General features: G+C 44.5%; 8 protein-coding genes across 8 annotated transcripts; 3 read left to right on the top strand and 5 right to left on the bottom strand.

Moving 5' to 3' along the window:
• Window positions 1-1187: 1187 nt before the first annotated feature.
• LOC311019485 (olfactory receptor 11A1-like) lies at window positions 1188-2116 on the top strand (the record flags this gene model as incomplete). Its single annotated transcript, XM_084018925.1, is given in 2 exon segments — window positions 1188-1940; window positions 1943-2116. Coding segments are annotated over 2 exon segments (927 nt in total).
• Window positions 2117-3551: 1435 nt separating this feature from the next.
• Window positions 3552-4478, top strand: LOC311019483 (olfactory receptor 11A1-like; the record flags this gene model as incomplete). The annotated part of the gene is made up of 1 exon (XM_084018923.1): window positions 3552-4478. The coding sequence occupies one exon, from the start codon at window positions 3552-3554 to the stop codon at window positions 4476-4478; it is 927 nt and encodes a 308-aa protein (XP_083875049.1).
• Window positions 4479-5592: 1114 nt separating this feature from the next.
• LOC311019479 (olfactory receptor 4B13-like) lies at window positions 5593-6519 on the top strand (the record flags this gene model as incomplete). Its single annotated transcript, XM_084018919.1, has 1 exon — window positions 5593-6519. The coding sequence occupies one exon, from the start codon at window positions 5593-5595 to the stop codon at window positions 6517-6519; it is 927 nt and encodes a 308-aa protein (XP_083875045.1).
• A 12180-nt stretch (window positions 6520-18699) lies between these two features.
• On the bottom strand, window positions 18700-21111 carry LOC311020474 (olfactory receptor 11A1-like; the record flags this gene model as incomplete). The annotated part of the gene is made up of 2 exons (XM_084020504.1): window positions 18700-18901; window positions 20183-21111. The coding sequence occupies 2 exons, from the start codon at window positions 21109-21111 to the stop codon at window positions 18700-18702; spliced, it is 1131 nt and encodes a 376-aa protein (XP_083876630.1).
• A 7073-nt stretch (window positions 21112-28184) lies between these two features.
• LOC311020473 (olfactory receptor 11A1-like) lies at window positions 28185-29141 on the bottom strand (the record flags this gene model as incomplete). Its single annotated transcript, XM_084020503.1, has 1 exon — window positions 28185-29141. The coding sequence occupies one exon, from the start codon at window positions 29139-29141 to the stop codon at window positions 28185-28187; it is 957 nt and encodes a 318-aa protein (XP_083876629.1).
• Window positions 29142-46442: 17301 nt separating this feature from the next.
• LOC311020429 (olfactory receptor 8U3-like) lies at window positions 46443-47396 on the bottom strand (the record flags this gene model as incomplete). Its single annotated transcript, XM_084020451.1, has 1 exon — window positions 46443-47396. One exon carries the CDS (start codon window positions 47394-47396, stop codon window positions 46443-46445), a length of 954 nt encoding a protein of 317 aa, XP_083876577.1.
• Window positions 47397-54152: 6756 nt separating this feature from the next.
• On the bottom strand, window positions 54153-55109 carry LOC311020472 (olfactory receptor 11A1-like; the record flags this gene model as incomplete). The annotated part of the gene is made up of 1 exon (XM_084020502.1): window positions 54153-55109. One exon carries the CDS (start codon window positions 55107-55109, stop codon window positions 54153-54155), a length of 957 nt encoding a protein of 318 aa, XP_083876628.1.
• A 3377-nt stretch (window positions 55110-58486) lies between these two features.
• Window positions 58487-59443, bottom strand: LOC311020471 (olfactory receptor 10A3-like; the record flags this gene model as incomplete). The annotated part of the gene is made up of 1 exon (XM_084020501.1): window positions 58487-59443. The coding sequence occupies one exon, from the start codon at window positions 59441-59443 to the stop codon at window positions 58487-58489; it is 957 nt and encodes a 318-aa protein (XP_083876627.1).
• Between the last annotated feature and the right edge of the window lie 1505 nt (window positions 59444-60948).

The following is a 60948-nucleotide window of genomic DNA, read 5'->3' as shown; positions in this document are numbered from 1 at the left end:
TGAAGACAGGGTACACACAGGTATCCAATTTATCGCAGGGCTGACATGTAGAGACAGACAACCTTTCAAGCTCACATTCACATCTACGGGCAATTTAGAGTAATCAATTAACCCACCCCCATCCTGCATGTCTTTGGACTGTGGGAGGAAGCCGGAGAACCCTGGGGGAACCTATGCTTACACAAAGTAGAACATGCAAACTCTGCATAGAAGAAGCCCGAACCGGGACTCAAACCTCTTGCTGTGAGGTGACAGTGCTAACCACCGTGCAGCCCATCTCTAAATCCCCCCCCCACCAGTCCAGTCAGAGGCCCGTCCATCACCTGTACAGTCAGAGGCCCGTCTGTCACCTGTCCAGTCGGAGGCCCGTCCGTCATCTGTCCAGTTGGAGGCCCGTCCGTCACCTGTCCAGTCGGAGGCCCGTCCGTCACCTGTCCAGTCGGAGGCCCGTCCTTCACCTGTCCAGTCGGAGGCCCGTCCGTCACCTGTCCAGACGGGGGGGGGGGGGGGGGGGCACGCGTAACGGAAACTCAGCCTCTCGGACCAAAACATCTCCCTCTCTCTCTCCTGTTTTTTATAATATCGGCATTGTTATTATTATGATACGCAGGCACAGCGTGTGATGCGCGTAGTGGGAGCGGCGGCGCTGCTTCTGTCATCGGGTTGTCAAGTGACGGAACTTGCACTGAACCTCCCCTAACGCATTACAGGTGAGGAGAGGAGCTCATTTGATTGGTGAAGATCTGAATCGGCTGTATTAATCCCAGTCCACGCCTCGTCTCCTCCTCGTCTCCCACTCACGCCTTCTTCGCCTCCCTCTTTCCCACTTGCTCGGGTGGGCGAAACTGGAGGTGTGCCTGCGCAAGCCTGCGCGGTGCACGAAACTTGCAAAGTCCAGGCGGACACACCCCGTCGGCGTGGAGCAAGTGCGCTGCGCGCTGAATACGCCTGGTCTACGAAACTAGGGCCCAATAAGTCATTGTATGGTCTAAAACAGTCCGGGCGTAACTGGAATATGTTACTGCATGATCACCTTACAGATGAATAAAGTTTCATCATCATATAATTATCTGGTAAATGAGGTCAGAGTGTAGGTGTCCACTTCAATGAAGGGTTTAAAAAAAGCAGTGGGAGAGTTCCAGCTCAGTCATTTACATGTCATGAACTGCCTTGTGTAATGTCTAATCATGATAAACTCTACACAGGATTCACATTTCATACTTGGTGCCTACTTTGACACCGGGCTGTTTAAATACTTATGTTTCCTGATTGTCATGTTCTTATATTGTTTCATAGTTTGTTCCAATGTGTTGCTCATTGTTGTTATCTGTATGAACAGAAGCTTACATGAACCTATGTACCTTTTCCTGTGTAGCCTGTTTGTAAATGAACTGTTTGGTAGTACAGGGTTGTTTCCATTGCTTCTGAGTCAGATCCTCTCTGACATTCACACTGTTTCTGCTCCATTTTGTTTCCTGCAGATTCTTTGTTTGTACTCTTATGGTAATATAGAGTATTTAACGTTAGCCATCATGTCTTATGACAGATATCTTGCTATATGTTATCCTCTGCAATATAATATGCATATGCCGCCTAAAAGGGTTGCCACTCTTATTGCTCTCACATGGTTATATAGTCTTGCTGAAGTTGCTGTGTTGGTATCATTGGGCATCTCTTTACAGCTCTGTGGGAACTTCATTAACAAAGTGTATTGTGACAATTATTTAATTGTCAAGCTGGCATGCTCTGACACCACGGGAAATAACATTTATGGCATACTTTACATGTTTACCACAATACTTGGTCTTATCATTTTGATCTTTTACACTTACATTAAGATCTTCAAAGTGTGTTTTTCTGGCTCTAAACAGACCAGACATAAAGCTGTCAGTACCTGCGCACCTCACCTTGCCTCCCTGCTCAACTTCTCCTTTGGAATTTTTTTTTTGAAATAACGCAGAGCAGGTTTAATATGAGCAGTCTGTCAAACAAGTTACGTGTCTTTTTATCAATATACTGGCTCATATGTCAGCCACTCTTCAATCCTGTTCTTTATGGATTGAATTTAACCAAAATCCGCATCATATGTAAAAGTCTTGTCTTTGGTAAAATGTGAGTTATTACTATTTAAAGTCATGTTATATAGTGTACTATCTTCAATAATAAGGGTAAAGTTTATTTCACTAACAAAACAGAAATTATCGGAGAGTCAGGAACATAACTAAAAAGGTAAACAACTAACTTAAGGTATACCTTTATCCTTGTGCCCTGTTAAAAAAAGTTGCGTTGATAGTGTAAACTACAAGATTTGTTTTTTGAACTTTAAACTGCAATAAAATTATGAAAGATCAATATTTTTCCCAAACAAATGTTTTTCATTGTTTTCATGAAAGGGTTCTTGTTTCATTTATATCATGATTTAATTCATCACAATAAAAATGTACTGTTTAGATGCCAGTTTTTATCATATACCACTAACCACATTGCTTATTGGTATGGATTTTAAGTCATATAACAGAATGCGCTCCTGGAAATAATCACCTACTCAACCTTCAATGCAACTTCTCTAGCTTCTGTGTACATTTCAAAAAGGTCCTTCCTTCCCTGCAGGCCAGATCAGATACAAAGTCTGTTTTTGCTGCACCTGGTAAAAAACAAACAAGGGGTTGTGGTCCCCAATGAGGGGATTTCTTGTTCAGTAACTTTGCAATGATATTGTTTTATCAACAGGCAGTGTGCAGTCTGGTCACCTGCCATGTTAAGGGTGGTGGATAGGCTGTAGTTGTGAGCCTCAAAACAGCTGTTGAGCTGATGGTTCTCTACAGTCGTGGGTCAGGAAAGTGGAAGTGGATCTGTTTGCCAACCCATGCAACACGCACTGCCTGCTATAGCACTGCAGGACGATCCACAATGTTTTCCTAATGATGTCAATTGGAAGTATCGTTTGTGTCTGCACCACGAGGCGACATTATGCTACTAAACCAATGTTAGACAACAAAACATCTTAGTTTGCCTGAGGAAAACCTTCACAAAATGTAATTTAGGATTTACCTGTTGAGCTTGTACAACAACACAGTCGCACAACAGTTTGTGCTGAAATTGAATCTATTGGTTTGGTGCTGGGCAACAGGAAATTGTCCATTGTATTCATGTCAATTATTTTTCTGTCAGGATGACATAATACTATAACAAATGTTAGTTTTAAGCAACATCCCTCCCCCCACCAGAAGTAGTCTTTCGCAATATGCAACACTGCAACACTAGATCAGGACATTGCATCGTAGTGTGGATTTGTTAAATTCATGTTTTTACCATGAAAAAAGATCCTATAGATCCCTCAAAATAACTTTTTGAGACCTGTGCCATGAGACCGGGTTGTGACTTCCGAACCATAACAACAGGTTAATAATAAAGTTTCATCATCATATCATTATCTGGTAAATGAGGTCAGAGTGTAAGTGTCCACCTCACTGAAAGGTTTAAAAAAAGCAGTGGGAGAGTTCCAGCTCAGTCATTTACATGTCATGAACTGCCTTGTGTAATGTCAAATCATGATAAACTCTACGCAGGTTTCACATTTCATACTTGGTGCCTATTTTGACACCGGGCTGTTTAAATACTTATGTTTCCTGATTGTCATGTTCTTATATTGTTTCATAGTTTGTTCCAATGTGTTGCTCATTGTTGTTATCTGTATGAACAGAAGCTTACATGAACCTATGTACCTTTTCCTGTGCAGCCTGTTTGTAAATGAACTGTTTGGTAGTACAGGGTTGTTTCCATTGCTTCTGAGTCAGATCCTCTCTGACATTCACACTGTTTCTGCTCCATTTTGTTTCCTGCAGATTCTTTGTTTGTACTCTTATGGTAATATAGAGTATTTAACGTTAGCCATCATGTCTTATGACAGATATCTTGCTATATGTTATCCTCTGCAATATAATATGCATATGCCGCCTAAAAGGGTTGCCACTCTTATTGCTCTGACATGGTTATTTAGTCTTGCTGAAGTTGCTGTGTTGGTATCATTGGGCATCTCTTTACAGCTCTGTGGGAACTTCATTAACAAAGTGTATTGTGACAATTATTTAATTGTCAAGCTGGCATGCTCTGACACCACGGGAAATAACATTTATGGCATACTTTACATGTTTACCACAATACTTGGTCTTATCATTTTGATCTTTTACACTTACATTAAGATCTTCAAAGTGTGTTTTTCTGGCTCTAAACAGACCAGACATAAAGCTGTCAGTACCTGCGCACCTCACCTTGCCTCCCTGCTCAACTTCTCCTTTGGAATTTTCTTTGAAATAATGCAGAGCAGGTTTAATATGAGCAGTCTGTCAAACAAGTTACGTGTCTTTTTATCATTATACTGGCTCATATGTCAGCCACTCTTCAATCCTGTTCTTTATGGATTGAATTTAACCAAAATCCGCATCATATGTAAAAGTCTTGTCTTTGGTCAAATGTAAGTTATCACTATTTAAAGTCATGTTATATAGTGTACTTCATTATTATTATCTTCAATAATAAGGGTAAAGTTTATTTCACTAACAAAACAGAAATTATCTGACAGTCAGGAACATAACTAAAAAGGTAAACAACTAACTTAAGGTATACCTTAATCCTTGTGCCCTGTTACTAAAGTTGCGTTGATAGTGTAAACTACAAGATTTGTTTTTTGGACTTTAAACTGCAATGAAATTATGAAAGATCAATATTTTTCCCAAACAAATGTTTGTCATTGTTTTCATGAAAGGGTTCTTGTTTCATTTATATCATGATTTAATTAATCACAATAAAAATTAACTGTTTAGATGCCAGTTTCGATCATCTACCACTAACCACATTGCTTATTGGTATGGATTTTAAGTCATATAACAGAATGTGCTCCTGGAAATAATCACCTACTTAACCTTTAATGCTACTTCACTAGCTTCTGTGTACATTTCAAAAAGGTCCTTCCTTCCCTGCAGGCCAGATCAGATACAAAGTCTGTTTTTGCTGCACCTGGTAAAAAAACAAAAAAAAACAAGGGGTTGTCGTCCCCAATGAGGGGATTTCTTGTTCAGTACCAGCAACTTTGCAATGATATTGTTTTAGTGCTGGGAGACACAAAATCAAAATCATGTCCATGTACATGTATGAAAGCAAAAGATTTATTCATTTAGTGGCGATTTCACGACCTGCCACAAGACTGGGTTGGTTTGCATGAGATTATTTTTTCTGATAATCAAGAATCTGAAATAATGTAAAGTTCTGTCATAATGACATCAGTCTGCTGCTGTGGGCGTCTCCTCTCTGAAAAGTTTAAAAAGAAACAGAAGCAGGCTGCGGGCTCAGTTAACAGGGAGCAGATGATTTCACACAATGCCATTAACTATAACCTGAGTTTTACGTTGATACCGATCAGAAAATGATAGCTTTATTATTGAATTTGTTTCACACTGTTTGTTTTAATGCTGCAGATGGTTCAGAATATGTTGTCTAAAACCTTTTAAAATCTATATCAAAGAGGTAAAATAGTCATTACAAATGGTTTATTCTATGCAAAGTGTAATTATTCAGTGAATCACCAGGTGGATCATGATGATGAACTCTACAACGTTTTCATATTTCACACTTTCACCTTACTTTGACATTGGGCTTTTTAAATACTTCTCTTTCATGTGCATCATGTCTTTATACATGTTAATAGTTTCTTCCAATGTGTTGCTCATTGTTGTTATCTGTATGAACAGAAGCTTACATGAACCGATGTACCTTTTCCTGTGCAGCCTGTTTGTAAATGAACTGTATGGGAGTACAGGGTTGTTTCCATTCCTTTTAGTTCGGGTCCTCTCTGACATTCACACTGTGTCGGCTCCATTTTGTTTCCTGCAGATTTTCTGTGTTTATACTTATGCAAGTGTAGAGATTTGTAATTTAGCTGTCATGTCTTATGACAGATATGTTGCTATATGTTGGCCTCTGAAGTATAACATGCATATGACCTACAACAGGACTGCCATGCTCATTGCTCTAACATGGTTATATCCTTTCCTTGCCATCTGTGTTTTGATATCATTAAGTGCCTCTTTACAGCTGTGTGGGAACATCATTAACAAAGTGTACTGTGACAACTACTCAATCGTCAAACTGGCCTGTTATGACACAACAGTCAATAACAGCTATGGAATGATTTACACAGCTGTAACTCTTTGTGTTGTCATTTTAATTATTTACTCTTATATACAGATATTTCATGTGTGTTTTACTGGTTCTCCACAGACCAGACAGAAAGCCTTCAGTACCTGCGCACCTCACCTTACTTCTCTGCTCAACTTCTCTTTTGGTGCGTTCTTTGAAATAATTCAGAGCAGGTTTAATATGAGATATGTTCCTAATATGTGGCGTGTCTTTTTATCATTATACTGGCTGACATGCCAACCGCTCTTCAATCCTGTAGTGTATGGACTGAATTTAACCAAAATACGTATCATGTGTAAAAGTCTTCTCTTTGCTCAAATGTAAACTATTATGTCCTATTTCCTCAAATTCTGTAACATGAAAATAACTGAATGATTGAAATTTGTAACAATGGAAGCGTCAAGAACTGTCTATGCATCTCTTAAATATGAATATTACATCTTCTGAAAGTAAAAAAACTGGTGTGAATCATTTGATCATCTTAAAGTTTTGTCAGGGATGTACTTTGATTGAAGGAGGTATGGGCCCAAATGCAGTTAAAAAAATAGGTTTATTTAAATAATAAGCTAACAAAAAAAACTCAGGGAGACCACAGGCACAAAAACCCTATACAAAAACTAACCAAAAACATCCAAAAACTCAGGGACACCACAAGGGCAAAAACACTATTAAAAAACAAAGAACAAAATAATCCAAACTGTAGACAAAACTCACAAACAATAATCCAGACAAAGACCAAGACATGGGTTGGACAGATCAGGTGGTGGACAAACATCCGGGATAAAACAGACAACCAAGCAAAGACAGAACGGAAACGCAAAGACTAAATACACCAGGGCTGATTAGGTCGAGGACAGACAGGTGTGGAAACCTGGAGCCCAGCTGACATTGGGTGAAGGCAGGGTACACACAGGTATCCAATTTATCGCAGGGCTGACATGTAGAGACAGACAAACTTTCAAGCTCACATTCACATCTACGGGCAATTTAGAGTAATCAATTAACCCACCCCCATCCTGCATGTCTTTGGACTGTGGGAGGAAGCCGGAGAACCCTGGGGGAACCCATGCTCACACAAAGTAGAACATGCAAACTCTGCATAGAAGAAGCCCGAACCCGAACCGGGACTCGAACCTCTTGCTGTGAGTTGACAGTGCTAACCACCACACCACCGTGCAGCCCATCTCTAAATCCCCCCCCCCACCGGTCCAGTCGGAGGCCCGTCCATCACCTGTACAGTCGGAGGCCCTTCCGTCACCTGTCCAGTCGGAGGCCCGTCCGTCACCTGTCCAGTCGGAGGCCCGTCCATCACCTGTCCAGTCGGAGGCCCGTCCGTCACCTGTCCAGTCGGAGGCCCGTCCGTCACCTGTACAGTCGGAGGCCCGTCCGTCACCTGTCCAGTCGGAGGCCCGTCCGTCACCTGTCCAGTCGGAGGCCCGTCCGTCACCTGTACAGTCGGAGGCCCGTCCGTCACCTGTCCAGTCGGAGGCCCGTCCGTCACCTGTACAGTCGGAGGCCCGTCCGTCACCTGTCCAGTCGGAGGCCCGTCCGTCACCTGTCCAGTCGGAGGCCCGTCTGTCACCTGTCCAGTCGGAGGCCCGTCTGTCACATGTCCAGTCGGAGGCCCGTCCGTCACCAGTCCAGACGGGGGACCGTCGGACGCCTGCTCCACGCAGCCTATCAGGGGTTCGCTCGTCGCCTGTTCCTGTTCCTTTCCCGAAGGGAGACCATCCTACGCCTTCTCCACACAGAGGAGGGGATACTTTAATATTTACTGTAACACAGGTATATTGGTGTATGGTTCCTGTTAGGATATTGATACATATTGATACTTCTCAGACCATAGGGGAGGGGAACCATAATAGGCTACCAACGAGAACTTTGCTATTTAGCGCGACACAGGAAATATCCATCTGAGACCCTCAGAGCAGATGCCCCCGTTGTATCTTCACCATCAGTAGAGACACAATTTACAAAAAAATGTGTTAACTTCCAAAAATGGAAAGTTCTCATGGACCAGCTCCCCACTTGAATGACAGGGAAGACTTAGAACTGCTAATGTTTTTTACGTGATTTGCATGTTTTTCCGATAGTTACATAATACTTATTCTGGAAATATAAAGGGGGGGTTATGGATATTTTTATTTGCCATTAATATCTATAAAAGAACAGCAATGCTGTAGAACCGCAGAATACAATTAACAAATGTGTACCATGATTCACAAGTATTTCACTATCCACAAACCTGTATTCTTTAACTTGCAAATATGTTTATCTTACTCTGAATATAGTCTGTGGCGCCTCCGGGGTTACGAGAAGGCGCTACGTGACCAATTTCAGGGAAAAGAGGGCTGTCCACACCAAATTCACAATTACTGTTCTTTATTAAAGACTGTTGCAGGGATGCTGTCGATGCCGCGGAGTGCGGGGCTGGCTTGAGGGGGCTGAGGCTGGGGCGACGTCGTTGGGCGAGAACGGGCAGTCATACGGTCCGGGGCTCGGCGGGAGGGGCGGCGGTCAGGCAGGCGGGGGTCGAAGCAGAGGCGGGTAGTCAGACGGTCCGGGGGTCGATCAGGGCGCGGGGTTCTCTTCCAGAAGCGGGTCATACACAGGGCTTTTAGTTGTCTCTCTCTCTCTCTCTCAATCATCTCCTTACTCTCCACACGAACGTGTTCTCCGTCGTCTCCTTTTATCCCCTCCGTCGTCTTGCGCTGATTTCCTCCCAGCCGTGTTCCTCCACGCCGGTGATTCCGATGGCCAATCGGAACTCCATATATGGCCCGCCGTCCGTTCCCTGCGCGGTGCCTTGGAGGGATAGAGTGCGGTGGCAACAGCGCCGTGGCTGTCACATGCCACGGCGCCACGGACCTGTGGGTGACCTTGAATGAGTACGGCTGGAGAGCCAGGAACCATCGGGTTACTCGGGCATTGGTTTCCTTGTGTCGGGCCATCCACACCAACGGAGCATGATCCGTCACCAGGGTGAACTGTCTTCCCAGGAGATAATATCTCAACTTCTCCACGGCCCACTTGATCGCCAGACATTCCCGTTCCACGGTCGAATAATTCTTCTCGCTGGGCGTCAGCTTACGGCTGATGTATGTGATGGGATGTTCCTCACCTTCTTGTACTTGGGCCAGGACGGCACCCACCACGGTTTCCGACGGGTCTGTTTGGACCAGTAGGGGTAGGGAGAAGTCAGGTGTCACCAGCACGGGATCGGAGCAGAGGGCGTCCTTCAGTCCCTGAAACGCTTTCTCTGCCTCCGGGGTCCACCGTATCCGGTCCGGCTGTTGCTTCTTTGTATACTCCGTGAGGGGTCCTGCGAGAGAGGAGAAGTGAGGGACGAAGCGGCGGTAGTAACTGGCTAAGCCTAGGAATGTTCTCACCTGGCGCTTGCTCTGGGGGCGGGGCCACTCGCGGATCGCCTCGACCTTCCCCACCTGGGGTTTCACACAGCCCCTGCCGATGACGAAGCCGAGGTAATTGGCTTCTTGTAGGCCGAGGCGACATTTCTTGGCGTTGGCGGTGAGCCCCGCCTCCCGCAGCGCCTGGAGTACTGCGCTCAGTTGCTCCAGATGGGTTCTCCACTCCTCCCCATGGATCACGATGTCATCCAGGTACGCCGCCGCGTATTCCCGGTGGGGCCGGAGTACCTGGTCCATCAGGCGCTGGAATGTGGCGGGGGCCCCGTGTAATCCGAACGGGAGTCGGCGGTACTGGAACAGCCCGTCGGGGGTTGCGAAGGCGGTCTTTTCGCGGGCTTCGGGGGAGAGAGGCACCTGCCAGTACCCCTTAGTCAGGTCGAGGGTGGAGATGTACCGGCCCTTTCCCAGGCGTTCGATCAGCTCGTCCACCGGCGGCATGGGGTAGGCATCGAACTGGGATATGGCGTTGAGGTGCCGGAAGTCGTTGCAGAACCGTAACGAACCATCGGGTTTGGGGACTAGGACGATGGGGCTACACCACTCACTCCGGGACTCTTCTATAACGCCAGCTTGTAGCATTTTCTGGACCTCTTCTCGAATGGCCTGTCTCCTGGCCTCGGGGACCCGGTAGGGTCTTAGTTTTACCTTCCTGCCTGGGGTTGTGTGGATGGGGTGTTCGATGAGGGTGGTGTAGCCCGCCTCGGTGGAAAAAACCCGGTGGTGCCTCTGCACCAACTCCCGGAGGTCCTGGGTCTGTCGGGGCGTGAGCTGCTCTCCCATGGGCACTGCCTCCAGCACTGTCTTGTGCGGCTTCTGTGGGGGAGAGAGAAACAGACACGCCTCGCGGGCCACCCATTTTTTCAGGAGGTTTACGTGATATATCTTGGTGGGGTGTCGTCTACCTGGCTGTCGTACCCTGTAGTTGACTTCGCCCGTCCTCTCGATCACCTCATATGGCCCCTGCCACCGTGCCAGGAACTTGCACTCCACCGTGGGAATTAACACCAGGACTTTGTCCCCCACCTGGAACTCGCGGGGTTGCGCTCCCCGGTTGTAGACCCATGCCTGTGCCGTTTGGGCCTCGGCCATGTGCTCTCTCGCGAGCGGCCACAGCGTCGTCATTCGCTTACGGAGGTCCTCCACATGTTCAACCATCGTTCGGTGGGGAGAGGGTTGCTGTTCCCACGCCTCCTTGGCCAGGTCCAGCAGGCCTCGGGGTCTCCGACCATAGAGAAGCTCAAACGGGGAGAAACCGGTGGATGCCTGGGGAACTTCACGTATTGAAAACATTAGGAAAGGCAGTAGCTGATCCCAGTTTCTCCCGTCCAGTTCCATCACTTTTTTCAACATCTTCTTCAAGGTCTGATTAAACCTTTCCACTAAGCCGTCAGTCTGTGGGTGGTATACGGATGTGCGTAACTGTTTAATGCGTAGTAGTTTGCACATCTCGCGCATCAGTCCAGACATAAAGGGGGTACCTTGATCGGTCAGGATCTCCTCAGGGATGCCGACCCGGGTGAACATCAGTACCAGCTCCTTGGCGATGCCCTTCGTAGCCATGGTGCGGAGGGGAATGGCCTCCGGGTAGCGGGTGGCGTAGTCCAACACGACAAGGATGTATTGGAACCCGCTACTGCTCTTTGGGAGGGGCCCGACCAGGTCCATCCCTATTCGGCTGAACGGGGTAGTTATAATTGGGAGGGGGACTAAGGGGGCTCTTACGTGCGGCCGGGGCGCCACCATCTGGCAGTCGGGGCACTGTCGGCAGTGGTCCTCCACCTCCCTCTTCACCCGATCCAGTAGAACCGGCCGACCACCCGTTCGAGGGTCTTTTCTGCCGCCAGGTGGGCGCCGAGGAGGTGGCTGTGGGCCATCTGGAGGACAGACGGGACAAAAGGGTGGGGCACTAGCAGCTGCTCGACCTGCTCCCCGTCCTTCATTATCACACGGTACAAGAGTTTTCTCTTTATGGCAAAAAATGGGTGTGAGAGTGGCCTTACCCCTTGCACTGGGTGGCCATCCACCACGGCGACCTGGCTCAGCGCGCTGGCGAGGTTGCGGTCCTCCAGTTGGGCAGTCCCGAACCTTCCGGACAGCCGTGGCGTAAGGGGCGGAGCGTCGGAGCCCAGGGGGAACAGGTCGAGGAGGTTCTCCTCCTTGTCGGCGGGGGAGAGAGGGCGTCGCCCCGGAGGCGCGGCTCGGATCTCCTCCTCTGCTCGCTCGGCTGCAGCGCTAGCAGCGCCCTCGGAGAGGGGGTCGGTGGAGTCGCCGGGACCGACCTCATTTAGTCCACATAGAGGGTTATCACGGGGCACTCTTCTGGGGAGGGGCGGCTTCCTGGCCCCGTCTCGTTTCGCCAGGGAGCGCCAGAGGGGGTGAAACAGGGCCGTGTCTCGGCCAATGAGTACCTCTACTGGCAGGTCCGGGACGAGGCCCACTGCGCCCTGGAACGTGCCCTGCGTCGTCTGCACCTCGACGTGGGCAGTGGGGTAGCGGCGGGTCTCGCCGTGAATGCAGGTCATGGCCACGGTGTCTGGAAGCGCCGGGCCAGGGGCGAATTCGGGGCGGACTAGCGTCACTGCGCTCCCGGAGTCTAGGAGGGCCGAGGCGTCGCGTCCGTTGACGCGGATGAGGGTCACGGGGTTGGGTCCGTCTGCTTGGCCCCAGCAGGCGGAGAGGAGTCCACAGGTTTTCCGGGGGTTCGGATCGGAGGAAGCCGAGGGCATCGAGACATCCTGGCGAAGGGGACACCCCCAGGATAGGTGTCCCAGGACACCGCAGGTGAAACACCTCCTCAGGTCAGCCGCTGGCGCTGGGCGCTCCATGGGGGGGTGGGGAAGAGGTTTTACCGGCTCAGAGCTCCGCGGACGTCCTGGGGCCTCCACCTTTGTCGGACGGCTGACTCGCAGTACCGCTTGTGCCGCGAGGTGTCCCTCAACGAGCGCCACCAGCTGTTCTGCGCTCTGGGGGTTGCTCTGGCATGCGAGCCGCTTCGCCTCGTAGGGCAGGGCACGGAGGTATCGGTCCATGATCGCCCTCTCCACCGGACCTGGGACAGCGGGCTCGCTGGTCAGCCACCGGTTCATGAGTCTGGTCAGCTCGTACATTTGCATACGCGGGGACTCGGCGGGTTTGAATGTCCACTCATGTACCCGCTGGGCCCTTGAGATGAGGGTGTGCCCTAGCCGCTTCAGGATCTCCGCTTTCAGCTCTTCATACGGGACGGTGCGTACCTCGCAGAGGTCCCGATAGGCAGTCTGTGCCGCTCCGGAGAGGAAGGGCGCGATCAGGTCCGTCCACTGGTCGCCGGGCCAACCCTCCCTGGTGGCCGTCCTTTCGAACGTTAGGAGGAAAGTCTCCACCTCGTCTTCTTCCCTCTGCTTCACCAGAAACCTTGCGGGGTCTATTCGGCTCCCCTGGTCCCGTTCGAGGAGCCTTCGAGTCAGCGCGCCGGTCTGCTCCAGCTGCGCCCGCTGTAGCTCCAGCAGCTGTGCGCAGAGACCGGCGTAATCAGGATCGGGATTCATGATGATGACTTGGTGTGGCTTTCCCCTGATATTGGTCAGATCTACAATGCCCGCATTCTCCACCAGTGTGGCGCCTCCGGGGTTACGAGAAGGCGCTACGTGACCAATTTCAGGGAAAAGAGGGCTGTCCACACCAAATTCACAATTACTGTTCTTTATTAAAGACTGTTGCAGGGATGCTGTCGATGCCGCGGAGTGCGGGGCTGGCTTGAGGGGGCTGAGGCTGGGGCGACGTCGTTGCGCGAGAGCGGGGTTCGGTACACGGGGACGGGCAGTCATACGGTCCGGGGGTCGATCAGGGCGCGGGGTTCTCTTCCAGAAGCGGGTCATACACAGGGCTTTTAGTTGTCTCTCTCTCTCTCTCTCTCTCTCTCTCTCAATCATCTCCTTACTCTCCACACGAACGTGTTCTCCGTCGTCTCCTTTTATCCCCTCCGGTCGTCTTGCGCTGATTTCCTCCCAGCCGTGTTCCTCCACGCCGGTGATTCCGATGGCCAATCGGAACTCCATATATGGCCCGCCGTCCGTTCCCTGCGCGGTGCCTTGGAGGGATAGAGTGCGGTGGCAACAGCGCCGTGGCTGTCACATGCCACGGCGGTACATACACGTTATTAATTATGCTCCCCGGTTCCCTCCTCCTTACCTCTGTCCCGCGGGCGCCACAAGTCATATTTACGGATTTACGGATCCATTTCTACATGTGAAACAGGGTTTGCATACTTGCAGCTCGCTTCCTGTGAGTTGTGAGCAACATAACATTTTTGACTTCTTTCTTATTGATTTGCATAACTTTGTCCAACTTTTACCACCACGGATCGGTAGAATAAACCTTGCAAATGTGAGGTGCAATAATTTCTACGTGTGTATTTGTAAGTTGGAAAGTTATACCCCAAAAAATAAAGATTTAAAAAATAAAGATTTGCAAATATGTTGAACTTAGGTTGTAAATGTGTATTTTAATTTAATATCAAAATTAGATGTTATGAAAATGTAAATAGTTTCACCACTAAAAAATAAAAAATAAATACCATTCCAGTCACATTTACACATTTAAGGATCAATTTCTGGATGTATAAAGGTGAGGAGGGGTTATGTTTATTTAATGGGTTATTTTGGTTGTCAACAAAGAAACATGAAGTACCTGAATTATAAACCTGGTTAACAATTTTGATAATAATAATTTACTGAAAATGCAATTGTTGACCACAAGGATAACAGATGTTAGAACATTTGATTATAACAGAAGGGTTCAGTTATTTGTCTCTGGATTCATGACTATTGTGATGCATGTGGCTGTATAATACATTATAATCACCACCATAAACACGAAAACATTTGCTCTGTTAAGTTTTATGTTTTTGATTTCAAGAAAAGAGCTCATGAATCATTTACAGTTTTGGTATTACATCATTTGTGACCGTCCACATTTTATGACAAAGGAGATGTTTACATGTATACCGTATTTTTGACAGCTGGAATCCAAATATGATAGGATTCAAAAGTGGCTGTATGATGAGAAAATACAGTGAGAGAATAATACGCAGCATACTGGGTACACCGGTCATATCAAATCTACTCTGAAGTATTTCAAAACAGCAGCCAAAAGAAAAGTTAAGGAGGGAAGCAAGGTGAGGTATGCAGGTGCTCATCGCTTTTTGTCTTGTCTCTTTGGAACCAGAAAAACAAATTTTAAGGATTGACATATAGGAGAAAAGGATTGGAAGCAGAGGGATCAAGATGGTGAGAACAGTCCCAAAAAGTCCATATATGTTAATCACTTCAGTGTTAGAGCACGCCAACTTAACAACACGGTAGTTAACACAATACAAACTGTTCATGATGTTTCCACACATTGTCAAACGGATGTTTAAGGATAAAGTTATTATGATTTTCACAAAAGAGTACAACCATATTACAGCAATAAAGATGACCACCTTTATGAATGTCATACGTGTGTTATATTGTAGTGGACAACAAATAGCTACATATCTGTCATAAGACATGATGGCTAAGTTACAAAACTCTACATTTGCATAAGAATACAAACAGAAAATCTGCAGGAAACAAAATGGAGCTGAAACAGTGTGAATGTCAGAGAGGATCTGACCCAGAAGGAATGGAAACAACCCTGTACTACCATACAGTTCATTTACAAACAGGCTGCACAGGAAAAGGTACATAGGTTCATGTAAGCGTCTGTTCATACAGATAACAACAATGAGAGATATGTTGACAACAACTATAACAATATATAACATTGCCATTATCATAAAATACAAGTACTTCAAGCTTCCTACATCTATGTAAGTGCTAAGAATGAAGTAAGACAATGATGAATTTACCGTCATTGTAGTTTTAGGTGAAAAAAGAATGTAAAGAGGTTTGCTTCTCATTTCTCAACCCAAACTGAATCATTTGCTTTCATTAAAGACATTGTTCCGAAAAGCATTGGTGTTGTTTTCATATTTGCTGAGCTGTACACTGAACACACTTTGCTTTGTGTCAAATCAAGCATAGAGACAAAAGGAAAACTCACAAGCAGCATCAACTTACCAATTACTTCACAGCCTCATTGAATGTACACATACATTTAAATAGATGTCTATGAATAACAGAAGTGTTGGGGAACTAGCAGTCCCAACAGAAGCATTCACCTGATACACAGCTCAACATTTGTCTGCAGCCTGGCGTAAGCAGTCTGCAACTATCTGCTCTTTATACCTCTTCATGGTGAGGCAGGTCCCACCTCATTCATGTTACGTCAACCGAGGAATACCATAGTTAACTGTCAAATACACTGAGCAATCAGTGTCCTGAAGTCAAGGAGTCTAAAATGATCATGATACAAGTTAACAAAAATTTTAATAAATTGATAAATAAATATGTAAAATGAAAATTTGCAGTTATGTTGAAGCGCTGAAACCAGTTCAAGTTTCAGGGTAAGGTAAATAGAGTTTAATTGCCAGTTGAAATGAAAGTACAAAGGTCTAAAGGTGTGTTCACACCAAATGCAAAGCAAATTTAGGCATGGTGCTATTTCACACAAAATCAACGCAAAAATTGAAATAGACACAACTTCTCACTGAGCGGCAACGGACAAAAGACGCGACTCGAATGATGCACATTTTTATTGAAATATTTCAACTCAAGCAGAGAGATTCTCTGTTGTCAATGAATCAGAAATGGAGAAAAAACATATTGGAGCTGTTTGTGGTCTCCCAGAGCTCTACAATAGAACCTCACATTAGTACAGAGCGCAAACCCTATAATCCAGAGACTGTCCATGGTTTCCACCTCAAGGTCACTGGTGTATTTATGCTTTGATGACATTATTTTAAGTGTTTATGGAGCAGCTACAATAGCATAGCCTACCTTTGACCAATCCAAACTCCATTGAGAGAACAAGCATTTTAAAAGTTATTTGCTTATCATCTTGAAGAGAGAGCTTACAAACCATGACTTCTGACTTCTAGTGGACCATTTATTGCAATTAAATCACAACTAATGTGTTTAATTGCCCCCCCCCCCCCCCCCCCCCCCCCCCAAAATAAAAAATACAACCCTTACCTATAGCACTCTGATCATAGCACTGTTGCTCTTAAGGTACTACTTTACTCAGATGAGGACCTAACACTTCCACTTCTGTTTTTAGCTCTTACTTTATCGGCAATGATGCGTTGTGGTTTCTGTGGTTTCTTTGTTTCCTTCTTTTGACAAATGTACTTATTGTAAGTCGCTTTGGACAAAACCGTCTTCTAAATTACCTAAATGTAAATGTAAATGTTTATGTGGGGTTTTTACCGCTGTAGTAAACCAGCCGAGTAGTGTCTTGCTATTCACAGTGACTACAGTTGAATACGAGTTTTGTGTGAACACACATTAACAGCTAAAATTAAATGTTGAAATTATCTTTATTGAAGACACGACTATACAGTAGTTGTCACAGCGGATAGGTTTTTTTTTTAACCAGTAGAAACAGCAATAGTATTGACAGTAATAGTCACACAGCTACTGTACTTAATGTTGCAGATAATTGTATTATCATTGCTAATATTATTAACAGCAGTAATAGTACAAGCTGCAGGATTAGCAGGAATAGTTGGAATCAGGCTGGATTATTGGTTCTACTGGTTGTAGTAGCAGCAGTGGTAGCAGTAGCAGTAACAGCTGTTGCAAACGCAGTACTGTGATAGTTTTAGAAGTACCAGTAGTAGTAGCAGCCAGGTAGTATTACTATTATCAGAGGTTGTAGCAGAGGCAGACATGCAGGCTGTTTCAATATTGTGTATATATGCTTTATACATATCAGTAGAAGTCACACAAGGGCTACTAATTGTAGCAGCAATACTGTCTTCCTCATCAGCTGAAGTGACAGGAGAATTACAGAGCTGTCAGTCGAGCAGAAATATGTCACACATCCACGGTACGGTACAGAAACCATGCAAGGGAAAGGGAAACAAGGAAATATGTTTTCAGAAAAATGAGAAGCCTTTTCCTATGAAGAGTCTGAGAGAAAAATGTAAAGAAAAGTTACAAATTTACAAGAATATGAAGTCATAACTTAAAAAAAGAAAAATAACTTGCTGTGTATGATGCCTTCAGTGGATGACCCAATCAAATTATACTTTAAAAGAGAACAACCATAAAACAGCAGTGGTTTTTGTTTGTTGTTTTCTGATCAGCTGTAGAGAAGCTAATTTTTTTGTAGCCTTGTACTTTTGTACCTGTGTCTTTTCTTTGTACCTATTAGCTCTAGTGTAGCGAAGTTTACGTTTTATAGCCTTGTGCTTTTCCTCTGTTGGAGAGATTTTCATTTTGTTAGTTTTATAGTTAATCCACAGAGTAGTCTCAGCCTCTTTCTTTGCCTCCCTTGGAAGTGATTTTCTGTTATCTTTTTCCCATAAGGGTTCCCGTGTTTTGTTAGTGCTTTCACGGTTCTCAGTTTTCAGCCAGAGTGTTTCATAGCCAGTTCTGTTCTCACTCTGTCAAGGAAGTGTGAATAAAGATCTGCCTGAACTGTTCTACCTCTGCACCTGAGTCCTCGTTCTGCCCAGGCCTGACAGAATACTCGAACCAGTATGGACTCAGCAGGGGTCAGGCAGTTGGTGGAACTTCTTGTCCTGCCTGGAAGAGTAGTTCCAGACAGCGATGGCCTCTCACCTCGGAAATCTTTCAGCGTGACTCCGGGGCTTACAGAAACACCTCGCTCCACCTACCCCAGCAGCTCCACCGATCACAGCCAAGCTACCAGCCCATGCCTCAGCCACAGCCTAGCTTCCAGCCCATGTCTCAGCCACTCCGGACTCAGACCATGCCTCAGCCAGAGCGCAGCTACCAGCCTATGCCTCAGCGCGATCCCCAGCTCAAAGTCTGCTGCCCAGCCGATGCCACCAGTCCAGTCGGAGGTCCGTCCGTCACCAGTCCAGGCATAGGCCCGTCCGTCACCAGTCCAGGCGGAGGCCCGTCCGTCATCAGTCCAGTCGGAGGTCCGTCCGTCACCAGTCCAGGCATAGGCCTGTCCGTCACCAGTCCAGGCGGAGGCCTGTCTGTCACCAGTCCCGACGGGGACCGTCCGACACCTGCATCACACAGCCTTCTGGGGGTCCGCTCTTCACCCGTTCCTGTCCTGACGGGGGACCGTCCAACGCCTGCTCCACGTATCCTGCCGGGGTTCTGCTCGTTGCCCGTTCCTGTTCCGACAGGAGACCGTCCGACGCCTGCTTCAAGCATCCTGTCATCCCAAGTTTGGTCCTGCTATTGTCACATGTCAATCCACACCTATGTCATGCCGTTGTCATCTATGTCCTGTCGTCCCCAACAATGTCCTGCCATCGTCACCCATGTCCTGTCATCCCCACCTATGTCATCTCATACCCTATGTCATGTCATCTCTACCTATGTCCTGCCATCATCACCTATGTCCTGTTGCCCCTACCTTTGTCCTGTCACCCCCACCTACATCCTATCATCCCCACATGTGCCCTGTCGTCGTCACCTACCTCCTGTCATCCCCACTTCAAATGGATTCTGACATTCACCAAGGTTTTCTTATTTGAGATTTGTTACGCAAACTCAAGAGCACACTTACGCACATTTGAGTGCTGACATGTTTGTGCAAAATAATTGGTTATCACATTTTCTTCAATTCTACAGTTGTATAATACTGTAGGATTTAAACCAATACTATTGAATTTTTCATGTTGTTCAATTATTTTCATTATATTACAAAGCATTATTGACTGCTTCACAAACCGCAGATGTTTTTCCCCTTCATCCACCACAAAAAGCGGATGCGCGTCCTGACCGACTCCCGGGACCGCACAACAGACCTGACCCACTCTTGGGACCAGACAACAGACTTGCAGTCCAAGTCCGTGAGCAATTAATTTGTCGTTTGTAAATAAAGACTTTCAAATTTCTTTAAGTGTCTCAGAGTTTTAAACGAATAGCTCTGAGCAGCCTTTCCACCTCTAGTGGTCTACATCTCTGTTCTGTGTTTGGAGAACTCTTTTTTTGCCTCAGATTTTACATCAAACCGTTTCTTTTTAACACGTTCTTGGACAGCAGTCTAAGTACTTAGGAACTTCCTCAAGAACAAATATAAGAAAAAACTTAACTTGATATTGGTGAATGAGCCACATAGTCTGTAATGCAAAACCCACACAGCATCATTGAGGCAGCCCAAAAAATATTTCATGTTTATGCAGTATTTTTCCTTTGGTCTTAGCACTCCTATGAATTAGTCACGTGCCTCATGATTTGTGTTTTCAATTTAACAATATAAGGGCTTGATGTCCGAAAAGAATACAAGAAACGCAATCAACCGCTTGACTTTTCCCACTGAGTCCCCTTTAAGATCATTTCATGTTTCCCATGTTTGGAAAACTATTGCTGGAAATAATTCAGTTCAACAAACCACTTTAATCAGTGACAGTTTTTTAATTGGAAAATAACCACTTTAATCTTTAACAAGATCAATTTTGACTGATGTTTTGTTATTACATCTACATAGTATCTCTGTGACAGACCAACATTTTATGACAAAGGACATTTTTACATGTATTGCGTATTTTTGACAGCTGGAATCCAAACATGACAGGATTCAAAAGTGGCTGTATCAGAAGTAAATACAGAGAGAGAATAATACGCACCATACTGGGTACACCAGTCATATCAAATCTACTCTGAAGTATTTCAAAGCAGCAGCCAAAAGAAAAGTTAAGGAGGGAAGCAAGGTGAGGTATGCAGGTGCTCATCGCTTTTTGTCTCATCTGTTTGGAACCAGCAAAACAAATTTTAAGAATTTTCATGTAAGAAAAAAATATGAGACACAAAGGGACTGAAGTGGAAAAAGCAATGGCAAAAAGTCCATAAATGTTATTCACTTCAGTGTTAGAGCAGGCCAACTTAACAATAGGGTAGTTAACACAATACAAACTGTCAATGGTGTTCCCACACAGTGTCAAACGGATGTTTAAGCACAAAGTTATTAGGAATTTCACAAAAGAGAACAACCATATTACAGCAATTAAGATGACCACCGTTTTGAATGTCATACGTGTGTTATATTGTAGAGGACAACAAATTGCTACATATCTGTCATAAGACATAATGGCTAAGTTACAAAACTCGACATTTGCATAAGAATATATGCAGAAAATCTGCAGGAAACAAAATGGAGCTGAAACTGTGTGAATGTCAGAGAGGATCTGACCCAGAAGGAATGGAAACAACCCTGTACTACCATACAGTTCATTTACAAACAGGCTGCACAGGAAAAGGTACATAGGTTCATGTAAGCTTCTGTTCATACAGATAACAACAATGAGCAACACATTGGAACAAACTATTACCATATATAAAGACATGACCACCATGAAACACAAGTACTTCAAATCTCCAAGATGGACATAAGCTCCAAGAATGAAATACGATAAAGTTGAAGAAGTGGAATTTAACATCCTTGATGGCAAAAAAGGACAACAACTGACCTGTAAAACCCCCACAAACAGCGTAAATGTAACATTTACTCCTCTCCGTCTCAGAGTTAAGGACCTATAAATCTGTAAATGAAACATAGGATCACACCACACAGTTCAGGATGGGCTGCAGACTGCTGCAATCAGCTGATTTAAAGCTTTTTAAAGCCCCCCCCCCCCCCCCCCTCGTTTCCCGCCCCTATTGACTTTGTCCTGTCGTCATCACGTCTTGTCGTCGTCAGCACTTACTTTACGTCCTGTTGCCGTCTCCTATAACACCCTACCTCTGTCTAATAGAGAACTCTCAGCTGTATAGTTGTTGTTTTGCATTTCCTTTAACCTGTACATGGCAAATTCACTTTTTATTGTCACATCCTCACCAAATTTGCACACTGCTTGTTCATTGTATATGGAATATAATCCTATTTTATATCCTATTTTTTTATTTATTTAATACTGTAGTTGTTGAAATGGTACATTTATAGTATATACTAAAACATTCGGTATACTGTGTATTCTTTAGAGATATATATTTCACTTTAGATTTATGGTTGTTTTGGATAATTGGCCGCTCTAACAAAAATAATTTCCCTGTTTGGGATTAATAAAGTCCATTCAACCATCCATTCATCCTTCATCCATCCATCCAACCTCACCCACGTCCTGCATCCCATTGCGAGTATACCACCGTCTACATCCCTTCACATCCGTCCACATCCTGTTGTCATGACCTACTTTGTTTCCTGTCTTCCTGACTTATGTCATTTCCTGTCTTCCCCACCTTTGTCCTGTCGTCCCTACCTATGTCATGCCATTGTCAACTACAGTAAGGCCTGTCGTCCTCACCTTTGTCATTTCATCCCCATCTATCTACTGTCATCGCCACCTATGTCATGTCATCCCCACATTTGAGTCCTGACATGGTTTGTGCAAAATAATTGGTTCTCGCGTTTACTTCAATTCTGCAGTTGCATAATACTGTAGGATTTAAATAGATAATATTTGTATAATTTTTCATCTTGTTCAATTAGTATTTTCAGTATATTTCAAAGCATTATTGACTTTTAAAATGTAACAAAACACTACACTTAGTTCGGTTACATTAATTTGTATTATACTACTCAACAGTTCTGTGGGTTTGCGCCTCGAACAAGGAGCTGCTTGAGTCACATGGCTCAGATTCGCATCTTTGAATAATTCATCATAAATTCCAGCAACACATGGGCTCTATTCCCATAATGAGTTATTTTACCAGGAGATGGAGGATCTGCTCTGGCCCCCTGGTTGATGACACCACTCACCAACCCCCAGACTCACCGGAGGTGTCGTATAATCAGCGTACTCACTCCACCATTGAGCGCATCATCGGCCTCTTCAAATACGCTGGCACACTGCTTCACAAACCGGAGATGTTTTTCCCCTTCAGTCACCACAACAAATGGATGCGCGTCCTGACCGACCCGGGGCCGCACAACAGACCTGACCACTCCTGGGACCAGACAACAATCCTGACCCACTCCTGGGACCAGACAACAATCCTGACACACTCTTGGGACCAGACAACAGACTTGCGGTCCAAGTCCGTGAGCAATTACTTTGTTTGTCAATAAAGGCTTTCAAATTTCTTTAATTGTCTCAGAGTTTTAAACGGATAGCTCTGATCAGCCTTTCCACCTCTAGTGGTCTACATAGTGGTGTTGCTCTATTGCGACTCGGACTCGTGCTGCCACTGCTGCTTTTTTTCTCGTTTTTATTTAATATCTGTCGGTTGTTTTTAACGGGTACTGAACGGAGCGTGTATGCTGTGCTCACCATGGCTTTACGGGCACAAGGACTTCTATTTCTGTTGATTATCGGGGTGTTGCTGCTGCTGGGAACATGCCAAACACTCTCACGCGTTGTAGGTGAGTTGCTCACTTACGCTCTCCCTCCGTTACACGGGAGCTGATCCACCTGCCAACCTGCCCGTGGCCATCAGAATACAGCCGTCTGACCGGGAACGAAAACAACCACGAAGACGACCACGGAAAAGGGGCCGGAGAGAGGGGGCATACATCAGTGCCTTCGCCGGAGATGCTATAAGCCACCGCTGCTGAGGATGATTCTCTGCAACACGCGCTCTATGAGGAAGTATCTGGTCAGTTCAACGGTCATTTGAACAAAAAACAACACATTCTAGTTGGGACTTAACTATACCCAGATGTTACATGTGTAAGGAATGTTTAGGTTAGGAGTAGGGTTGTAAACGATAAACCCAGGCCCGGCCCTAACCAATCTGGAGCCCTAGGCAAGATTTTAGGTGGCGCCCCCCTTGCATCGGCAGTGTAGTGTACTCACAAGAAACCGAATAGCTTTGTCTTTGACCTTTTTTTTACTTAAAGAAAGCTAATTCACAATCACAATAGTTAACAAGATAGAAAAAATTATGAATAAATAAATGAATACAAAAAATAAAATGAATATATGAAATACAACCATTTTTACATACATTCATAAATAGTCTTAAGTATAAGATCTAACTAAACACAAAATAAAATGTGTCAACAAGTTGCATAAAATAAATTAAAAATACAATATAAATAAGGCACTGCACAAAACAAGATATTAAAGGTGGGGGCAACAGGAAGACAGCTTGATGCTGCTGCATCATGGCTGGGTTGTGCTGCTGAGGTGGAGGCAGCAGTGGTAGATGTGGTAGATGGCCCAGGGGTGGGATTTAGAAACTTCAACAGTGCATCTGAAGAGAGGAGTATGTGACACCATTGAGTATTACAGTCTAATAATAAAAACATTATTCCAGGAATAAAATGAAATGATATAATATAATTGAAAAACCAAAGAGATATATGATGTTAACTGATATGCAAATTAGATTAGATTACATTTATTGTCATCATTACAGTGAAATGCTGAATAGCAGAATGCAAAGTAGCAGTAATATGAGAATGTTATGTTATGATTATCTTTGACCGAATCACAGCAGTGCTCATATTCAAAACAGCATTCTCTCTCATGTGATATTGCTTAATTAACATTAATGATGTGCACTTTAACAACTAGGCTTACAACTATAATATATAAAGGGGTGGAAAAGTGACTAGGGCAAACGTTAGCTAACCAGAAGGCAATAAAAATGTAAACAAATGTAAACACCTGCTTAAAGGATCTAATACAAATGTCCCTGAGGAATGTAAGGTGGGAGTACTGTAATTACCTAACCTTACATTATTACTTTCCATAACAACTTAGCCCCCTCCACAATATTAACTGACGTTAAAACAGTCAACTAACGTTAGCTATTTATTGATTAGCAATTAGCGAATCATGTAACGTTATCCTAATGCTAAAAAGCCAGGTGTCTATCTGTAACAGATAAATAATTTCATGTAACATTACCTCTGTCTTTTTCTCGTTTCTCCTCCTCTTCTTTTCTTTTTTTTCTTCCCTGGGCACCCGACAGTTTTGGCCGTTTTGACATCTTGTGTTGATTTTTTGATGTGGTGACGTCCAAAAACAATCATGATAGGCTACGGGAAGGGAGGGGGCGCACCGTGCATGGGGGGGGGGGGGGGGGGGGGGGGGGGTTGTAATGTTGTTACAACTATTATTTCTATTAAATAGGCTTTTTTTTTTTTTTTTACCATTTGTGGCACTGGTGTGGCGCCCCCCGATGGACGGCGCCCTTAGCATTTGCCTATACGGCCTATGCCACGGGCCGGCCCTGGATAAACCGATGCGACCGGATATTCGGCTCAACAAGTGAGAGATACGGATGCATCGGTAGCAGCCTCCTCAATCGATATAAATTATCAATGAATTCCTAGATGAATCGATTATAGAGTCATGGATCGGGTATCGCAAGACTTTGAAGCGGTTGGCAGCATTACACCAGCTTCTCTAAAACAACGCGAGAGCTGAAGCTGCCGGCGAAACGCCGTAGCTGCCTAGCTGGTATGAGTTATAAACAAGGGACAACACGGAACATGGAGGAGGTGGAGGTGGAGAGGCGGGCGCAGCACAGGTAGGCGGCTCCGACGCTGCCGCGTGCCGCGTGACCGCAGTCACTCCACGACCACACGTGAGAGATGGAAGGCTTTGAATGTCAATCGCTTGTGTCTCAACTTGCGCCACAAGAGGCGGCCGCAGCACGGGTAGCGTCCACGACACTGTCCTGTGACCGCTATCCGCGATTCAGCAAGAATTTTTTTGGTCCATGTCTAAAAATAAATACAATGGGCCCTAGTTTCGTAGACCAGGCGCAGTCAGCTTTCAGCGCACCTGCGCCGCGCCGACAGGGTGTGTCCGCCTGGACTTTGCAAGTTTCGTGCACCGCGCAGGCTCGCGCAGGCTGTGGGAAAGAGGGAGGAGAAGAAGGCGTGAGTGGGAGACGAGGAGGAGACGAGGCGTGGACTGGGATTAATACAGCCGATTCAGATCTTCACCAATCAAATGAGCTCCTCTCCTCACCTTTAATGCGTTAGGGGAGGTTCAGTGCAAGATCCGTCACTTGACAACCCGATGACAGAAGCAGCGCCGCTGCTCCCACCACGCGCTTCACGCGCTGTGCGTGCGTATCATAATAATAACAATGCCCATATTATAAAAAACAGGAGAGAGAGGGAGATGTTTTGGTCCGAGAGGCTGAGTTTCCGTTACGCGTGCCATCCGCCTTTGATCTGACGTCAGATGTGACGGGACAATCTATATAGATATAAATTCACGTGTTGATTCAATCAGTTGCATTAAATAGTGTTTGTTGTGTTTATTTATTGCATTTAAATGTGCCTGGAACTGTGGAAACCTGCCTGTGAGGTCTCGGTGACGTGTGCGCACTGCACGCCGTCAGCCAAACTTCCACTCCGCCAGCTGTGATTCGCATTGAATGAATGGACTTTATTTACGCCTTGCGCCTTGCGCCGAAAGTAGACCAGGTTGGAGCTGGCGAGCTTTCAGCGCAGTCTCGGCGAGGCTTTTTGCCACGAAACTTCCGCTACGCCAAGCTGAATCTGTCACGCCTCCCCCTGCTGCGCCGCCACACCCATCTTGGCGCAGGCGATCCACCAAACTGCCAAACTGACGGCGATCCACCAAACTGCCAAACTGACGGTGCGCAAGGCTGCGCAGGTCGAAACTTGCATTGCGCCGGCTCCGCCACCCTGCGCTGCGCCACGAAACTAGGGCCCATTGACATGTGATTTTGTTGTTCTGTTTTTGTTTTTTGTTTTTTTTGCCAGTGTCATACAGCCACAATGCTTGGGGATATGTGGTATTTTACATATTTGAAAAGAAACTATTGTACTGTCACTTTCATAGAATTGGCTTCTTTATTTTATAAAATATCTACAACAAATATTAACCGTAGAATCAAATCGTATCGTTCTTACACTGTATGGAATCGATTCGAATCGAATCCTGTCTGTAATAAAATGATATCGTTTTTGAATCGAATCGTAACCTGTGTATCTAGATGCATATCGAACAGTTTATCACAGAGAGATGTGCAACCCTAGTTAGGAGGAAGATGAGAAGAGGCCTAGCTGTAAATTAAGCGTAGCTGTCTGATGAGGCCCTGAGACATAAATTAGTAGGGGTGTGCATTGGCACTGCCCTCACAATTTGATGACAATTCACGAGGTAACGATTCAATTCGATTCTACGATGCATTGCGATGCATCAAAATTCTACAGCACAGGCACATTTTTCATCAGTCATGAGGCAATACAAGCAGTCAGATATTGAACAACAGATTTTATTGGCTGCTATGTGTGTATTATCACTCTCCTGTATCCTTGACATAAATGTCATTAAATAAAATAAAATTGAATGGTACAGGGTATTGGATATGGCATTTTCAAACCTGAAAAAGAAAACATAAATCACTGCTTTCAGTGCCTTGATTGAGAACTGTTTCTCTTCTCCCTGCTTTTGATCATATTCACTGAAACCGACACTATGCTCCGATAGAAGTAAATAGTGACATAATCAATTTTGGCACGTTGCCGCATCGATGCTGAATCGTGCATGCCCCGCTTTGCGATGCATCGCCGAATCGATTTTTGTTGACACCTCTACCGGTCTGTAATCATTATTTTCCATGGGGTAGGATTTTTTTGGTATGGGAATAATGGTAGACTTTTGCCAGATGGCAGGTACTTTATGTAAATCTATAGATGCTTGACAAATGGGGCACCAGGCTGGGAATAGTTCTTCTGCAAACGTCTTTAGGAGAAGAGGCCTGTGGATTTACTCTTACATACCTGGTTGAATAATGCCTGTATTTTGAGAGGATCAACTACTAGTTTTGGGTAGGCATCGGTTGTAATAGACTGTAGTACTTTATTACATTCAGAAGAGGAATCCTGTTTATCAAATCTTCGGAAAAAATCATTAAGCTCATTTGCCATTTCAAGTTCATTATTAATTATGAGACGTTTTGGGCAAGTAGACATATTAGTGGCAGCCTTCATAGAGTCCCATAGCATTTTAGAGTTCATGGAGGTAAAATTCTGTTCAATAATTTCCTTGTGTTTTCTCTTTGCTTCCCTCAGCATGTGATTGAGTTCCTTCTGTATGGCCTTCATGCTCATCCAGTCTGTTTCTAAAAGCCAGTTTCTTACGATTAATACAGTCCTTAATCTCTAAGTACTTAGTACCTTCAGAACAAACAGAAAAAACAGAAAAAAACTTGATATTGGTGAATGAGCCCCATAGTGTAATGCAAAACCCACACAGCATCATTGAGGCAGCCCAAAAATATTTCATGTTTACGCAGTGCTTTTCCTTTGGTCTTAGCACTCCTATGAATTAGTCACTGGCCTCATGATTTGTGTTTTCAATTTAACAATATAAGGGCTTGATGTCTGAAATTAATACAAGAAACGTTATCAACCGCTTGACTTTTTCCACTGAGTCCCTTTTAAGGTAATTTCATGTTTCCCATGTTTGTAAAACTATTGCTGGAAATAATTCAGTTCAACAACTTATAGTTCAAGTTTTTTATTTGGAAAATAAACACTTTAATCTTTAACAAGATCAATTTTGTTTTGTTATTACATCTACATGGTATCTCTGTGACAGACCAACATTTTATGACAAAGGACATTTCTATAGGTATTTCGTATTTTTGACAGCTGGAATCCAAACATGACGGGATTCAAAAGTGGCTGTATGATGACTAAATACAGTGAGAGAATAATACGCAGCATACTGGGTATACTGATCATATCAAATCTGCTCTGAAGTATTTCAAAGCAGCAGCCAAAAGAAAAGTTAAGGAGGGAAGCAAGGTGAGGTATGCAGGTGCTCACGGCTTTTCGTCTCATCTGTTTGGAACCAGCAAAACAAATTTTAAGAATTTTCATGTAAGAGAAAAATATGAGACACAAAGGGACTGCAGTGGAAATAGCAATGGAAAAAAGTCCATAAATGTTATTCACTTCAGTGTTAGAGCAGGCCAACTTAACAATAGGGTAGTTAACACAATGCAAACTGTCAATGGTGTTCCCACACAGTGTCAAACGGATGTTTAAGCACAAAGTTATTAAGATTTTCACGAAAGAATACAACCATATTACAGCAATTAAGATGACCACCGTTTTGAATGTCATACGTGTGTTATATTGTAGTGGACAATAAATAGCTAGATATCTGTCATAAGACATGACGGCTAAGTTACAAAACTCGACATTTGCATAAGAATATATGCAGAAAATCTGCAGGAAACAAGATGGAGCTGAAACAGTGTGAATGTCAGAGAGGATCTGAACCAGAAGGAATGGAAACAAGCCTGTACTACCATACAGTTCATTTACAAACAGGCTGCACAGGAAAAGGTACATAGGTTCATGTAAGCTTCTGTTCATACAGATAACAACAATGAGCAACACATTGGAACAAACTATTACCATGTATAAAGACACGACCACCAAGAAACACAAGTACTTCAAATTTCCAAGATGGACATAAGCTCCAAGAATGAAATAAGATAAAGTTGAAGAAGTGGAATTTAACATCCTTGATGGCAAAAAAGGACAAAAACTGACCTGTAAAACCCCCACAATCAGCATTAACATCACATTTACTCCTCTCCGTCTCAGAGTTAAGGACCTATAAATCTGTAAATGAAACTTAGGATCACACCACACAGTTCAGGATGGGCTGCAGACTGCTGAAATCAGCTGATTTAAAGTCCCCCCTCCCTTCGTCCTGTTGTCATCATGTCCTGTCATTGTCACCACTTACTTTACGTCCTGTTGCCGTCTCCTATAACACCCTACCTCTGTTTAATAGAGAACTCTGTATAGTTGTTGTTTTGCATTTCCTTTAACCTGTACGTGGCAAATTTGCACATCGTTTTTTTATTGTCACATACCTCACCAAATTTGCACACTGCTTAATGTTCACTGTATATGGAATATAATATTTTTATATCCTATTTTGTTATTTATTTTATACTGTAGTTGTTGTAATGGTACATTTACTACTAAAACATTCGGTATACTGTGTATTCTATACACCAGCTATAGGAAGTAAAGCCCATATAAGCAAGTAACTAAGTATCATTTTGCCGCCGAAATGGCTGAGCAAAACATGACCTTATAAGTACAAAATATAGCTTTAGGATGGAGCGCCTGACAACCTCTTTCTTCCATTGGAGAGGACAAGGATAAATTTACTAAGGTGACAGGATGAGCGAGAAGTAGGCTGATCAGGAAGTAGAGGGCTTTAAAAGACAGACATGTGGTAGGGAGCGTTGGCTTTCCTTAAATTCGAGAGCAAGAAAGGGCTTCCCAGGTGGAACAGGTGCAGAGACTCTAGGAAGGACTCTGCCAGGGATTCGGAAGAACCAAGTGTGGCCACGCACAGTTTCGGACGCAGGCTTGATATCTGTTTAAATAAAGATCATTCTCATTCCACCTCAGGGCCGTGGGAAGTGAGTTTTGGTTGGGGGTGCTGTAGTGGGGGGTAGTTTGCCAGAAATCCATAAAATAGGCTTTATTTGAAATGGTACAAAATGTATTGTATTTTATTGAAACGCCTCTGTAACAGGACAGCATACTAGCATTGCATGGCACACAGCACAGGCATACATCACTGTAAAAAAAAAGCAGACAAAATGCAAAACGCACACAGATTGATCCTAACGCAAACAAAGTAACCGTTTGCTAAGGTAACAAATGTTGCTGTACAGTCTTGCACCGAAATTGACGGTGAAAACAAACACGTGAAATATAAAACTGTTATAAATTATAAAGTTGTTGACGAGCTGAAAAGGCGCTGTTACCGTGCCTGCTAGTGCCAGCAGCAATCGGTGGAACTGAGGTAGGCTCTTGGGGTCTCCTACTCAACACTCGGACTTGAAGCAGACAGCGGAGGTGTGGTAATCGGTGTTGGGTTTTGTTCAGTACTTTTGGAAGATTGATTGAAAAAATCGGGAATTATTTTCTGTGCCATATCTCACTGACATATCTAGGTTAACCGCCATGAGCGTAACTCACTGTAATATTCGGCTACTTAATATGACGTATCTGTCGTACCATAAAGCTTAGCGGCTTAGCGTCATAGGATATCTCACTCAGATTTTTTTTTGTTAATTTGTTTTGTTTTTGTTTAGATCTCCTAGGTTTAATATAACATTATATTAGTGCATAATAGACAGGGGGACGGAGAGTTTTTATTCATTTTTTTAAATATTTTTTTTTTGATCGTGAGTGGTATGACACATAAATTAGGCTTTATGTGGTATGACACATAGGTTTATGTGGTATGACACATAAATCCCCACTTCCCACGGCTATGTTCCACCTTCCTGACTTTGAATATTCATTTATCACCAATCAACACATCGACATCTTTGGGGAGTTTACCTGATCGACCTGGAGGGCTTCTCACCACTCCTGCAAGAACTACACAGTGAGGGAGACTGTATGCAACGCTGACGTTGAGCTTGTGCCTCTCTCTAAGACCCTTCTACCTCCCCAGAGAGTTTGACATCTGCTCAGTCTATGTTCCTCCTAGTGGAAATGCAGCTCAGGCAGCAGCTCGAATAGCCGACTGTGTTCCTAACCAACTGCAGGAGCCTCAGTTTTCATTCTGGGTGATTTTAACCAATGTACACTTGAACTGTCACTCCCGGGTTTTGAACAGTACATCAAATGCACCTCAAATGCAACTTGTCCCCTCAAAACCCTCAGGTTTCAGGGCACGGCATAGTACAGAGTCAGCACTGCTAAAAGTCACGAACGACCTACTGCTCTGCCTCGACTCTGGTAAACCCGCCTTATTAATACTCTTAGATCTCAATTCTGCCTTCAACACTGTTGACCACTCCCTCTTGCTGAACCGGCTTGAGCACCAGGTCGGTATCCAAGGCAGCGCTCTCCAGTGGTTTGCCTCCTACCTTTCTAACAGATCCTTTTCTGTTAACATCGGTAATATTTACTCTTCATCTGCTCCAATCACATGTGGCGTACCCCAGGGTTCCATCCTAGGCCCCATCCTATTCGCCCTATACCTGCTCCCTTTAGGCTCCATTCTCCAAAAGCACAATATCGCATATCATTGCTACGCCGATGATACACAGTTATATCTTCCACTCGAACCTGGTCATAGCAACAACTCCACCTTGGAGTCCATTCTTGACTGCCTCCAAGACGTCAAACAATGGTTGGCAAATAACTACCTCCAATTAAATGATGGGAAGACAGAAGTGGTCTTTTTTGGCCCCCCAAACTCCTCCATAGGTATAATAAATCACTTAGGTCCCCTGGCGCCCAATCTTCATACCCATGCCAGAAATCTTGGGGTGATCTTCGATCAAGATTTAAAATTTGACAAACAAATAAACTCTGCGGTGAAAAGTTGTTTTTTCCAACTACGAAACATTGCAAAACTTAAATCAATTCTCTCCCTCTCTGACCTTAATACAGTTACCAACGCCTTGATTACCTCTAGGCTGGACTATTGCAACTCACTGTATTTAGGTATTAGCCAGTCATCTCTATCCCGCTTACAGTTGGTTCAGAATTCTGCTGCCAGATTGATAACAGGAACTAGGAGGCAAGAACACATAACACCCATACTAGCATCCCTTCATTGGCTCCCCATCAAGTACAGGACAGAGTTTAAAGTTATTTTATTTGTTTTTCAAGCACTACATGGCCTGGCCCCCCAATACATTTGTGACCTACTCTCCCCCCTTTCCAACCCAAGGATTCTTAGATCCTCGAATCAACTGCTCCTGACCGTTCCCCGGTCTAGGCTACGAGGAAAGGGCGATCGTGCCTTTGCCATTGCAGCCCCAAAACTATGGAACAGCCTACCCACTTCAATTAGGTGCTCCTCCTCTGCAGCTGCCTTTAAGGCAAATCTAAAAACCTTTTTGTTTGCCCAGGCCTTTAAATGTCCCTGATGGTCTCAAGTGTGGGCTCAAGTGTGTGTCATTTTTGTTTGTAATTTTGTGTTCACTGAACTGTACTTTGGTCAACTTTGGTTGTTTTTAAATGTGCTTTACAAATAAATTGATTTGATTTGATTTGATTTGATCTTATGCCAACCTATAAAACTGTTTTTAAGAGCGGCAAACCCAGCAAATTGTCACACGACATCATAGAGACACTCAAGGGGTCCTTTCTCTGTACAATTTGGGACATATTTCATGACTTGGACATTGATGAGGCTGCTGAAATTATTACTGATTCTATTCTATTCTGTGTAAACTGTGTTATCACAAAAAAGGTTGTCACATTGTATCCCAACAACAAGCCCATATAACTAGTGAGATTAAGGACTGTATTAATCGTAAGAAACTGGCTTTTAGAAACAAAGACTGGATGAGCATGAAGGCCATACAGAAGGAACTTAATCACATGCTGAGGGAAGCAAGGAGAAAACACAAGGACATTATTGAACAGAATTTTACCTCCATGAACTCTAAAATGCTATGGGACTCTATGAAGGCTGCCACTAATATGTCCACTTGCCCAAAACGTCTCATAATTAATAATGAACTTGAAATGGCAAATGAGCTTAATGATTATTTCCTAAGATTTGATAAACAGGATTTCTCTTCTGAACATAATAAAGTACTACAGTCTATTACAACAGACAAAACTAGTAGTTGATCCTCTCAAAATACAGGCATTATTCAACCAGGTATGTAAGCGTAAATCCACAGGCCCTGATGGTATCTCAGCTCTTCTCCTAGAGACGTTTGCAGAAGAACTAACCCCAGCCTGGTGCCCCATTTTTCAAGCATCTATAGATTTACATAAAGTACCTGCCATCTGAAAAAAGTGTACCATTATTCCCATACCAAAAAAATCCTGCCCCATGGAAAATAATGATTACAGACCGGTGGCATTCACCTCAATTAGCATGAAGTGCTTTGAAAAATACATGGTGACAAAACTAAAAGCAGAGATTGAACCTAAATTAGACCCACAACAAGGCAAGGGAGGGGCACCGATGTATAGGCAAGGGAGGGGCACCGATGATGCAATCACTGGCATCACCCACCTTGGCCTTAAGCATCTCGAAGCCCCTGGGGCCTATGCGCACCTTTGTGTGGCGGGCGGTATTAGAGAGGTCGACCAGCAAGCTGGTATAATTAGAGGAGGAGCCAACAACGCCACCCTGGGAATTTCACCCAAGGAATAAGATTCTTTTTACCTCTGACCAAACTGGTCACTCAAAAGAAAGGCACAAAGGTCCATTATACGATGAGGCCAGAGACGTAATTCCATCCACAAGACTTTTATTTTTAAATCCAACAACAGACCAGCATACACATAATCAATAATTAAAAAGGCAAAGAAACATGGGGGAAGCTGAGGCTTACCAGTGGGGAGGTGGGCCACCAGGAGGGGAAAGGTCCATAAGAGGGGGTCACCCCAATCACACGTGTAAGCACATCCACACACACACACACACACACACGTGAGGGATCACACCCGGGGGAGACCACACAGCACACAGGAGGGGACGCCACCACCGGGGAACACCAACCCCCACCACTTTAGGCTCTCGTCTTCTAAAATGAACAGGGAACAGAATACAAATTAGTGAATAGATCACAAAAATGAACAAAACAATCACATTAACTGCTGTAAAAATAAAGATGATACGGTTAACAGAACAAAACCAGATGAATGGTGGGGATGAAATAACAAAAACAACTGAAGATCAAAGAAATAAACACTCAATTTCCCAAAACAATATAAAAAGGGTTTAACCAATTAGAAAATACACAAAACTATAGAATAAGCACACTGACACTACTTTACTAAAATGGCCAGGACTAAAATAACTACGGACAAGATGAGCAATACGTCATCAAACAGACAGACGATGCGCAAATCAGCGGCAGGTAACGCCGCGCTGACCGCAATAACAGTGGAGGGCAAAGTCTTGATGACCGCAATAACAGCGGGAGGCAAAGCAGCAGCGTGGTTAAAGGTGGAAGTAGCTGCTACACTCCTGGCTACCGGACACAAACCCGCAGTTCCAATCCGGCCGTACTTATGAGCCAGCTGAGTGGATACCAGCTGTGATCGTTGAGCGCCTCATGGCAGAGGAAAGGACGAGGGTCCACGGCATCTGCTGCAGCAGCGGGCACACCGGAAGTGAGGTATAGCTACGGCGTCAGAGGGAGAGCAAAAAGGACCACTACCTGTCTTTATAGTATACCGGCACACACGGATTGGCTGTCGATTGAAAGCAATCACGAGCACAAGAAAACACAGGACCATGCAAACCGGAGCAGAACACAAGACTCTATCCTGCTACAATCGGTTCATTGATTTTAGTTCTGCTTTTAATTAACTTCAACCATACCTATTAACTAAAAAATGAAACAGATGAGTGTAAGCCCTTCCATCATTAAATGGTTCCACACGTTTTTAACTCAGAGAACCCAGAGGGCCCTAGTTTCGTGGCGCAGCGCAGGGTGGGGGAGCCGGCGTAATGCAAGTTTCGACCAGCGCAGCTTTGCGCACGGTCAGTTTGGCAGTTTGGTGGATCGCCTGCGCCAAGATGGGTGTGGCGGCGCAGCAGGGGGAGGCGTCACAGATTCAGCTTGGCGTAGCGGAAGTTTCGTGGCAAAAAGCCTTGCCGAGACTTCGCCGAAAGCCCGCCAGCTCCAACCTAGTCTACTCTTGGCGTAAGGCGCAAGCCGCAAATAAAGTCCATTCATTCAAGGCGAATCACAGCTGGCGGAGTGGAAGTTTGGCTGACGGCGCGCAGTGTGCACACGTCACCGAGACCTCACAGGCAGGTTTCCACAGTTCCAGACACATTTAAATGCAATAAATAATCACAACAAACACTATTTAATGCAACTAATTGAATCAACACGTGAATGTATATCTATATAGATTGTCCCGTCACATCTGACGTCAGATCAAAGGCGGATGGCGTAACGGAAACTCAGCCTCTCGGACCAAAACATCTCCCTCTCTCTCTCCTGTTTTTCATAATATCGGCATTGTTATTATTATGATACGCACACACAGCGCGTGATGCGCGTGGTGGGAGCGGCGGCGCTGCTTCTGTCATCCCCTAACGCATTAAAGAGCCTGCGCGGTGCACGAAACTTGCAAAGTCCAGGCGGACACACCCCGTCGGCGTGGCGCACGTGCGCTGCGCGCTGACTACGCCTAGTCTACGAAACTAGGGCCCATAATGTCAGAGTTAATAGCACCTTCTCTGACTCTGAACTCATCAGCACAGGTGCACCCCAGGGCTATGTCAGTTCACTAGTGCTTTTTACGCTCTACACAAATGACTGCATCCGCAGCCACTTTTTCATTTTTAAATTCTCAGACGACACTGCCATCCTGAGCCTGCAGCACCAGCACACTGCCCCCTCATCATATTTTACAGAAGTCTAGAGCTTTGTTCGGTGGTGTGATGAGAACCACCTCACCATAAACATAAGACAGAGGAGATGGTGCTAGACCCTAAAGCCATAGGGGGCCGTACTCCACTGTGCATCCATGGGGAAACAATCAACCAAGTCAGCTCTTATAGGTATCTTGGTGTCCATCTCGGTAACTGTTTTAGTTGGCAGGTTCATGGTTGATCACCTGTGTGCTCGTGCTCGTCTCCAGCAAAGATTATACTTCCTGCCTAGACTCAGGGTTTTACCAGGTGGTGTTAGAGAGTGTTCTGAGCACTTTTATGCTGATGATACTGTACTCTACAGTTCAGCACCCACCCCAGAAGGGGCCCTCTCCCAGTTGAAACTTGCTTTTAACACGGTTCAAGAACATTTGTATGATTTAAAACTTGTTTTAAATGCTGACAAAACTAAGGTCATGCTATTGTGAATGTGTGGCTGGAGGCCACCAGAACCTGACCCAAACAACGCCACCTGGGGAGTTTCACCCCAGGAAATATCCTATGAAATTCTGAATAAGACCTCAATACTTTCACAGACAACACAAGTTCGTATACTAAGACAAGACAGAGACGTGGTTTCCAAATAAAGCCAAATTTATTTGCTTCAATTGAATTAATTAATAACTGGAGATATCTGTAAACAAAGGGGATTAATGGCACAAAAAAGATGAATCAAATTAGGAAAGTATAACAAATTTTATTAACAGGGGATTCTTTTATAAAAACACTAAAATTACTATTTTGGTGACACTTATTCTGAAATTAACAAAAAGGAGTGGACAGAAGCCAACTATAGGGAGGCAGCCTACCTAAGGATGTGTTCCAGAGGTGCAACAACTTACCCACCACGCGTGCTCACGGCAAATCACTGCAAATGGTGCACACTGCAACTGTGTCCCGGTGCGCTTTAACACTACAAACGGTGAAGGGAACCACTCTATCGTGACTAGCCTCCGCTATAAGCCGACTAATGCCACTAAAAGAAATAAAGCAAAACAAACATTAACACAAGCAACAAAAACACCAGTTGGTCCAGACTAACAATAATCAACAATAAAGGCAACACTAAAAGCAAGGCAAAACAGCAGCTGACAATGACCTATAAATTCAAGAAAGGTCAGTTAATTATAATAAAACCAAACATGCATTTCAATTCAATTTGTCTGCTTACAGGTCAAAATCACAAAGCCTACCTTAATAAAAAGGTGCACCGGCTAACCCAGGTACCAGCTAATGAGTACCCACATTGGAGAACTCCATTCATTCATTCGTAGATGCAGACACCAGTAAGACCGGGGGAGAGAGGGAGAGGAGAGCTGTGGCAAACAATTGCAACCTGGTCACTACATATAATTGATTTAAAGTAACATTTAAACTAGTGGCTCTATTTCCTACCTCAGAGTCAGAGGAAGCCCACACAGCAGCCAGAGAGAGACAACGAGACAGCCAAGAGGTCACAGGTGATTTAAATGCCCTCAGTCTAATCAGGAGGCAGTAGAAAGGGGTTGGCCTGAACACAAGGGTGTGTTCAAGAACCAACAACTGCAACTCTGGTTTCCCCGTCACAATCCACCCCCATTTTTTTTAATCGTTGGCCCTAACGATTACCTTATTGCCAAGGTCTAAAAATGGCCACATCAGCTACACGTACATGGGAGGCAGTAGCCCTTGTTGCCCTGCTGCCCGCTGCCTGTGGGAGACGATGGACGTTTGTGTGTCTCCCCGCTGTGGGACGGTTGGTCCTCCTTACTGCACCAGCATCAACGACGGGTTGGTCCTCTGGTTGAGAAGGTGGGTGTGTAGCCAGCAACCGTCCCTCTGAGGTCGTATTGGTTGTAGGATCAATCTGTGGTTGAACGGAGGGTGAAGTGTCTGCCTGGGGACATAAATTCACAGGTGCATGAGTCGTGGTGCTCTCTGGCCTTACCACATACAGATCACCTTCGAACGAGTCTTCAACAGGGGGTTCCTCTTCTGGGGGACAGGCCACAGGGGATCCCTCTTCTGGGGGACAGGCCACAGAGGTTGCAGCTGCATCTGCATGTCCAAGACGGTCTTTCAACAGAGAGCGATTAACATTCCTTGTCTTACTGAGATCATCTACTGGAGCAATGGTGTACACAGATCCTCCATCTCTAGGGGCCTTCATGACCCTGTACACAACTGAGCTCCAGACATCTTGAATCTTATGGCGGCCCCTCAGCCCCACATCCTTGAGGTACACCAGCTTTCCCTCTGGTATAAAAACATCTTTTACCTTCTGATCATGACGTGCCTTTCGTCGGCTGGCAGCAGCCTGCAGGTGTTTGGTGGCCCCTTCAAACGCCACTTGGAGCCTGGCCTGATGCTCCTGGATCCAATCATGAGTACTGCCTGTGGCCGGGGTGGGATTCCTTCCTAAGAGGAAGTCAACAGGTAAAAGGGGATCTTGTCCAAACATCAAAAAGAAGGGGGACTCACCCATAGATTGATGTGCTGTGGTGTTGTATGAAAAAACAACTTGAGGCAGGTAGGATGACCAGTCCCTTTTCTTTGTTGTAGGCAAGGTGCGTAGACGGTCATGGAGGGTGCGATTGAATCGTTCGCATTGGCCGTTCCCAGCCGGGTGGTAAGGGGTGGTATGGGACTTTTCAATACCATAGAGACTGCATAACTGTTGAACCAATATGCTTTCAAAATTTCTTCCTTGGTCAGAATGGATACGACTGGGGACGCCAAACCTGCAGAACCACTCATTTACCAGTACTTTAGCAACAGTTGAGGCCCGTTGATCGTTGGTGGGGACAGCCTGAGTGTACTTTGAGAAGACGTCAGTCATCACAAGCACATTCTCCATCCCGTTCCTGGATGGCTCTAATACTGTAAAGTCCACCACCAGAATTTGATTTGGTCGTGCAGCAAGGAGGTGGCCCATGTATGTACGGGTAGACGGCTGGATGTCCTTAGCTATCTGGCACCTTTCACACTCTTGGCACCAGCGCTTAACATCTTGGTGCATGCCCGGCCAGTAACATCTCTGCCATACCAAGCTTACAGTTCGTTCCACACCCTGGTGGCCATGCTCATGGTGCAGTTGATGTAAAACCTGGCTCTTCATGGACGAGGGCAGGACCAGTTGGAGAATCTCATCACCATCGGGGGAGGAGACCTTGCGATGGAGCACACCATCTTGCTCTACAATTCGATCCCACTGTTTGACCAGTGCAAGAGCCTCCTTGGACATTTGACGTCGTTCACCTGCATCCGGCCCCCTCTTTCTGATCCAGAACACCAGGAAGTGGTGTATGGTGGCATCTGCTTCCTGTAGGCCACGTAAGTTAGAGAGAGAGTGGCATGGGAAGGCAGAAACAGCATTTTTGCTTTACCTCAGGCACTGCTCTACAGGCTTGCTGCATGGACTCAGGAAGCGGAGTGCTGCGGGCCAGATGATCTGTGGTGGACGTGCTGGGTAAGTACTGCCGTGAGAGGGCATCAGCATTGCCGTTACGCTTGCCAGGCTTGTACTTTAGGACATAGTCGAAGTTAGCAAGCTCTGAGGCCCAGCGCTGCTCCACTGCGCCCAACTTTGCTGTTGAAAGGTGACTGAGAGGGTTATTATCTGTGTATACTACACATTTCTGGCCCAGCAGGTATTCCCTAAATTTTTCGGTCATAGCCCATTTAAGGGCCAAAAACTCTAACTTCATGGAGCTATAGTTGTTCATATTGCGTTCTGCAGGCTTAAGGCCACGGCTAGCGTAGGCTATAGGTTTCACTTTACCGTCTTGTTCCTGAGAAAGGACTGCCCCCAGCCCACTGTGGCTGGCATCCACTTCGAGGATGAACGGCAAGGTGAAATTGGCATAGGCAAGCACTGGTGCTTCCACAAGCTTACGTTTGAGGCCTTCAAAGCACTGTTCACATTCGTCAGTCCAGGCTGTGCTTAACCTCTGTGCCACCTGCCTCCGGGTCTTGGTGTTCCTCAACTCAGCAGCCAGTCTATGCAGGGGGGCCGACAGCTTAGCGAAACCGTCCACGAACCTGCGGTAATAGCTGGCAAAACCGAGAAAAGACTGTAATTCTGTTACGTTGGTGGGACGTTTCCACTTTGCAACAACATCAATCTTACGTGGGTCAGTAGCAACACCTTCTTTGGAAATAACATGTCCCAAATAACCAACCTCCTCTTTGAAAAAACAGCATTTCTCCAACTTGGCCTTGAGGTCCTCCTGCTTCAGTCTCTCCAGCACAACTTCCAGGCGTTCCATATGTTGGGCTACAGATGAAGAAAAGACAATCACATCGTCCAAATATAACAACAGAGACTGGCAATGTTGGGCCCCAAATATTCTCTCCATGAGTCTTTGGAATGTGCTCGGAGCGTTACAAAGCCCAAAAGGCATTCTATTCCATTCAAATAAGCCAAATGGAGTACAGAAAGCTGTTTTCATCTTATCTTTTTCTGTGACTGGCACTTGATTGTAGCCGCTAGCCAAATCCAGAGTAGAGAACCAGCGGGCCCCGGAGAGCGCATCAAGGGACTCTTCGATGCGTGGCAAGGGAAAAGCATCTCTTCTGGTCTTGCAGTTTAGTAGCCTATAGTCCACACACAACCGAAGGGTGCCATCTTTTTTCTTAACCAAGACAATGGGCGATGCAAAGGGGCTACTGCTCTCCCTGATAACCTTAGCCTCAAGAAGTTGGTGGATATGGGCTTTCACTGCCTCGTACTCGGAGGGAGGGATACGCCTATACCTCTGTCGTACTGGTGTCTCATCAAGCAGAGGAATATCATGTGAAATCAGGTTTGTACACCCCAAATCTCCCTCATGAGCTGAAAAGATATCAATATGCTTTTGTAATAAGGATCTAACCTGGCACTGATCTTTTTCCGACAGGGCGCCAAGGTCGACAGCATTGATCTTATCTTGAATGGAGTTGGTAACCATCTGGGAGGACATTGTGGCTGAGACTTGTCCTTGGCCTTCTGTGACCCCTGTGGGCAGACTTGCTACATGGGCATAGCTCACAGTACCTATCACTACATTTGGGTAAAGTACAGCATCATTAACCCCCACATTAACAATAGGAACGTAAACTGTACCTCTGGTTTGTTGGACCAGAGCTGGGGATACAAGTAAACCAGCAGGTAACCCGGTACTCAGGGGTTCAAACAGGACATCACTACCAGAGTAATGTTGGGAGCAGGTTGCTGCCACCAGCTTCATGGTACCACCAGGAACTCAAAAGACCCTCCCACCCTTAACCCTTACCCGACTTGATCGGTCAGGTGGTGCATCGGCTTGGGCCTGGTGACACTGTTGTAGTGCTGTTTGGAGTTGGCTAGGGGCCTGTGACACAGAGGGCAAATCAAAAAGAGCAGAACCATGATGTGCAAACAAATCAATGAAGCATGTTTTGATAATATTCATGCCTAGAACACCTGGGACAGAGGAGGGCTGACCAAGAGGGTCCTTAACAACCAGGACACCACGCTTTGTAATAACCTTATCACAAAGTTCAACATCAAGTTCAAGGTAACCAACATAAGGTATATCCAACCCATTAGCAGCTTTAAGTTGTAACCAATGACATGAGTGTAACTTCTTTTCACCCCAAGGCTCAAAATTTTGGATGAAGAAACTCTCTGTTATGGTGGATACCATGGACCCCGTGTCAACCAAACAAGGAACTGCAACCCCCCCCCCCCATTGATATGGTTAGGTGTGGACAGGCTGCCATCAATTCAACAACATTTGGGTTCTCTGTATCCTGCTCTGAGCCGACTGGACCCCCACCTGAACTTTGGCTCAGCAGTTCAGGGGGTGAAAGTTTCCCGACTGCTGATTGTGGGAGTATGGTCCATCACTAGGAGTTGGGCCTGCATGGGAAGATGGCCGAGTTACTGTCTGGACTCTCTGACCATCACACTCCCGTGCAAAATGACCAGGCTTCTGGCACCTGTTACAAATAATAGGCTGTTTAACAGGGCGAAAAGGTGGCTTGGGAGTATTCTGGAGCACAAGAAGACTACTACTGAGTTGATTTAGCTGCTTTTGCTGCTGCTTTAACATCTGCTTTAACTCTACCAACTCAGACCTTGTGTCCAGGTTACTTTGCCATGAAGGGGGACCGCCTGCCACTGCAAATTGAAAACCTGCGGCAGAGGGGACTGAGTGACTCCTACCCCTGACACCCCCTGGCATCCCCTCCCGCTCCCACCTAATGGCCTCGCTACGAACCTCAAGTAGGGTGGCATCAGGATGGCGTCGAACAAGCTGTTTCAATTCTCTACGTAGGGCACAATCACACACATGTTCAACAAATTGGTCACGCAGTAACACCTGAGAATTGGGCAAGCCACTGGGGGCATTAGTCACAACTTTGTCCATCAGACACATCAGAGCGTGGGAAAACTCCTGTAAAGTCTCATCATCCTGTTGCTTTCTTGAGAAGAAATCCTCCTGCAATGAGATATAAGATTTAGAACACTATCCATAACTCCCGCAGGATAGCAAGGATTTGATCTGGATCTTCCCTTTCTTCCCTAGAGCGATATTTTATCTCCTCTCTCGCCTCACTTTCCAGATGATCATAAATAAACAGTGCTTGATCAGTCCTGGACAAGTGACGGGCACAAATACATGCTTGAACCTCCTCTGCCCACTCATTGATGCTCAAACCAGTCTTTCCTCTAAACATTGGACATTTTCTGTCTCTTGGAACATAAAACAGTCGTTCAACTGCTGGAGCAGTAGAGGGTTGGGGAGGAGGAGCAGAGTCACTTGATGCAGTACTGGTTCCAGATGCTGCATCCTGATCTCGCAGCAACCGGTTCTCCTCTCGCAATTGGGCCACCAAGTCTCTTAGCTGATCCAGCTCGGCCATGATGAAGGAGACAAGAGCAGGAGAGGTTAGCCAAGGCCTGTTGCTTGAAGTTCTAGACCGTTACAGAATCAGCTGCTGTTTTGCCTGTCACACACCAACTATGCAAATACTAAAACTGTCATCGATGAGGACTACACACTAACTGAACCAACTGGTGAGGGAAAAAAAAGAACAAAAAAACAAAACCAAACACAAGCAACAAAAACACCAGTTGGTCCAGACTAACAATAATCAACAATAAAGGCAACACTAAAAGCAAGGCAAAACAGCAGCTGACAATGACCTATAAATTCAAGAAAGGTCAGTTAATTATAATAAAACCAAACATGCATTTCAATTCAATTTGTCTGCTTACAGGTCAAAATCACAAAGCCTACCTTAATAAAAAGGTGCACCGGCTAACCCAGGTACCAGCTAATGAGTACCCACATTGGAGAACTCCATTCATTCATTCGTAGATGCAGACACCAGTAAGACCGGGGGAGAGAGGGAGAGGAGAGCTGTGGCAAACAATTGCAACCTGGTCACTACATATAATTGATTTAAAGTAACATTTAAACTAGTGGCTCTATTTCCTACCTCAGAGTCAGAGGAAGCCCACACAGCAGCCAGAGAGAGACAACGAGACAGCCAAGAGGTCACAGGTGATTTAAATGCCCTCAGTCTAATCAGGAGGCAGTAGAAAGGGGTTGGCCTGAACACAAGGGTGTGTTCAAGAACCAACAACTGCAACTCTGGTTTCCCCGTCACACTATCAAACACTAAATCAAAACCCCCAAATCTGCCCTCAATCTTCTCTTCTCAGGGCTTAAAGATTGAGTGTGTTTCCAAATACAGATATCTTGGTATATTAATTGACGAATCCCTCTCTTTCGCAAATCATATTCAGCAGCTGGTAAAAAGATTGAAGCTGAAACTGAGTTTTTATTTTAGGATTAAATCCTGCCTTTCTTTTAACTCAAAAAAGAGACTGGTTGCTGCTACTTTTATGTCTGTTCTGGACTACGGCGATGTTGTATATATGCATGCCTCGTCTCAAAGCTTACATGCTCTTGATACTGTGTATCATGGAGCTCTGAGGTTCATCACTGGTTTTAAAGCACTGACTCATCACTGTAAGCTGTATGAGCGGGTTGGATGGTCCTCCCTATCAATTCGCAGACTGAGACACCTGCATATTCTAATTTACAAGGCAATCTTAGGTTTTCTTTCCTTTTGGCCTACATTAACCAAAGTAATGCTTGTACTTACAATCTTCGGTCTCAGGATTTGTTCTTGCTGTCTGTCCCTAAAGTCAGAACTGAACTGGGAAAGAAAGCTTTTAGATTTGCTGCTCCTTCTGCCTGGAACATATTACAAAGAACTTTGAAGCACAATGAATTGGTCTCGTTGAACTCTTTTAAGGTGAAATTGGATGACTTGGAGGCAGAAACATCTGGTTGTAGTTGTTTTGCCTGAGGCTTTTTATTACTGTAGCTGACCTTCAATTGTTGCTGTTTTTGTGTCGTTAATGTTTATGTTGTAGTTGTGTGTATGTATGATAATGCTGCTGCCTGTCTTGGCCAGGACACTCTTGTAAAAGAGATTTCTAATCTCAATTAGTCTTTTCCTGGTTAAATAAAGGTTAAATAAAAAATAAATGGGATGGCTGCTTGGTATATATATATATATATATATTAGGGCTGTCAAAAGATAGATTTTTTTAATCGCGATTAATCACATTTTTTTGGCACATTTTTTTTCTTCTAAATGTACCTTAATGTATTTAAAAAAAAATACATTAAGGTACTATCTTACCAACGTTAGTTCCCTGGAAGGCAGGTTATATGTGCTGTTGGATGCTATACAAATTATTTCAAGCAGACCATCATCCTCAACAATGTTAATCTGCCCGCAAGCTGTACCCACCCATTTCGCTATCGCTGTTGTGAGCTGGTTGCTTGTAGACTTGTCAAGGCGCCTTGTTTGAAATGTATCCAGGGTCGTCTGTTTTGGCCGAGGGGGCGGCGGCGGGCTCTCTGCATCTGCCGTGTGTTTGGCTTGCAAGTGATATCTCAGACTGGACGTACTTCTATGGTAGCTCATTTCATACCCACAGTACGCGCAGATGACTTTGGTCCTATCGACTGAACCATCCGGCAGTCTTTTGAAGGTGAATTTGCCGTTCACAAGTCCTTTCTCCATTTCTTCGCTTCCTCCTTTGTCCCGTAGTGGCGCCAATCCTGCTTCTTCTTATGCCTCCCTCTGGATCAAGACTACAGGTGCCACCGACGGCCATAAATCATAGAATGCGTGTTTTAGTTTTTTTTTAAATACCAAGCGTTAATCGCGCGTTAAAAAAATGAACGCCGTTAAGAGGATGTTGCGTTAACGCAACAACGCGTATATATATATATATATATATATATATATATATATATATATACACACACGTGAGGAGGAAGATGAGAAGAGGCCGAGCTGTAAATTAAGCTAAGCTGTCTGATGAGGCCCTGAGACATAAATTAGTGATGTCTCTCTCTGTGTGTGCATTACACACCAGCTATAGGAAGTAAAGCTCATATAAGCAAGTAACTAAGTACCATTTTGCCGCCGAAATGGCTGAGCAAAACATGACCTTATAAATACAAAATAGCTTTAGGATGGAGCACCTGGCAACCTCTCTCTTCTATTGGAGAGGACAAGGATAAATGTACTAAGGTGACAGGATGAGCGAAAAGAAGGCCAATCAGGAAGTAGAGGGCTTTAAAATCCAGACATGTGGTAGAGAGAGTTGGATTTCCTTAGATTCGAGAGCGAGAAAGGGCTCCCCAGGTGGAACAGGTGCAGAAGCTCTAGGACTTCTGCACCTTTGGCCACGCACGGTTTCGGACACAGGCTTGATATCTGTTTAAATAAAGATCATTCTCATTCCACCTGTCTGATCTTTCATATATATATATATATATATATATATATATATATATATGTATCTGGACTGTTACTACTGTAAAGCAGCTTTTTATATGACAGCATTGGAGGCCAAGACAAGTTTCCTTCCGAGGACAATAAAGTGTATCTGTTATCTTATCTTATCTCTCTTCTGTGCTTGGAGAAATCTTTTTTTGCCTCAGTTTCTTTTTAACACATTCTTGGACAGCAGTCTAAGTACTTAGGAACTTCCTTCAGAACAAATATAAGAAAAAACTTACCTTGGTGTTGGTATTGGTGAATGAGCCCCATAGTCTGTAATGCAAAACCCACACAGCATCATTGAGGCAGCCCAAAACATATTTCATGTTGACGCAGTGCTTTTCCTTTGACCTTAGCACTCCTATGAATTAGTCACTGGCCTCATGATTTGTGTTTCCAATATTAAAAAAGGGCTTGCTGTCCGGAATTAATACAAGAAACAAAATCAACCCCTTGACTTTTCCCACTGAGTCCCCTTTAAGGTCATTTCATGTTTCCCATGATTGTAAAGCTATTGCTGGAAATGATTCAGTTCAGTTTTATTTGGAAAATAACCACTTTAATCTTTAACAAGATCAATTTTGACTGATGTTTTGCTAGGTATCTCTGTGGCGGACCAACATTTTATGACAAAGGACATTTTTAGAGGTATTCCGTATTTTTGACAGCTGGAATCCAAACATTAGAGGATTCAAAAGCGGCTGTATTATGAAAAAATACAGAGAGAGAATAATACGCAGCATACTGGGTACACTGGTCATATTAAATCTACTCTGAAGTGTTTCAAAGCAGCAGCCAAAAGAAAAGTTAAGGAGAGAAGCAAGGTGAGGTATGCAGGTGCTCATCGCTTTTCGTCTCATCTGTTTGGAACCAGCAAAACAAATTTTAAGAATGTTCATGTAAGAGAAAAATATGAGACACAAAGGGACTGAAGTTGAAATAGCAATGGCAAAAAGTCCATAAATGTTATTCACTTCAGTGTTAGAGCAGGCCAACTTAACAACAGGGTAGTTAACACAATACAAACTGTCAATGGTGTTCCCACACAATGTCAAACGGATGTTTAAGCACAAAGTTATTAAGAATTTCACAAAAGAGAACAACCATATTACAGCAATAAAGAAGACCACCTTTATGAATGTCATACGTGTGTTATATTGTAGAGGACAACAAATTGCTACATATCTGTCATAAGACATGATGGCTAAGTTACAAAACTCGACATTTCCATAAGAATACAAACAGAACATCTGCAGGAAACAAAATGAGGCTGAAACAGTGTGAATGTCAGAGAGGATCTGAACCAGAAGGAATGGAAACAAGCCTGTACTACCATACAGTTCATTTACAAACAGGCTGCACAGGAAAAGGTACATAGGTTCATGTAAGCTTCTGTTCATACAGATAACAACAATGAGCAACACATTGGAACAAACTATTACCATGTATAAAGACACGACCACCAAGAAACACAAGTACTTCAAATTTCCAAGATGGACATAAGCTCCAAGAATGAAATAAGATAAAGTTGAAGAAGTGGAATTTAACATCCTTGATGGCAAAAAAGGACAAAAACTGACCTGTAAAACCCCCACAATCAGCATTAACGGAACATTTACTCCTCTCTGTCTCAGAGTTAAGGACCTATAAATCTGTAAATGAAACTTAGGATCACACCACACAGTTCAGGATGGGCTGCAGACTGCTGAAATCAGCTGATTTAAAGTCCCCCTCCCTTCGTCCTGTTGTCATCACGTCTTGTCATTGTCACCACTTACTCTACGTCCTGTTGTGGTCTCCTATAACACCCTACCACTGTCTAATAGAGAACTCTCAGCTGTATAGTTGTTGTTTTGCATTTCCTTTAACCTGTACATGGCAAATTTGCACATCGTTTTTTTATTGTCACCTACCTCACCAAATTTGCACACTGCTTAATGTTCACTGTATATGGAATATAATATTTTTATATCCTATTTTTTTATTTATTTTATACTGTAGTTGTTGTAATGGTACATTTACTACTAAAACATTCGGTATACTGTGTATTCTATACACCAGCTATAGGAAGTAAAGCCCATATAAGCAAGTAACTAAGTATCATTTTGTCGCCGAAATGGTTGAGCAAAACATGACCTTATAAGTACAAAATATAGCTTTAGGATGGAGCGCCTGACAACCTCTTTCTTCCATTGGAGAGGACAAGGATAAATTTACTAAGGTGACAGGATGAGCGAGAAGTAGGCTGATCAGGAAGTAGAGGGCTTTAAAAGACAGACATGTGGTAGGGAGCGTTGGCTTTCCTTAAATTCGAGAGCAAGAAAGGGCTTCCCAGGTGGAACAGGTGCAGAGACTCTAGGAAGGACTCTGCCAGGGATTCGGAAGAACCAAGTGTGGCCACGCACAGTTTCGGACGCAGGCTTGATATCTGTTTAAATAAAGATCATTCTCATTCCACCTCAGGGCCGTGGGAAGTGAGTTTTGGTTGGGGGTGCTGTAGTGGGGGGTAGTTTGCCAGAAATCCATAAAATAGGCTTTATTTGAAATGGTACAAAATTGATTGTATTTCATTGAAACGCCTCTGTAACAGGACAGCATACTAGCATTGCATGGCACACAGCACAGGCATACCGTAGATGACCATTTAGTAGCCCGGGCGTTTAATATGCTAAATCGACTTGGAGCCCAGGCGTTTATAAGAACCAGGCGCGTATTTGCAACAGGCTACAATTTATTTTTGCAATGAGCAGCACCAGACCATCATGCAAAGAACAAGGAGCTCACCATAGCACCACTGGAACAAAACTACTTTTCCCCCCCGACGCATCTTTATTGACATCAGACAATAAATACAAAGACAGTTTGTCTGTGTTACCGCGACACAGGGAGCTGATCAGAGCAGTGTTATGAATGATAACGGAAGGGGGGGTCGATCGCGGTAATTTCAACACTGTACATTAGCGCATTTATCTATATCCCTATATCCCTCAGTCTAGCGCGCCTGTGTTTGTGTGTCTGTGTGTGTGTGTGTGTGTGTGTGCGCGCGCCTGCATGCGAGAGAGAGAGAGAGCGCGAGAGGAGGGGCTGACTGACAGAAGAGGTGAGAGCCGGTGAAGTGCTGTTAAAAAAAAACTTTTGTTTTCTGTGCAAGACTATGGTAAACACTTAATCGCCCGGGCGTTTAATTGAACCAGCGTTTATTATGCCAAATGAGGTCGGACCCCCGGCGGCTATTAGAGCACAGGCGCGTATTTGCACGCGGGCGATTATTTGGTCATCTACGGTACATCACTGTCAAAAAAAAGGCGACAAAATGCAAAACGCACACAGATTGATCCTAACGCAAACAAAGTTGTCACGCCGGTGTGGTAATGTCTTGTCTTGGGGTTTTGTCTTGTCATGTCCTGTTTTGTTTTGAAAATAACTCCCTTCTCGTTTCAGGTCACTTGCCCTTCCTCATGTGTTCCCTGGTCTTATGTCATCCCTGATCCCTGATTGTTGCCACCTGTTGCTCGTTATCCCTCTGTGTATTTAAGTCTGCGTCTCCCCTTGTCTTGTGCCAGTTCGTCCTGTCTCTCGTCACGATCCACGTCACGGTCCTCGTCACGTCACGTCACGCCACGCCACGTCACGTCACGCCTTTTGTCAAGTTAAGTTTGTGTTTTTCCCGTCTTTGTTCATTTTGTTTATAGTTTATTCCCGGAGCCTGTTTTTCCTCCGGTTGGAGCGGTTTTTGTTTGTTCGTTTTTATAGAATAAAAGCCTTTTTGAAAACTGCTTGCCCTGCATCTGAGTCCTCCCTCCATGCCTTGGTTTGACAGAACGAACTGGCCAGTAAGGACTCAGCAGGGCAGAAGCCAGCATGGACCCAGCCATCTTCCGGATGGAGTTTACTGAGGTTATGGACAACCTCCAGTACCTCCAAATCTGCTTCGACTGTGCAGAAACCAAGGGGGAGAGGAAGACTTTCCGGAAGGAGGCGGGGGAACTGGTTTCCTCCAGGCCGTGGCTCAGGGGTTCTCTGCCTGACTGGGTTATACCCCTGGTTTCCGCCCCTGAACCCCGGCCATCCTCGGCTCCAGCCATGCCACCAGCCCAGGCCTCAGCCACAGCCAAGCATCCAGTCCAGGCCTCAGTCACAGCCAAGCATCCAGTCCAGGCCTCAGTCACAGCCAAGCATCCAGTCCAGGCCACAGCCAAGCATCCAGTCCAGGCCTCAGCCACAGCCAAGCATCCAGTCCAGGCCTCAGCCACAGCCAAGCATCCAGTCCAGGCCTCAGCCACAGCCAAGCATCCAGCCCAGGCCTTAGCCACAGCCCAGCATCCAGCCCAGGCCTTAGCCACAGCCAAGCATCCAGCCCAGGCCTTAGCCACAGCCAAGCATCCAGCCCAGGCCTTAGCCACAGCCAAGCATCCAGCCCAGGCCTTAGCCACAGCCAAGCATCCAGCCCACGCCTCGGTCACAGCCCTTGTCTCGGCCTGTGGTCTTCAGTCGGCGGCTCGGCCGACACCTGCCATTGGCCTTCAGTTGGCGTTCCGGTCGACACCTGCCAGTGGTCTTCAGTCGGCGTTCCGGTCGACACCTGCCAGTGGTCTTCAGTCGGCGTTCCGGTCGACACCTGCCAGTGGTCTTCAGTCGGCGGTCCGGTCGACACCTGCCAGTGGTCTTCAGTCGGTGGTCCGGTCGACACTCTCCAGTGGTCTTCAGTCGGCGGCCCGTCCGTCACCAGTCCCGGCGGAGGATCGTCCGGCACCAGCCCAGACAGGGGACCGTCCCACACCTGCTCCACGCAGCCTTCGGGAGGTCCGCTCGTCACCCGTTCCTGTCCAGACGGGGGGCCGTCCGACGCCTGCTCCACGCAGCCTTCGGGAGGTCCGCTCGTCACCCGTTCCTGTCCAGACGGGGGGCCGTCCTACGCCTGCTCCACGCAGTCTTCGGGAGGTCCGCTCGTCACCCGTTCCTGTCCAGACGGGGGGCCGTCCGACACCTGCTCCACGCAGTCTTCGGGAGGTCCGCTCGTCACCCGTTCCTGTTCCGACGGGGGTCCGTCCGACGCCTGCTCCACGCAGCCTTCGGGAGGTCCGCTCGTCACCCGCTCCTGTCCAGACGGGGGTCCGTCCGACGCCTGCTCCACGCAGCCTTCGGGAGGTCCGCTCGTCACCCGTTCCTGTCCAGACGGGTGGTCGTCCTATGCCTGCTCCACGTCGCCTTCCTGAGCGGTCCCGCCCGCTAGGTCGCCCTCACGCCCGGCCTCCTGAGCGGCCCCGCCCGCTAGGTCGCCCTCACGCCCGGCCTCCTGAGCGGCCCCGCCCGCTAGGTCGCCCTCACGCCCGGCCTCCTCAGCGGTCCCGCCCGCTAGGTCGCCCTCACGCCCGGCCTCCTGAGCGGTCCCGCCCGCTAGGTCGCCCTCACGCCCGGCCTCCTGAGCGGTCCCGTCCGCTAGGTCGCCCTCATGCCCGGCCTCCTGAGCCCTGCCTCCTGGCCCCCTCCGCCCGCCCTACGTATCATGGACCCTAGGGACATCTGGGATCTGTCCCTTAAGGGGGGGGTACTGTCACGCCGGTGTGGTAATGTCTTGTCTTGGGGTTTTGTCTTGTCATGTCCTGTTTTGTTTTGAAAATAACTCCCTTCTCGTTTCAGGTCACTTGCCCTTCCTCATGTGTTCCCTGGTCTTATGTCATCCCTGATCCCTGATTGTTGCCACCTGTTGCTCGTTATCCCTCTGTGTATTTAAGTCTGCGTCTCCCCTTGTCTTGTGCCAGTTCGTCCTGTCTCTCGTCACGATCCACGTCACGGTCCTCGTCACGTCACGTCACGCCACGCCACGCCACGTCACGCCTTTTGTCAAGTTAAGTTTGTGTTTTTCCCGTCTTTGTTCATTTTGTTTATAGTTTATTCCCGGAGCCTGTTTTTCCTCCGGTTGGAGCGGTTTTTGTTTGTTCGTTTTTATAGAATAAAAGCCTTTTTGAAAACTGCTTGCCCTGCATCTGAGTCCTCCCTCCATGCCTTGGTTTGACACAAAGTAACCGTTTGCTAAGGTAACAAATGTTGCTGTACAGTCTTGCACCGAAATTGACGGTGAAAACAAACACGTGAAATATAAAACTGTTATAAATTATAAAGTTGTTTACGAGCTGAAAAGGCGCTGTTACCGTGCCTGCTAGTGCCAGCAGCAATCGGTGGAACTGAGGTAGGCTCTTGGGGTCTCCTACTCAACACTCGGACTTGAAGCAGACAGCGGAGGTGTGGTAATCGGTGTTGGGTTTTGTTCAGTACTTTTGGAAGATTGATTGAAAAAATCGGGAATTCTTTTCTGTGCCATATCTCACTGACATATCTAGGTTAACCGCCATGAGCGTAACTCACTGTAATATTCGGCTACTTAATATGACGTATTTGTCGTACCATAAAGCTTAGCGGCTTAGCGTCATAGGATATCTCAGATTTTTTTTGTTAATTTGTTTTGTTTTTGTTTAGATCTCCTAGGTTTAATATAACATTATATTAGTGCATAATAGACAGGGGGACGGAGAGTTTTTATTCATTCTTTTAATATTTATTTTTTGATCGTGAGTGGTAGGACACATAAATTAGGGCCGCACCCCCACTTCCCACGGCTATGTTCCACCTGCCTGACTTTGAATATTAATTTATCACCATTCTACACATCGACATCTTTGGGGAGTTTACCTGATCGACCTGGAGGGCTTCTCAGTTGTCTGTGCTGACAGGGAAGAGACCCTGTCAGCACATGTTCCACTATGTTCCTCCTAGTGGAAATGCAGCTCAGGCAGCAGCTGAGCTGCTATATATATATATATATATATATATATATATATATATATATATATATATATATATATATATATATATATATATATATATATATATATATATATATATATATTAGGGCTGTCAAAAGATTGATTTTTTAATCGCGATTAATCACATTATTTTGGCACATTTTTTTTCTTCTAAATGTACCTTAATGTATTTAAAAAAAAAATACATTAAGGTACTATCTTACCAACGGTAGTTCCCTGGAAGGCAGGTTATATGTGCTGTTGGATGCTATACGAATTATTTCAAGCAAACCATCATCCTCCACAATTTTAATCTGCCCGCAAGCTGTAGCCACCCATTTCGCTATCGCTGTTGTGAGCTGGTTGCTTGTAGACTTGTCAAGGCGCCTTGTTTGAAATGTATCCAGGGTCGTCTGTTTTGGCCGAGGGGGCGGCGGCGGGCTCTCTGCATCTGCCGTGTGTTTGGCTTGCAAGTGATATCTCAGACTGGACGTACTTCTATGGTAGCTCATTTCATACCCACAGTACGCGCAGATGACTGGTCCTATCGACTGAACCATCCGGCAGTCTTTTGAAGGTGAATTTGCCGTTCACAAGTCCTTTCTCCATTTCTTCGCTTCCTCCTTTGTCCCGTAGTGGTGCCAATCCTGCTTCTTCTTATGCCTCCCTCTGGATCAAGACTACAGGTGCCACCGACGGCCATAAATCATAGAATGCGCGTTTTGGGTTTTTTTTTAAATACCGAGCGCTAATCGCGCATTAAAAAAATTAACGGCGTTAAGAGGATGTTGCGTTAACGCAACAACGCGTATATATATATATATATATATATATATATATATATTATATGTGGCCTGTGGCTCATATGTATGTATTGTCTATATCTGTACTGTGACTACTGTAAAGCAGCTTTTTATATGACAGCATTGCAGTCCAAGACAAGTTTCCTTCCAAGGACAATAAAGTGTATCTTATCTTATCTTATCTTATCTTATCTTATCATCTTATCTCTCTTCTGTGTTTGGAAAATTCTTTTTTTGCCTCAGATTTTACATCAAACCGTTTATTTTTAACACATTCTTGGACAGCAGTCTAAGTACTTCCTTCAGAACAAATATAAGAAAAAAACTTACCTTGATATTGGTAAATGAGCCCCATAGTCTGTAATGCAAAACCCACACCCAAAAAATATTTCATGTTTACGCAGTGCTTTTCCTTTGGTCTTAGCACTCCTATGAATTACTCACGGGCCTCATGATTTGTGTTTTCAATTTAACAATATAAGGGCTTGATGTCCGAAATTAATACAAAAACGCAATCAACCGCTTGACTTTTCCCACTGAGTCCCCTTTAAGGTAATTTCATGTTTCAAATGTTTGTAAAACTATTGCTGGAAATAATTCAGTTCAACAAACCACTTTAATCAGTGACAGTCTTTTATTTAGAAAATAACCACTTTAATCTTTAACAAGATCAATTTTGACTGATGTTTTGTTACTACATCTACATGGTATCTCTGTGACGGACCAACATTTTATGACAAAGGACATTTTTAGAGGTATTCCGTATTTTTGACAGCTGGAATCCAAACATGACAGGATTCAAAAGCGGCTGTATTATGAAAAAATACAGAGAGAGAATAATACGCAGCATACTGGGTACACCGGTCACATTAAATCTACTCTGAAGTGTTTCAAAGCAGCAGCCAAAAGAAAAGTTAAGGAGGGAAGCAAGGTGAGGTATGCAGGTGCTCACGGCTTTTTGTCTCATCTGTTTGGAACCAGCAAAACAAATTTTAAGAATGTTCATGTAAGAGAAAAATATGAGACACAAAGGGACTGAAGTTGAAATAGCAATGGCAAAAAGTCCATAAAAGTTATTCACTTCAGTGTTAGAGCAGGCCAACTTAACAACAGGGTAGTTAACACAATACAAACTGTCAATGGTGTTCCCACACAATGTCAAACGGATGTTTAAGCACAAAGTTATTAAGAATTTCACAAAAGAGAACAACCATATTACAGCAATAAAGAAGACCACCTTTATGAATGTCATACGTGTGTTATATTGTAGAGGACAACAAATTGCTACATATCTGTCATACGACATAATGGCTAAGTTACAAAACTCGACATTTGCATAAGAATACAAACAGAAAATCTGCAGGAAACAAAATGGAGCTGAAACAGTGTGAATGTCAGAGAGGATCTGACCCAGAAGGAATGGAAACAACCCTGTACTCCCATACAGTTCATTTACAAACAGGCTGCACAGGAAAAGGTACATAGGTTCATGTAAGCTTCTGTTCATACAGATAACAACAATGAGCAACACATTGGAACAAACTATCAACACGTATAAAGACATGACCACCATGAAACACAAGTACTTCAAATCTCCAATATGGACATAAGCTCCAAGAATGAAATAAGATAAAGTTGAAGAAGTGGAATTTAACATCCTTGATGGCAAAAAAGGACAACAACTGACTTGTAAAACCCCCACAATCAGCATAAACGTAACATTTACTCCTCTCCGTCTCAGAGTTAAGGACCTATAAATCTGTAAATGAAACTTAGGATCACACCACACAGTTCAGGATGGGCTGCAGACTGCTGAAATCAGCTGATTTAAAGTCCCCCCTCCCTTCGTCCTGTTGTCATCACGTCTTGTCATTGTCACCACTTACTTTACGTCCTGTGTCCGTCTCCTATAACACCCTACCTCTGTCTAACGGAGAACTCTCAGCTGTATAGTTGTTGTTTTGCATTTCCTTTAACCTGTACGTGACAAATTTGCACATCATTTTTTATTGTCACATACCTCACCAAATTTGCACACTGCTTAATGTTCACTGTATATGGAATATAATCCTATTTTGATATCCTATTTTTTTATTCATTTTATACTGTAGTTGTTGTAATGGTACATTTACTACTAAAACATTCGGTATACTGTGTATTCTATACACCAGCTATAGGAAGTAAAGCCCATATAAGCAAGTAACTAAGTATCATTTTGCCGCCGAAATGGCTGAGCAAAACATGACCTTATAAGTACAAAATATAGCTTTAGGATGGAGCGCCTGACAACCTCTTTCTTCCATTGAAGAGGACAAGGATAAATTTACTAAGGTGACAGGATGAGCGAGAAGTAGGCTGATCAGGAAGTAGAGGGCTTTAAAAGACAGACATGTGGTAGGGAGCGTTGGCTTTCCTTAAATTCGAGAGCAAGAAAGGGCTTCCCAGCTGGAACAGGTGCAGAGACTCTAGGAAGGACTCTGCCAGGGATTCGGAAGAACCAAGTGTGGCCACGCACAGTTTCGGACGCAGGCTTGATATCTGTTTAAATAAAGATCACTCTCATTCCACCTCAGGGCCGTGGGAAGTGAGTTTTGGTTGGGGTTGCTGTAGTGGGGGGTAGTTTGCCAGAAATCCATAAAATAGGCTTTATTTGAAATGGTACAAAATTGATTGTATCTCATTGAAACGCCTCTGTAACAGGACAGCATACTAGCATTGCATGGCACACAGCACAGGCATACATCACTGTAAAAAAAAGGCGACAAAATGCAAAACGCACACAGATTGATCCTAACGCAGACAAAGTAACCGTTTGCTAAGGTAACAAATGTTGCTGTACAGTCTTGCACCGAAATTGACGGTGAAAACAAACACGTGAAATATAAAACTGTTATAAATTATAAAGTTGTTGACGAGCTGAAAAGGCGCTGTTACCGTGCCTGCTAGTGCCAGCAGCAATCGGTGGAACTGAGGTAGGCTCTTGGGGTCTCCTACTCAACACTCGGACTTGAAGCAGACGGCGGAGGTGTGGTAATCGGTTGGGTTTTGTTCAGTACTTTTGGAAGATTGATTGAAAAAATCGGGAATTATTTTCTGTGCCATATCTCACTGACATATCTAGGTTAACCGCCATGAGCGTAACTCACTGTAATATTCGGCTACTTAATATGACGTATTTGTCGTACCATAAAGCTTAGCGGCTTAGCGTCATAGGATATCTCAGATTTTTTTTTTGTTCATTTGTTTTGTTTTTGTTTAGATCTCCTAGGTTTAATATAACATTATATTAGTGCATAATAGACAGGGGGACGGAGAGTTTTTATTCATTCTTTTAATATTTATTTTTTGATCGTGAGTGGTATGACACATAAATTAGGGCCGCACCCCCACTTCCCACGGCTATGTTCCACCTGCCTGACTTTGAATATTCATTTATCACCATTCTACACATCGACATCTTTGGGGAGTTTACCTGATCGACCTGGAGGGCTCCTCAGTTGTCTGTGCTGACAGGGAAGAGACCCTGTCAGCACATGTTCCATGTTCCTCCTAGTGGAAATGCAGCTCAGGCAGCAGCTGAGCTGCTATATATATATATATATATATATATATATATATATATATATATATATATATATATATATAGAGCTGTCAAAAGATAGATTTTTTTAATCGCGATTAATCATATTATTTTGGCACATTTTTTTTCTTCTAAATGTACCTTAATGTATTTAAAAAAAAAATACATTAAGGTACTATCTTACCAACGGTAGTTCCCTGGAAGGCAGGTTATATGTGCTGTTGGATGCTATACGAATTATTTCAAGCAGACCATCATCCTCCACAATGTTAATCTGCCCGCAAGCTGTAGCCACCCATTTCGCTATCGCTGTTGTGAGCTGGTTGCTTGTAGACTTGTCAAGGCGCCTTGTTTGAAATGTATCCAGGGTCGTCTGTTTTGGCCGAGGGGGCGGCGGCGGGCTCTCTGCATCTGCCGTGTGTTTGGCTTGCAAGTGATATCTCAGACTGGACGTACTTCTATGGTAGCTCATTTCATACCCACAGTACGCGCAGATGACTTTGGTCCTATCGACTGAACCATCCGGCAGTCTTTTGAAGGTGAATTTGCCGTTCACAAGTCCTTTCTCCATTTCTTCGCTTCCTCCTTTGTCCCGTAGTGGCGCCAATCCTGCTTCTTCTTATGCCTCCCTCTGGATCAAGACTACAGGTGCCACCGACGGCCATAAATCATAGAATGCGCGTTTTTGTTTTTTTTTAAATACCGAGCGTTAATCGCGCATTAAAAAAATTAACGCCGTTAAGAGGATGTTGCGTTAACGCAACAACGCATATATATATATATATATATTATATGTGGCCTGTGGCTCATATGTATGTATTGTGTATATCTGTACTGTGACTACTGTAAAGCAGCTTTTTATATGACAGCATTGCAGTCCAAGACAAGTTTCCTTCCAAGGACAATAAAGTGTATCTTATCTTATCTTATCTTATCTTATCTTATCTTATCATCTTATCTCTTTTCTGTGTTTGGAAAATTCTTTTTTTGCCTCAGATTTTACATCAAAACGTTTATTTTTAACACATTCTTGGACAGCAGTCTAAGTACTTCCTTCAGAACAGATATAAGAAAAAAAACTTACCTTGATATTGGTGAATGAGCCCTATAGTCTGTAATGCAAAACCCACACCCAAAAAATATTTCATGTTTACGCAGTGCTTTTCCTTTGGTCTTAGCACTCCTATGAATTACTCATGGGCCTCATGATTTGGGTTTTCAATTTAACAATATAAGGGCTTGATGTCCGAAATTAATACAAAAACGCAATCAACCGCTTGACTTTTCCCACTGAGTCCCCTTTAAGGTAATTTCATGTTTCAAATGTTTGTAAAACTATTGCTGGAAATATTTCAGTTCAACAAACCACTTTAATCAGTGACAGTCTTTTATTTGGAAAATAAACACTTTAATCTTTAACAAGATACATTTTGACTGATGTTTTGTTATTACATCTACATGGTATCTCTGTGACGGACCAACATTTTATGACAAAGGACATTTTTACAGGTATTTCGTATTTTTGACAGCTGGAATCCAAACATGACAGGATTCAAAAGTGGCTGTATGATGGCTAAATACAGTGAGAGAATAATACGCAGCATACTCGGTACACCAGTCATATCAAATCTACTCTGAAGTATTTCAAAGCAGCAGCCGAAAGAAAAGTTAAGGAGGGAAGCAAGGTGAGGTATGCAGGTGCTCACGGCTTTTTGTCTCATCTGTTTGGAACCAGCAAAACAAATTTTAAGAATGTTCATATACGAGAAAAGTATTGGAAGCAGAGGGACCAAGATGGTGATAATGGTCCCAACAAGTCCATAAATGTTATTCACTTCAGTGTTAGAGCAGGCCAACTTAACAACAGGGTAGTTAACACAATACAAACTGTTAATGGTGTTCCCACACAATGTCAAACGGATGTTTAAGCACAAAGTTATAAAGATTTTCATGAAAGAATACAACCATATTACAGCAATTAAGATGACCACCTTTTTGAATGTCATACGTGTGTTATATTGTAGTGGACAATAAATAGCTAGATATCTGTCATAAGACATGACAGCTAAGTTACAAAACTCGACATTTGCATAAGAAAACATGCAGAAAATCTGGAGGAAACAAAATGGAGCTGAAACAGTGTGAATGTCAGAGAGGATCTGAACCAGAAGGAATGGAAACAACCCTGTACTACCATACAGTTCATTTACAAACAGGCTGCACAGGAAAAGGTACATAGGTTCATGTAAGCTTCTGTTCATACAGATAACAACAATGAGCAACACATTGGAACAAACTATCAACATGTATAAAGACACGACCACCAAGAAACACAAGTACTTCAAATTTCCAATATGGACATAAGCTCCAAGAATGAAATACGATAAAGTTGAAGAAGTGGAATTTAACATCCTTGATGGCAAAAAAGGACAACAACTGACCTGTAAAACCCCCACAAACAGCGTAAATGTAACATTTACTCCTCTCAGTCTCAGAGTTAAGGACCTATAAATCTGTAAATGAAACATAGGATCACACCACACAGTTCAGGGTGGGCTGCAGACTGCTGCAATCAGCTGATTTAAAGCTTTTTAAAGCCCCCCCCCCCCCCCCCTCGTTTCCCGCCCCTATTGACTTCGTCCTGTCGTCATCACGTCTTGTCGTTGTCAGCACTTATTTTACGTCCTGTTGCCGTCTCCTATAACACCCTACCTCTGTCTAACAGAGAACTCTCAGCTGTATAGTTGTTGTTTTGCATTTCCTTTAACCTGTACGTGGCAAATTTGCACATCGCTTTTTATTGTCACATACCTCACCAAATTTGCACACTGCTTAATGTTCATTGTATATGGACCATATTCCTATTTTATATTCTATTTTTTCTATTTATTTTATACTGTAGTTGTTGAAATGGTACATTTATAGTATATACTAAAACATTCGGTATACTGTGTATTCTTTAGAGATATATAAATCAATCAATCAATCAATCTTTATTCTAGACACAGGGGCGGTCCATAGAACATATATTTCACTTTATATTTATGGTTGTTTTGGATAACTGGCTGCTCTAACAAAAATAATTTCCCTGTATGGGATTAATATAGTCCATTCAACCTCACCCACGTCTACATCCCTTCACATCCGTCCACATCCTGTTGTCATGACCTACTTTGTTTCCTGTTCCTGACTTATGTCATGTCCTGTCATCCCCACCTTTGTCCTGTCGTCCCTACCTATGTGCTGCCATTGTCAACTACAGTATGTCCTGTCGTACTCACCTTTGTCATTTCATCCCCACCTATGTCGTCCCCACATTTGAGTCCTGACATGTTTGTGCAAAATAATTGGTTCTCGCGTTTACTTCAATTCTGCAGTTGCATAATACTCTAGGATTTAAATAGATAATATTTGTATAATTTTTCATCTTGTTCAATTATTATTTTCATTATATTACAAAGCATTGTTGACTTTTACATACATTTTTATTATAACTCAACAGTTCTGTGGGATTGCGCCTCGAACAAGGAGCTGCTGGAGACGCATGGCTCAGATATGCATCAACTTTGCAAGACTGGGCTCTATTCCCATAATGAGTTATTTTACCAGGAGATGGAGGATCTGCCCTGGCCCCCTGGTTGATGACATCACTCACCAACCCCCAGACTGACCAGTCGTTCAATCAGCGTATTCACTCCACCATTGAGCGCATCATCGGCATCTTCAAATACGCTGGCACACTGCTTCACAAACCGGAGATTTTTTTCCCCTTCAGCCACCACAACAAATGGATGCGCATCCTGACCGACCCAGGGCCGCACAACAGACCTGACCCACTCCTGGGACCAGACAACAGACTTGCAGTCCAAGTCCGTGAGCAATTAATTTGTTGTTTGTCAGTCAAGGCTTTCAAATT

Source organism: Eutrigla gurnardus, assembly GCF_963514095.1.
Source record: "Eutrigla gurnardus genome assembly, chromosome: 10".
Classification (NCBI taxonomy): domain Eukaryota; kingdom Metazoa; phylum Chordata; class Actinopteri; order Perciformes; family Triglidae; genus Eutrigla; species Eutrigla gurnardus.
This window is presented reverse-complemented; position numbering and strand designations above follow the sequence as displayed.